This window comes from Agelaius phoeniceus, chromosome 1 (genome assembly GCF_051311805.1).
Source record: "Agelaius phoeniceus isolate bAgePho1 chromosome 1, bAgePho1.hap1, whole genome shotgun sequence".
Lineage (NCBI taxonomy): Eukaryota > Metazoa > Chordata > Aves > Passeriformes > Icteridae > Agelaius > Agelaius phoeniceus.
Window position 1 is genome coordinate 59,346,362 of NC_135265.1, and position 72,089 is coordinate 59,418,450.

Below are 72,089 nucleotides of genomic sequence, written 5' to 3' on the forward strand. Positions count from 1 at the left end.
CTATTTATTGTTTCTTGGTACCTTCCTGCAGTCACTGGATAAGTGAGTTTTATGTTCTTGTTGAAACTTCTGTGAATTATTTTTCTCACACCTTGGAATGTAGATCCAGGATTATTTGTGACGACATCATTTGTCATTTCTACTGTTTTACACTGAAGGAAATGTTAGTATTAAGATGTCAGTTAAAATTGCACATTATAGAGTTAGTCTTTGAAAAGATTTATATGTGGGTGGGAATTAAGCATTGGTTATTAGGCAGGTGATATAGGTGTGTGTGCATCTCTCTATGTTATCTTCCTTTGAGGTCAATTTTACCCATTTCAGTTTTCATTGTTTCTATCATGAGTATTCACATGCACATGCTTAACACACATAAGGTTTCTCCCCATTCTTAGCTACTCACATCTTAGCAGCACTAAAGTGATCCTTCTGCTTCAGACTTCCTTCATTTTTTCAGTTGTGAGTACAGCTACACTGCCTTCCAGGATCCCTTTCCTGCCTGCACACATGTGCTTCCTGAAAGCACTGCAGTATTCAATGATGGGTCTGAGAAGCCTCTTCCCTTGCTGATAACACTTGGAGGATCACGATTTAAAATAAACTATAAATACCTCCTAGAGCCAGTTTTTCACTTAGCTTTCCTGAAACTTTGCTGAAACTGATGAAATAATTTTCTAAGACTTGTCAGAACTTTGCTTCTATGATGTTGAATTGCCCCAGTCAAGGTACATAATAATAATGAGATGTCATATGTCGTTTATGTAAATTTTAAATTATAAATCATTGTTATGATTACATCTCTATATATAACTTGACAAAATATGTGCCTTTCTGTTCTATGGATGAAAATAGTGGCTTATAAAGTCAATTGGAATTCTGTCATTGACTACAGTGGACTAGAACTATACAAAAAGTATTGCAGCTGTCAGAATGAACCTCAGGAAATCTACCAGTTGCTGCTTTTAATGATTTGTCTTTTATAAATTACATGAATTATCAGCAGCACTCCATTGTCCTTTTTAACTTTGATTTAACTTCTCAGAAGTCTTGAATGCAAAGTCTTTTCCAAGTGTAATAAATAAATGATTTTCTAAATCACCAAAGCAGTGTGATTCCACCAAAGTGATACAATTTATTGCCAAACTTCTCATTATGATATACTATTAAAACATTTCTATAAAGACATTAGCAGAACAACTTGACTTGTTTAAAAATATATGAAGTAAGTTGACACCTTTTGGAAAGTACACACAAGTATCTCCAAACAACAGCACTCCAAAGAGTGACAATTTAAGGCACGTAATTGTTTTGCAACCTTTGTTACATAAATCTCTGACTAGACCATGTATTTGTAAAACATAATCTCATATATTTCAATAACTACGTTCACATCTCAGAGAGACAGAATTCACCTCAATGCAGGCAACACTTCTGGGTTTTTTTAACATTGCTAGATCATAATGCAGCATAATAAACATTGTTAAAAACAACTTTATTCATGGAGCAAAATATGTAGAAGGAACAAAAAATATTTCTTAATTTCATGTTTTTGCAAGAAGGTAGGCCATAGTTACTTATTAAATAAATAGCAACTGTGGAATGCCAAGCTTTCCTTTTTCTTACAGAGCATGCTACAAAAAAAATTTGCAGAGTTTTCAGGGAAGTAAGAAAACTGAACTGGCCTCATCAGAAGTGAATGAGTTGTCAACTGATCATTCCAATCTAATAAACCAGGGCAAAAATAGTTGATACTTACAGCTGTATCCTCAGCAGCTCTGAATTTATATTACTGTGATAGAAATCAGTGGTGCTTGACTGATTAAAGTGTGCTGAAGAAGTAACCAAGCACTTTCACCCATAGGTACACATATCACAGAAAATGTGAATGTACAATTAAAGAGAATGCAAACAAAAAAAAATAGACAAATGATCAACTGTTATAACTTGCTTTTTTCTGTTTACCCTGGTAGAGAAAGGGAATGTCTATTTATCAATTGCCCTTGATAAAAAAAGGAATTATAATCCACTATTATGTGTATTATGAGTTATGAGTACATTCTCAAATGTGGAAACTGGGGACATGAAAGTTTTTTTCATCACATTTCAAACTGAGTAATTAGGACAAATAAAACCTTGCTGTAGAATCAATTCTACTAGAAAACCTCTTCCACAGGCAGAAGGGCTTCAGGAATTATGCAAGATATTCCAGATATGCAAGATTCTTCTTTATCAGAATGGCCCATTTTATCCATCATTTGTTCAGCTGTAGTGATGCAACATACAGAACATGCCTAAGGCCCTTGAAACAAGCGAGGTAAGCCCCTTGTATATAGTCTTTCCCTTTCTGTTGTTTGAAATGGTGTGATATTCCTCTCTTTTATAATACTACAGCCCACAGCCCTCTCAAAAACATTCAGGGTCATGCTGACTTTTCACAGAGACTGCTATGTTTGTAAATATGGTGATGTATCTGGATCCTCTTTTCTGTAGCCTAAATGCTTACAAGAACAATAAAAACATATCATGTGATTTCCAAAATTGCATACTCTTGCCTGTGCAACAGTTATGCGGTGAAAACTCCCATCTGCTGATGACAACTTACAAATGTTTCTTTGAGGTTCCTACCTTCAGTGTACACCTTTGAGGTGTACAAAAACAGATTGGTAATGGTCTAACAAGCATGCAGAAAACAGTCCACAGTGTGGTTCTCTGCAGCACAGCAATGACTTCTGTGTCATTGTCACCAATTTGAAATTGTCACCAATTGGAAATTGTCACCAATAAGAAATGAAAGTTTTATTTAAAAGCCAACACCTGATGAGCATCTTGCCAATTTTGGTATTGGTACTTCAGCATTATGCTATGAGAGGGGTAGATTTTTGGCTCATTGCACTTTACCTGTACTAACATTTGGGATCAGTCATGGTTCTGTTACCTATCTATGTCAATTACTAAAATACTTGTTCCAATTATATTATCTGAAATTGTACTAATATGCTCTACTTCATCAAAATAGTATGTTCACATGTACTCAGTTTCACAAAAACTGTATTTATATTATTGAATTTTAATGAGAGTAGCTCTGGGTGATGAAGCTTTTCAGTTAGGGACACTGATTTGAATCATTGCCTACAATGATAACCAAACAGGCAGCTGCTTGTGGCAGCTGATACCAAAAGAACCACTTCTCTCTGATTGTAGTATCTAGAGGTGTACGTTTTGTATCTGTCTAGGTTTGTATATGGAATTTACCATCACATCTCTGCAATTTGCAGCAGCCTAACATACAGATTTTGGATACAGGACAAAGATAGAAAAAGGATGTGGGCATGAGTTTTCACACATTGTTCCACTGCTCTTGGGTGTCTGGGTAAATCTCAGTTTTGATATCTGACACAGAATCATCTCAAACCCATTCAAAATCTGGGTAGGTAGAGTGAAACAATCATTAACTTCTATAGATAAAGTAAAATTTACCACATAAAGCCACTATCCAGGATCCAGTCTTAAACAATTCAGATACCTCCCTGAAGGTGACAGCTCATTTACAAATGGTTTACACTGATATTAAATAGAAAGTAGGAACATTAGGACCACAGAAGTGGCTAAGCACTCTCCTTCTATTAATGTCATAGAACCTTTACAATTTATACCACTGAAGATTTCAAGCCAAAATTTCAGGACTGGAATCATCCAAGGCAAAATGGCCAGAGGACTTTACATGTAGTATTATACATGTATGAGAGGTCTCAGAGTTTTCACTTTTATTTATAGTCTTCATCTGAATTGGCTTTCACTGATGTCTCCATCTGTCTTCAAGGTGATGTAGATCTAATTCATATGCAGTAAGTGTCTAGTGCAACCATAACTATCATTTGACAGGAAACCACGTACAAAAATAAAGGACATTCCTAATACAAGTAGGTATATACATGCACAGTAGCCAAACTGCCTCTGTACAATACTTTGAACCATCAGCATCCTGAGTCTTTGTGGCACTTAAATCATGTGGCAAAATGCAGAACATCATCTGAGAGACCACTATCCTGACCAGCTATTGAAAGTGATACATAAATTAACAGGATAATCTAACAGTATTAGGAAGGTGTCTTCCAAAGCAGCAATAAAAATGGCAAATATTTACACTTCTGTCTGAGTGAGGCTATTTAAAATAGAGCAGCTTAATTAAGAATATTAAATTATTTGCTTCTGACCACGAAAATTAAAGTTCTGAGCTAATTCTGGATGTTCTTTCTTTCCAGTACTACCAAGTTGAGGGAATGAAGGTGAAGGAAGGAAATGGCCCTCCTAGAGTACTTGATTAAATGTCAAGATTCCAGGACTTTTCTCTCCCTGGAAGGTTTTACATGAGAATCAATATTCCACAATTACTCAGTGACAAAAATATTCAAGAGCAGGAAAATATTTTTCTGTAGCTTGCACTTATAAAAGGCACTGATCCATTTCAATCAGAGTCAACTTAGCAGGGAAGAGGCTAACCATTGGCTTCTTCTACTTTAATTTCATATAGTATAAATGCTTAATTCCATTACTGAAGCAGCATATGCAGCCTATTCCTTTAAATGTATTTATGGCATAATGGCATAATAAACCATCTCCATGTCAAAAAACATCAAGGATTTACCATTTGAAAAGATTCTTGGTTAAGCCCTCCAAAAAGAATAGATTATTTGTAACAGTCTATGTGAAAAAATAACAAGGAGTCATAATTCCCTCTCGATATGCACCCTTTCGTTATGAATAAGAACTTGAAAATGTAAGTGCAGCAGAAAAGCTCAAGTGTTTCTGACATCACAGGACCCCACTCCCTTTCCATCTGAAGCCATCCTAGAGCAGATCCTATGAAAACCCAATAGGTTTGCTCTCTATTTTTACAAAAGCCCTCTGTTAATCTTCTGCTTTCAATTAAGTTCTGCCTCACAGCTGTGTTTCCTCCTGTTCCAAGGAATGTGGAGGGACATGGCAAGATGCTGGAAGAGATGCCAGCTTCTGAAGCTTCGGGTGATGCAGAGGTTTTGGCCTGTGGAAAGAGCGTCGGCTTTGTACACGTCTGGCTGCAGCAGACCTGTAATTCCCTTCTATATCAAGCAACATTTTCTTCTCTTGGGGCTCCTTCATGTAAGAGTCTTCCAGCCCTTCAAACATAAGCAGAGTATTCTCTTCTTGAGAATTCTCTGATTTGAAGCTAACTTCAGAACAATAACCTGAGTTTACTGTCTCTTTGTTATTCATATCTGTACCCGATTCCCAGAAGAGATCGGGTACATTTGGGTCACATGAAGCAATGTACTCAGAGACAGCAGAAAGAGATATATTCCCTCTGTTTTCCAATGAGGAATAATTTTGTGTCCAAGGCATTTGAAGACAAGAGGGGAAGAAGTGGAGAGGATTCACTGAAACACTTCCATTTTGGTTGAGTTGATCATCTGAAGAGGAGTATTCTGTCATTTCAACATCATGGTCCACATCACCTAGAAAGCATAATTAAATGGAAACATTTGTTTTCTATTTGTACGCAGTTTATCTGTTAGTATGCTGGCTATTGGGCTTTGCTTTTGGCTATTTTTATGAAAGTCTTATGAATGTGGGTGGTTAAAGATTTTTTTTCCCTGAAGAACTCTACTGTGTATCCAATTCTATCTTGGACAACCTGAAGTGAGTTAATTAAACTTCTTATCCTCGCTGAATGTCAGGCAAAACTTAGTTCAGTGTTTAGAAGAACAACTGCCTGTTTCAGATACTTAGGAGACAGAGCCATCATCTGGTCACTAAGGTGTATCTTGAAACAGTCCTGATTCTCAGCAAAAAAATAGTTCAGAAATTTTTGCAACCAATTGTACTTTTTCAATCAAGTAGCAGAGGGTTTCACTCCAGGGAATCAATTTCTTATTGATCAGAACCTATGATCAGTTTTCTGCATACATTAGCTATGTAGAGAAACTTAACATTTCCACTCTCGGCTTCCAGTTTCCATTGTTTTTTAAAACCTTTTAATTGAAATTTTAGTATCATTCTCCTATTGGGAGAATTTTGTTAAGGAGATCATTCAGAGGACTGTTTCAGACAGTAATCAAGGTGTATGCTTATTAGCTTGGGAAATCTAACTTTGCAAACCACTTACTAAGAAACAAAGTAGTCCAAAAATCCAGTGATTTTGACATATCAAAGAAACCCACAAATGAACTTGCACACACCACTTCCTAATAATAAAGTTAATTATAAATAAAGCAATTGAATGGAGGGAAAGAACAAAGGCTTGCAAGAAAATGTTTTGCAGGTCATATGTCAGTATTCTGTGACTATGTTCTCAGTGGGGAAGAAAAAGTGAAGAGAATTTCAAAGTGGATAAGTGTCAAGGTGAAATTTTCCTTTTGGAATGCTGCTCATTGTTCACAATTTTAATCAGGATATTGGACTGTAATTCACAGTCCTTTAACTAATCCAGTGTTTATTTTAAAACATCATTTTAAAAAATGATGTTTTAAAAAAAATCATTTATTTTATCTTTGTTTATTTAAAAAAATAAACAAAGATGCATCATTAAGAAACTCAGTACTGAAACCAAACACAGACCCACAGGCCACTCCAGTAAAGAAAGTTAATTCCTCTAATTATCCTTGAACTAGCACATCTTCTGAAGGGACAGAAGCCAGAACAGAAGAAAAATGGAACTACTTTTTCTACTTCTTCTTAAGAGGTGTGAAATTCTTCTTATGTCAAAATTAGCAGTATTCACTCTTGGCCTGAGGTGTTTCTCTGAACAAAGTTTCATCAACCAGTACAGAATACATTCAACTCATTTTTTTTTTGTTGATGCACACTAAGAGGACACTAAGACACATATTTGTGACCATGGATTCCACAAAAGTGTATTCCTGATGACAATGACTTTTGTGTTTCATTGCACAATCCCTGAAGTGCCCTGTGTTCTATTCAATTACATCTGAACTGTGGACCTGACCCACCTTGTTTGAAGCACTACCTGACTTGATTATAAAAATGAAAGTTGATTTTATGATGTGGAAAATTTCCACACAGCAGAAGTTAAAGGGCAACTGGGATATTAATTTAAACCCAGAGTCAATTTAATTTTAAGCCTCTAGCACATTAGAAGCAACAAGTTATTTGATGCATCAGAAAGTGAAGCCTTTTTCTAGTTTCAAAATGAGATATGGATTAAGGTAAATTCACAGTTTAATGATAAAGCTCTAAAGGAAATTTTGCTTCTCCACGATTCTGTTGTGTAATTACCCCCACAAGAACAATATGATGCATTTTAGTAAATACAATTCCTTTTAAACCCCTTTCTTATGTAACTTAATGGTACATCAGTAGTGTCACTAAATAGTTGCACTGTAGCAGTGGGGCATTTTTTTCTTCCTGGAACTGGATAAATAATCTGGAAAAATGTTCACAGCTAACTCAAGGCTTCTTAGCAACAGAGTAAAAAAAATTTATTCCTTTTAGGGAATTCTGTTACCAATTTTATCATCTAGGACTGATTAACTGGGAAGCCTGAAGCCTCTTGAAAATGTATGCCCAATATTCTGGTACTTGGAATAGTATTTTATTAGCATTTAAAATATTCAAGTGAAAACAAAGACAAGGACCCTTATCTGCTGTAAAAGTAGCAAGGCATTGTACTGCAATAGTTGAACAGCTCTTCTGCAGAAGGAAAATAAAAAGTGTTTTGTTAATTAAGTGAGAGGGAAATAAAAGATGTTTAGTTGTACAAAGAAATCAGGAATGAAAGACATTTTCTGAAAGAAGGAAAAACAGAAGATTAAGTTTACTTCTCAGGATTGATAAGAAGTCTGGTTAAAAAATAAAGGTGATAATATCTTTTAAAATATTACATATGTGTTGATTCTGGGAGAAAAGATCTGGGTTGGTCCTCTGGGCCATCTGCTAGCAGGAAGGAATCTGTTGATTTATTGCTGAGCCGGATTGGAGTGAGCCGTTTGAAGTTGTCTGGAGAATATGGGATCTGCACTCTGGCCCTTTGTGAGGGTACCACAGTGTCTTCACCAGATAACCATGGTGAGAACTTCATGTAGATGCTTTGGTCATCATCAGCTGAAAATACTGGGTTATCAATTCCTAAAACAAAAAATTCATGAGTGACAAATAAAAGTAATCAAAATAATTTCTTCATAATACAGCAAGATGCTTTATAAAAGGCTGTTGGAAAAAATGGGCTGATATGCTGGTATGTGTGTGACTAAGTCAGTACACAGACCTTTGCACACTTGGTTATAGCTAGACATATACTGGATTCCAATAAAGAGAAAAAAAATTGGTTGCCACATCAAATTTGCAATTTTGTTAGGGATATTTTGAGACAAAAAATAAAATCAATAAAAGAATTAATCAGTCCACAAGTGTTGAGCAATAGGAAGAAAAAAAAATAGCACAGCATAAAATAAGTGCAGAAAATTCAAATCAAATACATAAAAAAATGTTAAAAAAACCCCAACTTGACCACTCCATAAACAGATGAGTGTGAAATAGCTATGGCAGGCCATGAAACAGTCAAAAGAAAGGTACAGGAGCCTGTTCATACAGTTATCAAGTTTGACAAACTTTTACATATACATTTTACATATTACTATCCACTTATTTCTAGGTGTATTTATAAATACTCAAACATAGAATTTGTCATGCATAAACTGCATTTAAGAGACAGTGTGATGCATAAACTGCATTTAAGTGTGTCTGCCACAAGAGTACGGACACAAGTGTTTTTCTTCACTGTAGGTACCAATTACACATGAAGAAAACAGTGGCATGCTGAAAAAACTTAAACACAGAAGGGCTAAAGAGAAATACCAAATTTTATAACTCCATAAATCATATGATATGGTTCCTGTTATATATAGTTATAAGCTTCCAATCTAATATTTTGGAGTCTTTCAAGGTTGGAAATCAAGAGCACTGAGTGCTCCAGAAATGCTGCAATCTGCCCTTTTGAGTGACTTCTATAAGCCTGTAAGGATCTGATGGGATTGTGAACATAAAAGTAGAAATCTTGCCTGAAATAAGAAGAACAAAATTTATCACAATGAAGTTCCAATGCAAGTGAAAAACAATTCCAGAGGACTAGTATTGACTGGTCTTGTGAGGTAAGACAATTCTAAAATAACATTTTCTGCTGCTAGAAATAATTAATGGCTTTAAAACTGCTTTAGGTAGTCATATTCACAACTGCTGTCAGTTTCAAATGTGGTGCTCTCCATACCTCCAAATATCAAAAAATCTGTATGTTAACATTAATATTCAGCAAATGTATTTTCAGATTGAACACATAAAATCACTCAATCAAAAAACAAACAAACAAACCAAAAAACAAACAAACAAACCCAGGCTAACTCATCAGCATTTCTACTACATTTTGTTATATTTGAGGGGGAAAAAATCTTTGTAGGTAATAAATATTTTTACCAGCAGGAGCATCTGTGAAATTTTGTTTTGTCACATTAGCCAGGAAATCAACTCCTTTGCCTAGATGCAAAGTCTCATAATCATTATTTTCTTCTGATTCAGAAAACTCCAAATCTAGGGGGAAAGAAAAAAAATGCAATTTCATTAGAGATTTGTATCAGTTCTGATAGAAAATGCTATTTCCTGCTGGTTTGATGCTGGCATGGTTATTAAAAATACATCTTTAACAAGGATTTTCATCGTGACACAGGTGAGCATTAGTATAATGACTAGTTTCAAACCTAATGAGGTCATTGCTGCTTTTACTGCAATAGAATAAGTTTTGTAATAGCTGCTAAACCACTTGCTAAGTCTGCCTTCCAATTAAATTTTTTTGTTGTTAAGTAGATGATGACATCTCTATGCAGTGTTCTTTAATAAGACAATATTGAATGACCTACTAATGAGTATTCAGAAGGCTCTTCCCAAGCAAAGTAGCTCTAGAATATTACACTTGGGGAGCCAACCTGTACTGCTTCTCTCAGTCAAACAAAAATAACACTCAGTAAAGAATTCAAAGGTACATAAGGAAAAATATATTTGCTTGGAGCTACTGAGAAAAGATAAATCCCTCTCTATTTTCACTTGAGTTGTCTTTGAGATCAAGGAGTTACAGGCATAAACAGAGGAAAGAACACAAATCAAAGTTCGTCCAGTGGCTTTTAACCACATTTCAGTTTTGAAGTTACACATATAATTTAAAATTGTATAACAAACATGTTAGCAACCATTGCATCTGGCAATGCCTGACACCAATGCCAAAAAAATGGCTAAAACAGGAAAGAATTTTGGGCTTTATATGCAAAATCAGCTTTTGCTAGGAATAGTCTTCAGGCTGATCAGCTTCCAATTACACTTCCAAGCCTGATCCATGTGACAGGTCTGTTCATGGAGGGTGAAGCAGTGCTGGAACTGACCTCTGTCTACATGTTCCTTCCAAAGTTATGCCTTCCTTAAGTTATATCATGCTTGCTTAACCTCAACTCTGATTCAGACCCTTCTAAAACAGTGGACTTTAACTCAGAGAAGAATGCAATCTCAGCTACTGAATTTTATATGGCTGATATCTTATGCAGACATATCCTGCTGTGATGAAAAAAAATTAGCAGCTCTGTGTACCTTATCCAAACAGAAGCTGAAATTTCATTTTTATTGTAGCCACTGCATTGTTTTGTTTACAGAATATAAATGTCATACTTTTAAAATGTGAGCAAAAAGGCCAACTAAAATTTTGTTTGTCATCCAGATTCCTAAAAAACAGCTTCTAAACACTACATTTAAGCATAAAGCAGATCACCACTCCAAGTTCTGAGCTATGACTAGAAGTCCCTTTTTAATGCCAGATTTGCTATGCCATATCACAAATTCTTTTAGTGATGCTTTACTGGCAATGTAGCTGGTAAAATTCAGTTAATAAAAGCAGTCTAAGTGTCTTTTTACCTTTTTCCTTCAAAGCAAAATCTTGTACTGGATTTTCTGAAGGAATGTTTCCATTTGGTATGACACTGCTATTTCTCTGAAAAGAAAGCAAAAAGTGACCAAAAATGCTGATGTCATCAGATAACAATGGCAGTGATACCCTTTGAAACGAAAAGTTCAGCAGAATAAGCCTAAAATCCATCGTAATCTTTGTTTGAAGCTCAATGTGGATGCCACTAATTTCCCACCTGCACCTGAAGTGTGTACAGACAGAGTATAAAAAGAAACTTTGGCTCTTTTTATACTGTGTGTTCTCTCTTAGTTTCACACAAATTTGGTTGAATGCTCCATGCTATCCTGCTACCTCTATCCTGCAAAATCTCCCCACAGTGTAGTAGCATGGTTCAGGGTCTGTTGTTTTTCAAGTGATCAGAAATCTCTCACCCAGAAGAAGAGTCCCAAAGCATAGAGAAGTGCAGAATGTGAGAAGATGCCCCTTGAGTTACCTCCTAGTTTTATCTCTTCTTGCTTAGGTCCTCTAAATTCATTAAGTTCTATAGGACAGAGACAAGTGCAGGACATAGGATCCATCAGAGTCCTCACTACCCTTCCCACCCATTAGTTTCTATAATAGGTGGCTACATCTGGGTCCTTGTGGAAGTATTTTTACCCTTTTTTGGCCCCGGTCTCGTTTGTGGATTTTATTGAGCTTCTTGGAATGGTTTATTCCTAGTTTGGTACTCTTGAAAGATTCTAAGCGCTTCCTCATTGTCCTATGGAAAATCTCCTTGTCTTGTTTGTCATCTTCACTGTGCATGATCTCATGTCGACTGTACAGGTGTTTGTGCTGTGGCCAGGAAGGGAAGACAATATTCATTTACTGAGAAATACAGGTGAAAGCCCTGAATCAATGCATTCAATCAGTGTCACAAAAATGTAAACAACTCTGTAAGAAAGAGTGAACTAAAGATTAGCCTGAAGGCATTAATGAAACGCTCATTTTTCTCCATGAAACAAGTCCAGGATTTTTAAGTCTGTAAGAGTGGACTGTCATTCAAAGTAAGCTTCTCCCCTGTAAAGTGTCTGAATCCCTTCAGTTTATGCACTTCATTTAATCCTGATCAGAACCTTTGCTGGACTCATTTCTGCATTCCACTGGCCCCAGTGATTTCAAAGGCACTAGTTCTTTTAAAATGCCATGTTCTTAAATGAGAAATCACACAAAGAGCCTATCTTCCTCAAGGGTGCAGATTTTGCAGTGGGTTCTCTCCTTTTGAGTTTTACTCGCAAGTTTTTGTTCCTATTTCCTCTTAGTTTTAGATTGGAAAACAGTCCAATGCTAGCCTCTGGCTCTCACCTCCTGCCTGGGTTTATACAGGTACTGCTGTAGGGTGTGATGAGCGAGGGTGTCTTCTGTGTCCCGTATGCTTTTCCTTCTCTGCTCTAAAGCTTGCATGTCAAGGCAAACTGGTCCAGCTTTTTCTCTCCTGAAGAAAAACACAAACAGTGGTTTTTAAAATCAGTAATTGCTGAAAAGGAAGAAAAAAAAGGAAGATGAGGAATGAAAAGGAAAAAACAAGATGAAGTTAAAAAAAAAAAAAAAGGAAGAGTAAGAACTGGCTAAATGACAATGAGTAAAAGCCTAATGGGAAATGTGAAAAGACCATTGGTTTTTGTCTTTCAGGGGGATGTGGCATTAATTAATTTCACAGTTTACATGACACACGGTCTGTTCAATAACAGATTGATTGAAAAAGTTAAGGAAGGGGCAATTTTTTCCTTGCCTCTCTCCTTACTTTTTCTGAAGCAAACGCAGAAATAACATCTAGCCCTATATATAACAGCTGGTGAACCAAAGGCATATGAAACAACTCTAATGTGGATGTCTGCTTTATCTTACCAGCCTTTACCGAAAAAAACTGTGTGCAAAATATGACATTATAAATCCATATATACCCATTTTCTGTGGGAGAAAATATTAATTAAATTTCAAAAAAATAGTGACTGAAGCCCCTGTAATTTGCATTTTTCAAATTTTTTAGCAGTGTTTCGATTTCTTCTCATACACCACCCCATCATTACACATTACTTACAATAAATAAGAGACAGAGCTTTCCACAGTGCTTGGGAGTGGAGTGCTGAAATCCACATTTACCATGTTGTCTGTACTTGGAGAACGTATAAATGCCAGCGAACCTCTACGTTCTCCCTGGTCATGGAAAGAAACAAGAGATATTACAGCTGTAAAAACCTAGGACAAAATGCATATCAGAATACAGATAATTTGTGAGATTGTATTTATGCAAATGGCAAAAGAGGCATGGGAAGAGTTGTATTTAGGTAACAAATAAAAACCATTTTTAGATTTTATGGTTTCTTTATGTTGAGTGACATTATCTCAACAAACAAAGCAAAGAGAAAATCTACTCCACTCTTAGAAATTGATTTTGAAGAAGTGAATGATTTCCTATGCCTTAATAGATTTGCAATTTTACTTTGTACAATGCTACAAGCCAAGAGCATAGGAACATACATAAGGATGTTTATGTTTCAACACATTATTAGTAGCATTTTCAAAGACACAACATTAAGTTTTCTGTTCTGTACAAGACTGGAAGCAGCAAATATTAAGTGGTGATAGAAGTCTACAAGACTATTAAAAAGAGATTATGACATGACAAGATGAGATATTGAAGAGACGAGATTTTCTTTCGGTTTTAAAACTGTCACAGAAGTGAACTGCTGGAAAAGCTCAGTTTTATGTCTTCATACTTTTCCCCTAAGCAAGTAATCTCTTACTTAGCTAAAAGGTATCTATTGGGTGATATTGTGGTTACACAGGCTGAAAACATCTATGGTTTTGAATCAGTGGAGTGAAATCACATAGCAGGTCTCTAGATTTTAAGCAGTAATAATCAAGAAAAATCACCTCCCTTGCAGAACAGAGATTTTATCTACATTTCTCCAATTTTAACTGTACTGTGCTCCCTTTACACTTTCATATTCATGGAGCAAACCAAAAACATGTTTTCTTTTGATGTGGTAACCATATACGTATCTTAGTATGTGAGTTACCAATGGCATTAAGAAATACACTGTGGCCTCTGCAGGCAGAAAACTTGAGGTTAATAAAATTAAATTCTGGGAGACCATCATCCCATCCATTTTCGTAAGTGAATCTGACTTTCTTTTCAAATCAAGTTTAATGTTTCATACATACATCATACCATATCAGCAGTGAAGGTATTTTAGCGAGAACAAGTTACGAACCATGAGTATTTTAAGTCACTTCCCTTCAGTTGCTCTGGGTTATTTTAATTTTTCTTGGCTAAGGTTCTCCCCTCTCAACTGTAAAGAATTTACTTAAATAGAGACTGAACTCTCTCTATTCTTATTTATTATACAGATGCACCACAGCAGCAGAGTTGAACAAAGAAAAAGATATAAAATCATTTTTAAACTTCTCAGTTTCTTGCAAGTAAGAAGAGAGTGAGTAGCTGGAGGAGGCAGGTCTTTACTTATCCTGGAAGAAATAGCTTCAATTTCAATGTCAGCTTGTAATTCATAGATATTTAGTTCAAAGATATATTTGCAAAGTGAAGTTTTCTTTTAATACATTCTTTTGATACATTGCTTTAACAATTTTTTAGTTGTTAAAGCAATGTATCATTGAAGAAAATATTCAAGTGAGAAAGGTGAAATGACTTTAGGATTCACAACTCATAATTAATTTCTACTGGAAGAAAATATGTTGCAAAACTTTTGTAGAACTTGGAGAACTTTCAATTTCTTTTTCTATTTATATCAGATCAGTAGACATTTGCCCAACAGAATTTATCTGCAAGAAACAATATACAGAAACAGAATTTGGACTAAGGTAACAAAAAGCAGTTCCCTTGTGTTTCATCTCCTAAAAAAATTATTAAACTAACTTTTAGAAATCTGTCTTTACTATATGGGATCAAAGACATTATTGGATAAAAATTCTGACTCTAAATGTGCATGTATTATTGATCTATAAAGGCCTTTGTATCTCTTAAAGATAAGAAACACTGTAATGAATCTACTGAACAGATTCTGCAATGACTCTGAACATGAGTTTCATGGTCATCCACCTCAAAGTCATTATCCAACTTTCTTCCTCTGAGGTGTGACCCAGAAATAATCACAAGAAAGAAAACTAGTTCTTGAGTTCAGATGGTCAAAAAACCAAACGGATAATTTTTAAAATCTCAAAAGGAAGAATTTGCTTGTCTTGTTGATCTATTCTCCATCTTCCATACTAACATAATTTCTGAATTTCCTCTTGTTTTCTGAATTCAATCTCCATAAATGATATGTTTCATTTGAAGAAGACTGCCTGGCTGTAGGTCATTAAAAAAAAAAAAAAGAGCTTAGCAGTACAAGTAGTATCAATGATAGTAAAAGTTTTTATTTAAATTAAAGAAATTAACTGATATATCACCTAACTGTGAAAATTAATTCAATTGGAGACTATGAGCATGGATAGATTATAATTTCAAAGACCACTTTTAAAAATATTCCATTTAAAACTAACCTTTACACTTTATCAGTACTGCACATTCATGGCTGTTTGAACTGAGGTGACTAGTTTCATACTGAAGAAGATTAGGAACACTTACACAATCGGGCAACATTGCTGCACTACTCCTGCAGAAGGTCAGAAACTTTCTTCAAATCTCCTTTAAAAACTTCTCCTGTTACAAGTGTTAGGTTTCCCAATTTCACAACTCTTTGATTGCAATTGATATTTGTAGTATATTTTACCCTAATTACTGAATCGTGGGGGTTATGATTTCGTTGAATAAAGTTACTCTTTTTAATTTTTTTTTTCTTTTGTGCATGTTACAGTGATCTGGCAGATCGAGATTAGCAGTCCCACATTTTGGCCGTATATGCACATCATTTGTGATATGAGAAGTGAGTTTCTTCAAATCAGATTTGTCATCACATAGACCCACTATCCTGCAGGAGCCAGTGTCCTGTCAACCCTGTTGACGCATTTAGAAAGACAACACCCCTCTAGAATTACAGTATTTTTTTCATGTAATGAATATATAAACAAAGATATTCAGTAAAATGCAACAGAAACATACACTGAAGTAAGTACAATATACTAGCATTTGGCGATCAGGCACAATATTGAGAACTACAGCTTCTCAAAACAGCAATACTGACATTCAAAACACATTAAAAAAATAAATATAGCAGAGCTGAGATGGGAATAGTTTTCCTTTAGGCGTCTCCTGCAACAGATCAACTTTAGGTTATAGCACAAATTTTAAAAAAACAAATTTCAAGTGACGCTATAATATGTCAACAAGTGTTCATAAGTACCTCAGCCACATAGCTAATTGCATCCTTCAAGTTGAGCTCATGGAAAACATTAAGGATTTGGTCCCTTGATTTTTGAGCAGACCTTCTCATCAGTATTTTTCTGAGGTATTTCCTATCAAAATTGGACCACCTGATAATTTAAACAAACTGTGTTAATGGCAACAAGCAATTTTAGTTTCAAAGCATTTTTAATTTAGTATAAATTATATTTTTTTAGTTAAATACTTTGAAAAAAAGGGTGAACGATGGAATGTGAGGGATTTGTGTCTTGAAGCTCTTTAATTAGTGTGTAAAGAAAGTCAAGGAAAAGCCTGCTACAGACTTATGCAGCTGTCACAAAGCATTTAATCGGTTCACTTACCCAACACTACTACAAGAGTGCTATGATTGCAGTATCCTATTTCAGAGTCAGTAACACATTTTATACCTTGGGATATTATGCTACATTATTTTTCTACTTCTGATTATGTTCAATTTTCTTCCCTTTTCGAGAAAGTTATCTGCTTTTCCCCAGGTGTATTGTAAGACAGCCAGACCAGAATGACAGTGCCCTTCAGAAGCTCTACCAGAGGGCCTTAATCATGCCACTGATGTGCTCTGCTCTGGGGATAGTAGCCATGTGTATTTTCAATTATTTCCACTTCCAAGATTGTCTGATAGTAGAATATCTGCCCTGTCATGTTTAGGGTCCAAAAGATTAAATGCTGTTGTACTTTCTTCTAACTTCCTCAACACTTCATCAAAAGGGCATGAGGCAGCTTTGGAGACTACTGCTCAGAATTACTCTATCCATCTCGCCCAATGGCCATTTTGAGTTTACAGCTTTTGATTCAGATTGCTTAAACCATTTTTTGTTAAATATTATTCACATAATTGATAACTATTCCTCTTCTCTGGCCAGAACATCTGACCAAAAGGCTATAATTCAAGTTTCCACACCTGAACCCATTGGTGAGGATGCTAGGGGTTGCCATTTCTTTATGGAAGCAGCACTTTTATGTACATAAGAGTCCAAAAGGCAGGCTTAAGATGGTCTCATTGAAAATACATTTGTCATCAAGCCACATACTCAACCATTAATCAATTTCCAGCTATTCCTTCTGTTCTTACTCAAGGGGATTACTTTCTGACATGCAAGAGGTCACATGTTAGTCTGCCACTTTAAAAGTATAACTTTATCTTTGAGGCAATATATCAAAACTGGAGACGTATTTGCCTATATTACATATAGCCTACTGAAATTTATTCCCAAAAAGTAAACTACAAACTTAAATCAAAATAAAGAAGATGTTCTCTCTGTAGTGCCTCATGAAAATTTTTTATTGCATAAACAAATGAAGAGCAAAAGGAAAAGAAGGAGAATGTCTCTATAACTGGAGGCAGGTGAGCAATTCTCTTCTGAGTTCCAGTACAAGCTAGCTTCAGCCTAAGAATTGTATTGTTTTGCATGATAATGTTAAACCTAAGCTAACAGACTCAGCTTCTCAGAAAGCATTAGGGGTGTGCTCTACAGAAAGCTAACACAACCACACAGCTTTTGGATTGGAATTGGCATGTTGAGTCAGCAAGAGGCTAGCAGGTCAAAACTGTGACTATTTGCACCTATGAAATGTCCTGATTCCAGGGAGAGAATGGCCTAACTTGAAATAACACTCTTAAGGATATCCGGATTTAATGCCCTTTTTTCAACATTTATGCATCTAGGTATGGAAGTGCGTCCATTGCAAGGGTAAATCTTCACATGTACTTTAAAGGAAATGGTGTATCTTTCAGCTGAGTAATTCTGCTTCTCTCTAGATGAATCAACTATAAACAGAGGAGATGGTTCACTGTTGGTTTCAGACTAATAGGCTGAAACTGTCAGAGCAATTTCAGAGCACCCTCTGCCATAACTTTCACAGGTGTTGAACACATCCTTGTAGAGATAGGAGAAACAGCTAGCATAGTTGTAGATGAGCTTTTTTAGTGCCTCCACACATAAATAGTGTTCATGAAATGTAGTAGTACAAAGAAAAACCAACATTAACATTCTAGGTGAAAACTTCTGCAAATAATCAGTTCTCTAATCTTGAGAGAATGACCCCTGTATGTGAACTGAGGCACCTACAAAGGCATAACCTGAACTGTGGAAGAGAAAGGAAACATTTTAGTTGTTAGGGGACAAAAATACACTGTTTTGACATTTGCTACATTTCCAGTATTTTCTGCCTCTTTAACTACGTTTAGCATCCTTGCTTTCACTAAGCTCACAGGCTTAAAAAGTTATAATTTACAGATAATATTTCCTAGCAGTATTTCCAGATTCTAAATTGGTTACTACTTACTTGTCTCTCAGATAATGATGCCCTATTTGTCCAGAAATGTCTTCTATAGCAGAAAGAATGTGATCAAAGGCCTAGGAAAGTGAGAGTTGAATTAATATCTTTACAGAAATAAAAAAGCATAATTAGAAAATAGCTCTATTTATTTTAAGTTGTACCAGGTGACTATGCAGAATAATTTTATGGCTGTTATAAAACTTTTTCCCCATTTACAGAAGTACTAACTAGTATAAGCTTTTCTTCGAAGGTCCTAAACTTTCTAATGAGTTCTTCATAAATTCACTAAATATTCTTGAATTACAAGGGTCTCAACGAGAAGGTACTCAAATCCCCATTTTAACATTTAATTTTAAAACTTTTATGGACTCATTTTACCATCTCCATTTCTGCCCTATTAAGTACATCTGCCACTATTAGTGTAGGTGATTATTTCAGTTGAGCAGTTTCCACAGTAATTCTTTTTAGATGTTTCAGGAGTTGATACTCCCTTCAGAGTAGAAGTAGGCAACATTCTTTTAATATCTAGGGCAAAATTTCATACTGAGTATATTATCTGGCTGATAGAAATCTGGAGGCTTAGAACTCTTGATTCAAACCAAGGCAGCTGCAGGTACAATTTGGCCTTTTGGCCTGTGTATAGTTATAACATTTCACTCTGAACATTGGAATGATTACTGCAGAATTATACAGGTGCTAGGCTTGGAACAGCAGGACTGACATTTGGCACTGGTGAGGCTGTATCTCTAGTCCTGTGTCCAGTTCTGGGCCCCTCACTTCAGAAAGGACACTGAGGTGCTGGAGCGTGTCCAGAGAAGGGCAACAAAGCTGGGTAAAGGTCTGGGACACAAGTCCTGTGGGGAGCAGCTGGGAGAGCTGAGGTTGCTAAACCTGGAGAAAAGGAGGCTCACTCTCTATAACTACCTGGAAGGATGTTGTAGGCAGGTGGGTGTTGGCCTCTTCTGCCATGTCTCAAGTGAAAGGACAAGAGGAAATGGTCCTCAGTTGTGCCAGGAGAAGTTCAGATTAGATTTCAGAAAAAAAAGTTTTCCCTGAAACAGTGGTAAGCACTGGAATAATTTGCCCGGGGAGGTGGTGGAGTCAATGTCTCTGGGAGTGTTCAAGAGCTCTCTGGGTATGGTACTGGGGGATATGATTTAGAAGTAACTATGGTAGTGATGTGTTCATGGTTGGACAGGATATTCTTGAAGATCTCTTCCAAGAGATGATCTCTTGATGATTCTGTGATGTCTTATAGTCCCCCATCCTTTGACCAATATTTATATTGAAAAGTTATGTTTTCTTTTACTTAAAGAAAACTTCATAATGTGGTGTGTAAGTCAATTGGAAGAGTTTGTGTTTGAGAATATTCTAAAAGGGTAAAGAAATCCTGGGACACAACATTCACTCTGAATTAAACTGTTGTCATTAGTCTGGAATTTCAGTATATAATTATTCTGTACTGGGCAGCAGAGTATTTTTCTATGTAATATGCAAGCTAAAAAGCCTGCTTTCATACCTTTTCCAAAAAATAAATTTTTTAGAAGGAAAAATGAATTTTTTGGACATGCTTTGCCCTAGCAATTATCAATTATTCTCCTCTTTTAGATGAAGACAAAGAAGCATATTCCATCTGTGCTGTTTCCCCAGTACTCCCAGCCTCATTGAATTCTCAAATGAAAGACCAGAACTTTTATATTAATATCCTTTCACACGACTTCAACCATAGAGAAACAGCAATGAACAAATAAGTTTTGAATTGTTTGAAGGATTTTGTTCTTGAAATTTGATAGCCCACTCCTTTACAAAAAAAGACATTTTCAGTAACAATTTTTTTTCTCTTAAGGTGCTCTGTAAAAATGAAAAAGATACCATGAGGGTTTTTTTTAAACATCTTACTCTGCCATGAAGTTTCTCATTCAGTTTTGGTTCTCTGTGTTCAGTTTTCTTCACTTTCAGCCACTGTACCAAAGGTTTGATAGTCAGTCCCTGAGGATTGAAACATGACAATAAATGCTTGGACTTTCCTCCAGCTGGTTAAACAGAAATAAAGCACATTTGTGTTTTATTTGGTGGTTCTCATACTTTCTCAGTTGATTTATATTCCTTCTAGAAGATAAAATAATACAGTACCCTTAGTTCCTATTACAAAGGTTTGAAAAGACAACAGTGGAAAAATATATAATCTATAAGAATATGGTAGTGGAAAAAGTGTTTCCTATGCCACTGAATGTGGTCTTTTCTCCACAAATCAGGAGTTTGTGAACAGAACGAAATTTTCTGTAATACACTTCAAAAAATATTCTAAGCTGCTATCAACTGACATATTTTCATTTAAATTACTTTTTTTCATCCAGAAAGTGCTATTTTGTTTGGATGTTAAATAGTTTCTTGTCCCAGTGCTTGCTGCTATGTTTTAAAACAAGGACTGAGGCTCAGGTAGATCAGTTTAATGATTGTATCTGCCCGTTAAAAGCACTGTTCCCTATAGTTATTCACATGAGGTGAAGGATGTTTAATCAGATATTAACTTGTCACTATTAATACCAAGCAGCCAAGACTGAACAATTTTTAGGACAGAGGAAATTGTGTTTTGCCCCATGTGGTCCCACATCAAAACATAAAATAGGATCTTTGTTACTAAAATTACAAATTCAATTATGTTTTCAGTTCAGTGAAACAATATGCAACCTTCAGCTGAGAACTGCTTTAAGCATTCAGTACATTTGGGGGACTCCTTCTCCTTGCAAGAAGCATGTGTAAGAAGTTAAATTACCTGGAATATAACAGTAAAAAACACAACAATGATAGTTGTGCTGACAAACAGCTTTCTCTCTTTCACTTTATTCCCATCCAAAAGTGCAACAAGAGCAAAAGCCACTGCTCCTCGTAGCCCACCATAGGACATCACCACCTGGTCTATTATCTCCAGCTGGACGGTTCTGTAGCGGTTAAGAATCCACGTCTGTATAACCACGCCTATAACAAACAAATTTCAGCATGTCTAGAAATACCCTTATGGAATGTCAGTATCCCAGCTGTGAGTAACAGAAATGGTGCCACCAGACTGCCATTATAACAATCTTCACCACCTAATTCCCCCTTTTATCACTGTGTTGTCCACTTGGCGCCTTCTCATTACATCGAGCCGAAGGAATTAGGTGAAGTTGCTTCTGTGAGCCAGCAGCTCTTCTGAGAGTGCTGCCCTTTGGCACAGGCACTCCAGGGAAAGTTCTGCCATGTGCTGGCATTTAGAAATTCAGTTTTAGGTTTTCTAGCACTGTAACCGGTGATATGCACAGGGTCGGTTAACAGAAACAGGTTAAAACAGCACTGATTTAGGGAGTAAGTGCCTTTGCAAATCACTGAAAATTACATTTTATAAGACAAGTCATAGTCTTATGAAGGGTTGTTTAGTTATGCTAACACTGTCTCCACACCTACAGGTGACATGCTGCCTGCTGCAGGAGACCTAAGGCTCTAGCTATCTCAATGTATCCCGGAACTCCCTCCATACAGAGGGAAAACAGCTTCACCACTCCACTCCTGTGACTGGCATGGCATGTGGTTCCCACTGCAGCAGGCCAGGGCTGCTAACCAGGCTCTTCTCTTTTTAGAGAACTTTGAACTTCTCACTGTAAGAAGGGCCTCCGAGGAGGGGACCTTGGAAATTCTACCAATCTGACTCCTCCAGGGAATGAGAACTGCAATTATGTAAGGCCCAATATCATCCAGTATTTAGTAATTTGTCAATGTCCAAGATCAATTACTTTAGTGGGTGCTTATTGTTATTGCTGAATATTTTCTATTTACTTATCATCACATCTATTACAGGATTGTTAATCACTCATTTGAGGAATAGAAAAAGAGTCAAAGACAAGACCCGGAAAACTCTTTTAAAAACATTTGAGGAATAGAAAAAGAGTCAAAGACAAGACCCGGAAAACTCTTTTAAAACACCTCAGGCACATTTGCAGTTACTGAGAGGCAGCTAAATGAACAATGCTTGCAGAATATTTAGAAAAGGAGGGCATGGAGGTAGGCAGTTCATTCAGCTCAGGAGTTTCTAGAGAGAATAAGAGCACAGAATCTAGGAAAATTGCCAGCTAGATAGATGTGTGACCTGTCATTTGAATTTAAGTCAAGGCAAATAGGCAAATAAGCTGGTTTAATTTTTTTCCCAGGCGTAAGTACATACACCAAATTGCCATGTGTGTTACTCTCTACAAGTATTTCATTCTACAACTTTTTTGGGATTTTAGCAAAACTACAGCAGAACTATGTAGCTGGGCAAATCGTCGTTGGTATTTTGAAATGTTTGCAAACTTATATAAACCCAGTAAATTGACAGTAGGTAATCTCTACCTGCCACAGCCTTATTTACTCAGTTTTTCATCAGTCCCTGAGAATTATTTATTAAGCCAGAGAACCTGCAATGTTATTATGTATGGTCTGATGTCACTGTGTGCCCAAAACCTGAAGTCAACCATAACATTAGCTTAAGACAATCTCTTTAGTGCCAAATTGAAAGAGCTGAAGGAAAGATATGGCTGACAAGAGTCACATCTTTTGTTAGGCTGCAAATTAAAGAACAAAGTCCATTTTACTGGGAGATTTTGCCTGTACCATTTGCTGGGTCAACAAAGGTTAGCCACTGAATGATTCGTGTTAATGGCTGGGCTACTCATGTTCTCAAACATCATCAGAAATTAAATCCTGCTATATTTTCAGCATATGACAGAACTTACTGTAGAGCTTACTCTACTACTCTAATCCAAATCCAACAATAAATTCAACCAAAATAAATGGAATGTTTTAAAAGCAGCAAACCTAGAACTCCAAATATTTTTTGGGGAGAGGGCTAAAGAATATGTGATTGCATCAGCAGTACAATGCAAGAACAGGAAGGTCACTCTCTTACCAATAACTCTATATACTGAGATGAAGACCAGAGTCAACAGAATAAAAGCCGTATTCCAAGTCCAGATCTCTGGATCCACAGCTGAAATACCCAGGAACATGAAGATGATAGTTTCTGCTCCACTGGCTAGCATTTTCATAGTATATCTTACAGTTGTAGAAGACTGTTCAGATATGTTAGCTTTGACATATTTCTGACAGCAAATGCCACAGAAGGTTATCCTAGAAAAAGAAGCATTGTTCAGAAAATATGTGTTGCAACATCTAATATTATTTCCATCTGTCTGTCACATAGTGATAAAGACCCACTATTAATTCCTAAGAAAAGATACATTCATGAGCACTTGTGAAGTCTACCCTTGGTAAAAAGCATATCTCAATGATGTAACCTCAAGTGGCCTGAAGACAGCATTTCATTAGAACATAACAGGATGCAATTCTCTTCAGATTACCATACTGCTTTTAATGCAAATTTCTAAACCTTGTTTACATTTGACATAATCTTAAACTAATGATCTGTTTGCAGAAAGATTTTCAGAACTTGAATACACTTGCTTGTCATGTTTGTATCATCTACAAACATGACAAGCAAAACTGAGAAGAAAGGCATGCTGGGAATCAATGGAGACTAAGAGAAGAAAGACCGCAGAAGTACTCAAGCCAAAACAGGCAACATTTAGGCAAACCTTAATGGCCAGCCAAGACAGAGAGAGAGGACAGAGAATAGTGACATTTACACAGTGCCTTAGAAAAATATTGCTTTAGTCTCAAGTTATAGGGAAAGATGTCAGCACAAATGGACAACTGTTAAGTCTGAAGTATTATTAATAACAGAGAGGAAAGAGTCATGTCTGTATTTTGCAAGAGTTCTCGTGTTGCTCAGCAGATACTGAAAAACTTGCATTCCTTTTCAAGGCTGAATGACAGGATTGGTAAATTATAATCTAGTGCAGTGTGAACATAGTATTATCCTGCATAAACTTTATGTCATATTCTATAGTTTTCCCATATAATTTAGGTTTTCCTTTCAATGTTTTTAAAAACCATATTCCCTTCTCATCCCCTTCGTAGGCAGTAATAAAAAGAGACTTACGCTAAGATGGCAGAAAGAGAAAGCATCTCTGCTGTGAGGTAGGACAGGTAGGAAATGATAAACACAAATCCAGGTTCAATGATCCTCACGTGCTTGGTGAAACGACTGACCAATGAGAGCAGGAATGCAAAGATAATGCCAACCAGTGTCCCACCGAGGCTCACCACAAAGAATGACACTGAAAAACAAAACACCTAACACAACTTAAACCATAGAAATATAATGGTTTGAACTAGTTCTCTTCCAGAGAGAGGACAGCAAATGACCAGTAAATCACAGAAAAATTTGGAGGATATGTCAAATTAATTTCTAGGCTCAAGACTTTTGAGCACTTGGTACATGAATGTAGAGTTCTGTAGAAAAACAAGGCTAATTCTGTTAAGCCTCACCATTTTACTTTTATTCAAACCCACTGCATTTCTGTATACTATTTTTTCCATGTTCTGTAAAGAATTGTTTTTGACAAAAACATATTATAGAATATGACAAAGTCACTATTAAAATATTTATTCATAAGATAATTCAATTTCATTTCATGCAATGCTTGGAATGGGAAATAGTGACTAATTTTTCTGGGAAAATTTCTTGATAGGTACTGGCAAACATTGCTTAATGGTGATCAGTGATAGGGAGTGGCAATGCCTGTATGCAGTATGGACTTCCCTGGAATGCAGGGAGAGCATAGGCTGACATTAGGGAAATGCAATTAAATACAAAGAAAAGAAATATAGCTGTAAGGTTTGGTATTCTCAAGAACAGAACTCCACATCTGTTGAGTTTCCTCAAAAGAAAACAGATCTGATTAAGTTTCCCAAATATTCAGGAGCGTTTTATTTATTTATTTTCTTAAGACATTTGCCTATGCCATAAGAGTGTGTGACTATGAGTAATAATCAAAAGGGCTGAAAAATAACAGTTACCAATAGCATAATAGTAATATTTTGTTTAAAGTACTGCATATATACACCAATTGTGTGATACAGAATTCATTTCTACGCACCTATGCCTTTGAGACATTCAATCCCCGTCACATTTGTTTCACCTATCGCAACAAAAGAGTCAAACACATTGTACAGCACCTGGAAAGAAAAGTAGACCAATTTAATAATTGCTCCTGAATTGAGCCTACTAAAATAATCTCCTTAGGGGCCTCAACATTATGAAGTCTGAAATTGAGTTTGACTGAAGGAAATTCTGTCTCGAAGAAGAATTTTATATTTTCTCAAAATAAAAGAAATGCAGTAGGCCAAGAAAAACAAACACCTCACAGCAATACATTTCTTCCTTCAATATGTCCCCTATGTATAAGAAGCATTGTTACATATAGATGTGTTTTCTAAAGCACTTCTCACTGTAAAATCCAGGTATTTGGAAGATTCATTTACTCACATGTATAAGATAAATAAGATATTTAATAAGACAATAATAAGATGCTAATAATAAGGTACTGAATTAAAATATGATTAATAAGTTGAACAAAAAAGAGAATATAATGATTGTGCTAAAATTTTTTAAATAATTGACTAACAGTGATTGAGCTGAAAGTAATGAATTCACCTTATCCATACCTGTGCCTAAGGAGGTTTATGAGTATCATTTTTGAGACATACCAATTTTATCTGCTCTTAGTTCTTCCAGTGGTGAATGAGAACTTTACTATGGCTTTCTCAGCTTTCCTTCTTGCAGCTAAACTTGATAATTCTTATCGCATTCACCCAGTCACGGGATACAGGTTACTTTTCTTCTGTAACAGTAGTCTTTTACATATTTATGTTTAAAGAAAGCTATACCGTCCACTTTCTTCTGTCTTCCAGTCATTCATTTTTCAGAGTAGTAACTCCACTGTTTCAAATTTCCTTATAGGCTGTGCTTTCTACCTCTGGATCATACTTGCTCTTCTGTTTTTTCATCAATGAACAAGCAAACTTTCTTTTATTTGTAGACTGTTCGTGTTCATTTCACAGTAAAATCTCCTTTCCTTTTGAAAGCCAGAGATGTTGATACCTGAGTTCATCAGAGGTTTATTTTAATTTTGGCAATACCTCAGAAGCACTAATGATACTGATATCCAAGGGCAATTAGGTTTCTCTGGAAGCCATACTGTCATCTTCAAACTCATGTGAACAGTTAGGCTGCTGTCAATGACCTTGGAGTGCCTTATCTCCTTGGCTGCAAAAAGTTAAGTCACTGAGCCTCATGAACATGTCTTACCCTCCCTTGCAGACAGGCAGGAGCAGGAATTGTAAATGATCCAAAAGTGAACTGAAGCTGCACAGCAACCTGGTTGCATAGCATCTTTCTGCCTTAGGACTTCCTGGTCCCTGACCACTAGTACTCCACTACAAAAATATTGACAATTTTATTCAGGGAAAAAAAAAATGTGTGAAAAGGTGTTTCAATCAAAATAAAAATCAGTAGACGTCTGGGATTCTGCTACATCTATTAAAGCTTTTCTAAATTTAAAAAAAGTTTGAAAAAAAAAATCAGAAACTTTCTAAAATGTCACACTTTTTTTTTCCCCAAATTTGCTCTTTATTATATATGTGTTTGATAAACATCTGATCAAAGTAAAACTAAGGGAGAAGCATAAACACTTTGGAGAGTATTCTCTCTCTCACTGGCTGAGGTATGCATATAAATTATGGGCATAACACAAATGTAAAGAAAAATGTATGTGCATTAAAAAATAAGAGCAAAGGAAGGCTTAAAATGCCTGCAACTGATTTCATTAAGTCATGAAAGCCCTACTTAAAGAGTAAAGGCAAATAAACCATGCACCCCTGAAACTTCATTTGGAGTGTCTAACCCAGGACTGTGTGTTTTATGTCACTTACCAGCTCCAAATAGCTTTCATGCTCAAATATCTGATGTTTTTAAGCAAGTCAGAAAACACCATGAGCTGCACTGCAGTAGCCCATAAGTAGATACACATAGAGGGTACAGTGTTTCTTTAAAGGGGAAAATGCACTTCAGAAGAAATCCCCTTGAGTTACGTTGACTTTGGGATATATAATTTACTTACCACAGTTACAGCATCATTCAGAAGTGATTCTCCAAAAACAATGATGAATAGAACTTCATTGACATGGACTTCTTCAAACACTGCCAGAACAGCTACAGGATCCACAGCGGCAATTAAGCTGCCAAAAAGGAGGAAGTCCAGCAGCCCAGACTTCAGTTCACCTTCAAAACCAAAGCAAACAAATTATAAGCAGAATAATCTCTGTATTATCATTAGCAACGACAGACTGGGATGTTACAGATAATGCCAAATACTGGAAAATAGAGATGCCAAGGTATCAACTTGAAAGTGTATTACAGTGACTCCTTAAAAAGTTCTGCACTGAGTCATATTTTATCCTGCAAGTTTTATTGGATTCAGCATTGACCCATGTGGATCAAAGTTACTTCTGGAAGCAGGACCAGTACTGGCCTGCTCTTGTTACAAGACAGTTCCAGATCTAAACTAGCTTTCTATTTGTGTGTGGTATGGTTTGTCTAACTTGACTAAATTACCCCAAAATAGCTGAGAACTCACAATATGTTAAGAGGACCATACCAGCACTTTTGAAATAAATGTTCCAAAATATTTCATGTCACAGGTCAAATTTGAGTTTTGGTTACTAAGAACTGCTACAGTGGTGTTTAACTGCACTCAGTACAACAGAACACCAATTGTGGCCTCCTTACTCACTCATAGGTGTGGTTAAGCTACTTGTTCCCAAATTAGGATTCATGAGGCTGTTAAATTGTCTGCAAGTAGACCATAAAAATAGATGAAGGACCAAAATGTACCTCAACATGTTTGTCTTGTAGCCCCTAAGGAATTTTGGCAATGATTTCAAAAGTTTTGAAGGTACAAAACTCTGGTGACAGTGTAACCCAGTATTTTTTTTTAACCTGCTTTTAGTTATTAATGTTATTTTGTTCAGTTATACAAACAGACCAAGGCAAGCATTCACTGTCATTTTAAAAGTAGCAGAAAAAGAAAAGTAGCATAGACACAAAAAATACTTTGCTCAGCTTCCTAAACACCTAGCAAAATCTAGTCTCCTCATGAAATCAAAAGTGGAAACCTAGTCATTTTATTTCTAGGGAAAAGATTTCTGAGCAGTAAAATTCCCTTCGTGTTCATCAATGGATGGAGGAAGCAAGGTTCATGAAGAAGTGATGTTGCCAAAAATTATATGAGAAAGAGCAAAGAAGGAACAGGTTGAGAATTCATTCCTTAAAACACAATTCAGAGGCCCATGCCCAAAATTATCAGGCATGATTTCTACAGGTAAAGAATAAATTCATCTAATTAAATGGTTTTGAAGGATGAGTCAGACAATGACAGTCAGTAGCCATAGCCACAGAATCAATAGCGCCTGTAAAGTACTTCCAGAACAACATGGCTACCCCTCTAGAAAGAACACTGAAAGGTAATTTTTCAAATTCAAAATGGTTTGTGCTTAGAATGTAAATGAAACAGAAACCAGATTCCAAATAGTTTTGATACAAAATGTCATAGGCTTATTTACTCAAGAAAGGGATGCTTGTATGGGTAGTCAGAGGCAGGAGTAAGCAACACCCTGTTATATGTAAGAATGCCCAATATTCTGGTGGAGCTGCAGATGTATATATTCTCTTAGCTACTATCTGCCAATCAGAATATCTACAAGGTTTCCGTACAGTTTGTAGGGATCTTGGTATGGCCCTGAAAACAAAAATTCATAGCTTGCACAGATGTATAACTACCTTATTTTTTCAAGAAGATAAATAGTCTTGTTCACAGTTGGACCTATGGGGCTGTGAACAAGGACTGAGCCTATCAGTTTTAGTGTGCAAGTGGGGTTGAGGCAGTGACCTTAAGTCTGTGCCAAAAATTCTGAGAACAGCCTTGAACCTAAATCTAAGCAATGGTTCCACCAAATATTGTCCTTCTCAAGCAGGCCTAAGGAAGGAACAAGCCCAATGACAATAACTATCAGATATCAGGGTATAATAGAACATAAGGTTTGAAAATAAATTGGCCCACTGAGATTGCTAATCTTTTTTATGTGTTACCAATTATAATCATTGGTACATTCTTTGAAGACTTGCAAATCTAGTAAGCAAACATTTATGGGGAGATTAGGACACATCTATAATTCCTACAAAGCACTGTCAAGAAGCCTGTAGTTTCTAAATCAGACTTTCATTTAGAGTAATAACAGCAGCTATTTTCAATTGGTACATGACCATGGCTTCCTCCAGCTCATCAGTGACACCAAAGATACGTTCACTGAGCCCAGTTTAAGACTTTTAGACACACTCAGCATGTTGCAGCTATGCTTGTAGATTGTACAGGAAAAACTGTTCTAAGAACTAGTCACAACCACAATACTACAAGTGTTAGTTCTCCAGTGGACAGTGAACAGTTCACTGCAATCAGCAATTATGTAATTCTTCCTATTCTGTGGAAGCAGACTGATACGACTAATGGTTAACAATTAATATGCTAATCTTTTTATTTCAGTTCCAAAGAAGGATTTCTTCATCATTATCACCTTCTCCATTTTCCTTCTGCAAATTATTATATCTCAAGGGTATTAAATGCCAACAAAGAGCTGATTTTATGTTTATTTATGTAGGAAATCTATGCAATCCAGTTTGGATTGTGCATTCTTATATTGATGGACAGTACTACAACCCCACTGAATGTCAAAGATAGAAGTCATTTGGTTTTAGTTCATCTTAGTTTGTAGCAGATTTACATTTCTACATTTTAATGATATTACTTTTATCATTATTCATTTCAATTGTAGAACAAATGGGATAGAAATAAATATAAGCCATGGAGCTTCAACCAGAAGGTACTATGAACTCTTCTAGAAACTGAGCAACTCAGCATTCTTCTATCTTCAGCAAGTAACAACAGAAAGGTTTTTCACAGTGTGGTGGTCAGATCTTGTTGACCTCTTGGAGGTTAACACAATCGATTTAGTAGATTAGTAAGTCTGTGTCATGTTGATATTTTACACTCCTACTCAGCTTTGCTGGAGAATGACATGGTTTGAATCAGGGACAGCCTTGTCTAAACTCTTGTAGGTCTTCATGGCAAAGACAGGTCCCCACAGTACACAAATAATGTTCTTTCTAAACATTAAAGTTTGCCACACATGTCAATTTATCGTTCACCTTTATTAACATCCCCATATTTATCTTGTAGAGCTCTAGCTGTGACCTGTGGTAGGGGCTGATTGCCCTGTGTAGCTGTAAGCTCAGAGTTCTAGTATGCATTGTCACTAAAAGATTCTCATACTGATGAAGCAGAACATATAACCATCAAACCCAGCTTTTGCAGTTAGTCATGAGTTGTTTACAGATTGGGAGGAGAAGACTAATTTAAGTGAATTTTCCTGCTAAAATAGTTTTTTTGGGAAAAGAGTCAACTTTTCTATTTCACACGTTGTAAGGAAATCAATCCTTTCCATTTAATGACTTATAGCAACATATTTTTAAAGTAATTATCATACATTATATTTCCAATAACAGTTTTTTTAAGAAAATAATTTTGGTCCTATTTTTAAATAGGACCAAAGCATCTTGGTTCCAAGCATGTTGGATATATAAATTAAGAAATCCTTTTCCAGTTTACAGTAGAAATATCCCTGTCATACATTTTCTTTCTGAACACCTTTTAATTATAAACATGATATTGCGGATTAAATATGTTGCTTAAAGCACAGTAAACCTCTTATCTACCTAAAAAATGTCAAAGATTTTTGCATCTGAGCTGTCTCCTCTGTATCTTCTTAAGAAAATATCACTGCTTCTAAAATAAGAGTTATAATAAAGTAGATATCTAAAATGTATCCATCATAGCTGTCTATATTACAAACATCTGCAATTACTAACATGAGTCTTAAATGAAAGTAGAGATTAAATACTGCTGTTCTGTGCCTCTTCTAGCAGCCCTGTGCCCTTACATCACAGTGTAATTAAGCCAAATATGTCTTGGAATCATAGAATGGTTTGTGCTGGAAGGAACTTCTTACACCCTCCAGTTCCACTACCTGGGACACCTTTCACTAGACCAGGTTGCTCAGAGCCCCATCCAACCTGGCCTTGAACACTGCCAGGGATGGGCCATCCACAGCTCCTCTGGGAAAAGCACAAGCAATGGGAAACCCTCACATTTTGGATTTGTGGTCTAGAAAATTGTGCGTCAGCCACCCTTTCAAGCCCCTTTGGACTGCTCCCATTAAAATGGCTTCCTTTTTTTCTTTTTTTTTTAGTAAGACATCTACTACTTCATTCTGTAAAACTTCTAGATCTTGTTACAATTTCCAGACTCAGAAGATGCAAAAGAGATGTGTAGATGGGTCATGCATATATATCCACTCAGTAGCCACTTAATATTGGATAACACTTACTATAAATAGCACTTAATTGCATTAACAATATTAAATACAATAATAACATTTAATATTAAATAACAGTAAAAATAACACATAATACTAAAGCTGACTTCAGGAAGACACTTTCATTTCAGAATAAATTTTAAGGTTTCTATCACAGCAGAAAGAAACAAGCCCTTTAGTGTGTATTTTTTCCAGATGTCCATTAGACAAAGAATCCTGAGCTTTATCCTGAGAGTGTACACACACATTTAGAGCAGGACATTATAAGAGACATGGATTCAAGTAGCTTTTTTACTTTTGTTAGGGAAGATTTTTCCCTAAGGAAAAGGTCATTTTTAAATTTGATAAAGATATTACAAATTGCTCCCATTAAAATAAAATTTTTCTGCTAGAAAGAGTTGTTACATTGTAACTTATCACCCATCTAACAGTATCTACGATGGCATTCATAATTGTGTCTTCACAGATCAAACTTACCCATTATTCCCGTCAGATAGACACCATAGAGAGATAAACCGGTTGTGGCAGCATTCCAGACTGTCCCAATAACAGCATACAAAAGGATGGAGCCAAGATTTCCAAAAAACAATCTATTTGGCATAAAATATCCAGCATCCAAAACAATGGGGGGCAGCAAATAGAAGAAAAATACAGTTGGTGTCAGGGAGAAGGAGGCAAGGTGATCTGCTGCCCATACAATGCCACCGAGGAAAAGACCAAGGACAATCAGCAGAGCACTTTCTGGAACCACCCGAGTGACTTTGTGGGACAAGTGGAAAACTGCAGGGAAACACAAAAACAGTGAGTCAGAAATGAAATGGAGGAACAATTTGAGCAACAACCGTTGTTAGCTGGCAATTTTGAATCCACACAAACTTTTTGCTTTTACTGTGATTAGATGCAAAAGTGTGCGTGGAATGTTTGGGATACAGACACTTATGGAATAAAAAAAAAAAAAAGGAGTTGATCTTCAGATTTTATCCAGCATATTTTAACTTATATGAAGCCAATATTCCATGACATTTATATCCTTCATTGGATTATCTTCTCTTAACAAGATCTCTTAGGGAAAGATGATGTTCTGTGCAAAGCAGTAAGTGCAAGGCTGAAAAGCAATGGAGAAGTCCTGGAAATGTATGATATTATGGTTTATTTCTGTAACTAAAAATACACATCCAGCCTCCTAACTCCTAATTATTGTCTTTAAAAATGATCAGTTTATGAACAGGCTTATTGGAAGATGTGATAAGGATGCTGCAAGAACTAATTTCAAGACAACTCTTTTAAAATGTGTAAATATTCTGATAATGTAGCCTGCAGCAGGAAAAAAAATGAAGCTTATGTAATGGGAAATACTTTTTGAGCCTTTTCTTCAAGACATCCCTAATAAGGTTTTCTTATAATTCAGAGGCTTTCTGAAGGAATTGAGGCTTTAGTGGTTCCTTCAAATATGTATTTGTGCGAAATGGTTCTGCAGTAGGCTGCTTTGTTTTGTATAAGGTGTCACAAAATTTGTATATTACAATAGTCTGTAAAATCTGTTAATAAAGACAAAGAATATATGGTATCTATCACATCAAAACATGTAACAGTATGGTGTAGCCAATGATTAGAAGGAGGGAAAATTACTGATCTCCATAGGCAAATCTAAAGAGACAGAGAGATGGCACAACCAGACAGAAAAAACAAACTGTTCAAGGTGACAGAAACACAACTAAGACTGCAAATACATGTGGCAACATATATTTCTAGTGCATTTGATAGGTATTGGATAAAAGAAAATAAAAAAGCAGAGAGAAGAACAAAGAGAAGTCAAGTCTACAAAGAAAGATGGAACATAAAATACGAGGAAGAGGCAGAAGTGTTGTTTATAATAAGTAAGGACTTTAATTGGCTCTCTTGGGATTTCTGTAAGCTTGTCCTTCAGTTTATCTTAAGTAATGATGTGGCCCAGCTGGCCTGAACCCTGGTACTTTGTGAAACTGACCCAATAAACGTGTCTTTACTTACATAGCTTTGTGTTAAAAATGCGAGTTACACTTCAGGAAGAAAATTTTAGCAAAAGCCACCAAGTTTCTCCTGGTTTGAACATCAGCTGTGTTGAAGCTGTTACAATGCTAACGCAATTTAGCTAAGAACTAGCTTGGACAAAAATCCATCATTATTAATTCCAGACTCTTAAGCCATAGTGGAAGAATCTTTGCAATGACCATGCAGAGATCTTAGACGAGGTTATTTTACTGAGAGAGCATTGTTTTTCTTCCCATCCAAGTATTTGTCCTTGTCAAACATTTACTAGTTACGTTTTAGAGTGTTTTAAGGGCCCCACTCTTGAACTGTCAGCTTTTGCCTTGGCTGCATCTACACAGGCACCATCCATCATTACAGCAGCCCCACAATAATGTGCTTCCTTAAGCTATAGAACCTTCATGGTCTCATCAGAATAGAAAACATAAAAGTGACCACAGTCTCCCGATGCCGATAATGAGCATGAATGTAGATGTTCCTGAGTGTTTGCAGACAAGACTAAAAAACATGTTGGAACACAGCTAAAAAGTGGGATTAATACAAATAAATGCAATCAGACATGAAAACAAACTGCATTTAGTGAAGCTGACTAAACCATGCCAGCTTTCTATGTCATTGCTGTCATGTAATGAGGAGATGAATGACACTTCACAGAAACAAACACTGGTTTTTCTGTTAAGTTTCCTCTCTTTGTTATAAAATCCCTTGGGCTTGCACTAGAAAAGAAGGAGAGAGAGGAAATTAAATGAAGAAAAATAAACTAGCTACTATTCCATGTGTACAAATTGTGGCATTTAGCTTCTCAAAAGTCCTTCCTACTAGTCATTCTTGATTCCTTGAATTTCCAGTCAGTGAATTATCAACTAAGTTATCACCTCACAGAGAGGGATTATCTCCTTATCCCTGAAAATGAATGTTGCTGAGCTAGTCTTACTAACCAAAGTCTGTTTTTCGTACTCTTACATTAGCAGATAAGCCATGACTATGAGAAGTTAAAGTTAAAAATTTAAAATGAACCTGTGAAGACTTTTCAAAACTAGGCATTTGGGAAAAAAAACCCCAAAGTCCAGCTAAAATTTCATATTTTGTAGAATTCTCCCCTTTACAACCAAAACCAGTTATGAATGCTAGGAAGCCAATCTGATTTTGGTTATAACATTGTCTCCTCCTAAAAGTTGCATTTTCCCAGTAAATCAGCTCTGTCTTATCTGTCTTGGTCCCCTTTAACTCCAACCCACTGATTATCTGTGCCAGATTTTAATACTATCAGCAATAAATTCTTCTACTCTGTTAGTTTAAGGATGCAGGCCATGGACAGGAAAATTATTGCATGAATGGGGTCTAGAGAAGCCTCTTTTCATTTTTGTATATGGCCCAAGCAAAATCTGAACAACCAGACTGTATTTGTTTTAAAATAATTGCTTAGCTAACTCTTCAGGCAGATAACATGCTATATGATTAACAGAAATACGTCTATAAGCATAGAAATAAATAAAAGGAAAATACCACAACTGATGAAATTCAATAAAATAGCTTTGGACTGAGATGCAATGGGAACTTAGATTAATGTTTGAGCTCATATTTGCACCTACACAGATTGATTTTTTATTTTCTGACTATGTGTAAAAGCATATTTTATCAAGCTTGTACATTATGAGTAGTTATTATATTTGTGGAATTTGATAGAGATAGGTTAATTCCAAATTCATTCCTTAATGTTTATTTTTGTAATTCATTATTCTGAAGCAACTTCTCTGATATATTCTGAGAGTATTACAAACTCACACAGCACTTCTGTTTCATAAAGTTTGCCTTTACTTGTCTAAAAGAGATCCAAAAACTGTCCCACAAAGTTGATTGTGTCCCCATGACAAAGTAGAACTGAAAGCTTTAATTACACCTAAATGTCTAGCATGACTAGGTGTTTCACCTGACTGAGGAGAAAAATACAATCCAGCAAGGTTTGTAAACTCCTAATGGACAAAGAGTTTAGTTTGATTCTGATGTGAAAGAAGTTTCAACTATCAGGAAGGAGGATAGCATGCAGTGCTGCTCAGATAAATTGCTCTGTTACAGACCCAGAGATGAAATTGTCTATTTTCACCGCTGTTAATATATTTTAATGAGGGAAAGGGTAAAGGAAGAACACCTGTAGACAATTCATGGCATAAAAGAAAAAACTGTGCACAGGGCAATTTTGTGATCCATAAATTTTAACATTTAACATTATAACATTTAGCATCTGGAATTCTTCTACCTATGTCTAGATACAGTAATAAAGAAAAAGTTAAACAACTGCCTCACTTCCAGTACATGCTATACCTGGTCTGAAAGTGGGTTGGACTGCCTACTGGGTAAACTGGGTTTAAATTCAAGCTGAGCGTCACCAAATTAGAAGCTTTCTACAAAATTAAGAAACAGTTGCACAGTGTAAACATCCTGTGATTTTTTTTCAGATGCTTCCATTTAGATCCAGGAAAAGGGCCTGTGACATTTAAGCTATCTGATGAGAAAGACAAAACAAATTAGCAATCTATGATGTGGTGACTGGCACCACTTTCTTTTGACACAAAGAATAAAACATACTTTAAGAAGTAAATTGGCATTTATGGCCTTTTATAAATGCAGTAACTTAGATTAAATCCTTCAGTGGAATTTACAGCATTCAGTGAATTATCTCTTGCTTTCTAAGGCGATCTGTGACTGGTTTGGAAGATGTGATTTAACAGAATAAGCTTTTTCTCACTTAAAGAAATGAAGTCAGGAAGACTGGTTAAAAGAAAGAAAAAATTAATTTTAACATAATAAAGAAGAGATACTGTACAATTCATCTTCAAGTTGTAATGTTTGTAGACACCTAAAAAAAATTTCTGAAGTAGGGTTTTCACTTATTTTTTTAAATTATCTCTAACAAAACCTATTTTTAATCAATACTGATTTTTTCTTATCAAAGGAAATATTTTAATTTAGCTAGAGCTAGGATTTTTTTGTATTATTTGCAGCCAAAATTAACAATTCGAGATAGATTTGCAACCTTTTGAAAATACACCACTCCAAAAAACAAAAATCTAAAAGTACCTATTTAAAGTACTGCTAAATTTCAGGACTTATGCAGTCATTTCAACACTATTTCAAATGAATAATAACATTTCTATTAACTTTGGTAGTGTAAATTCAAGTATCTGAAAACAGTGAAATTATTTTTGCAGCTATTACTGTTCCTGGAACAGTATTACTGTTCCAGTGAATCACAAACCTACCACACGTGCACAGTACACAATGTGTCATCCAGAGAAATTAAGAACTGACCTATAATAATGATGATAATTCTCTGATGATTTTTTCCATGTATCTTTGGATAAAATCCAAGGACACATAAAATAATTTAGAAAATTAAAATATGATCAGCCTATCCTTTCCATAGTTTCTGTGAAAGCATAGATATGAATCCATAAACATTTCTAAGCTCCTCCTATCAGGGTTGGTGGCAGGCATGAAGTCTCCCACATGCATTTCTACTAGTGGTTTAAATATGCACTGACACTCCCTTATTAGCCTGTTTTCCAGTTCTGACTTTTTATTTTCACTTATAAAGTTGAAGTTAACATACGTCATCAAGCCATGGGTGCTTCTAATTGGAGCTCCAAGACTTGATTCTCTGCAGCTGGTGAAAACCCTTGCCATTGACCAAAGTGAGAGCAAAACACAGCAAGCTCCTTTGTGCTTCTTTGCTTTGCAGAGATGCAAAAAACGGGATCTCCAAGGCAGCACACAATAAGATTTTTTTAATAGCACAAGAAACTTCTTAAGACAAGGCATAATAAATTACACAGAAGAAAATTCTGCCCAAAGAGAACTCTTCCCTCTAAATATCTTCCAGTAGTTGGACACTGACTGGCAAGCATGAAATTTTTGTATCTTACCTTATGTACCTGTTCACATTCTCGTTAGCATTATAAAGGAATTCAATTCAAAAACTGTTTAGTTCTACCATTTTTTCAATTTTTCAGTGGTGCCTTCTGCAGATATATGTTATTATTTAACACAAAAAAAAAAAACCAAAACAAAAAACCCATTCCTGTAGCATACCTGGAGAAAAATCTGGTTTATCTTGCGTGTATAATAGCTTAAAGTATAGTCAAATACCAGTTTGTGACCTAAATTGTATCAACTCTAGCTGGTCATAATGTAGTTCAATAGTTCATTGCTATTATGTTGGTCTACCTGACTAAGACATGGCCAAACCCTCTAAAATATATACAGCATGCATTTTCAAGAAAGGATCATTTTGCTTCTCCCATGCCTAAAAGTTATGGATTCCTGGGCACACTCTTGCTCCCTAGACCCACACTTTAGCTGCAGCCACATAGTGGGTCACAGCTCAGACTGACCAGCTGCATCTGCCATGCCAAGAAAGAAGCAGCAGTGCTGTAGAAATACATACAGCCAATACACACCCCTGCAAGAGATTGCAGCATTCATGGTGTAGGAACTGTGTGTAGACACTGGGATAGAAACAATTGTGTATTTTTTATGTTTGTTTTTTGCTTTTTTAGTCTGCAAACTCCTTTAACAGACTAATGTAGATTAGATTAGATTAGATTAGATTAGATTAGATTAGATTAGATTATTTGGAGATTGTTTCCCAATAAAGTATTTAAGTAGGAGCCCTGACATCTAAAAAGCAGCTGAGCACTCATTGTTCTAAAATTACTTCTCACTCTTGGTTTACCAAGAGTCTCATATAATCACTGAGTTTAATTGGCTTCCTCTGGTGTGTGCTGTGGTCCTCTCATGACAGTGAGGGCAGTGGATGTCATACACATCACCTCATCCAGTCTAACAGTGAATTTTTTCTTATAAAATGGACAGCACAAAATCCTTAGCAAACTTCCCCATAGCAACAGTTTGGAAAATTGCTTAACAATAATGACCATTTTTGGTTTCATTTTTAATCACGTTGGCAGTTTCTAAAAGTAGTTCTCGTCAATGCTACTTTCTCTTCTGTTTATTGGGCAATTTTATTTATACTACCACTTTAATCTCAAATTTCTCCAGAAGTTTTGCTGATAAATCTAATCTCTACTTACTCCACTCTTTATGAAGAGGTTTTTGATACCATTTCCTGTTTAAGAAGTTTTACTTGTTTATAATTCTCCTATCTTTTATTATGACTCCCTTTACTTCTCAACAGTCATGCCCACCTACTAGTTTCCCAATAAACTTCCTGCACATGCTATACTTGATTTCTCTATCATCTCAGGTCTTCCATTTTCTGTTCTATCCTTGTAATTTTTGTTATTTTCACAGATGCACCAGTTTTGCATCCTTCAGTGCATTGACCTCAGTTGTACTGGATCTTTTTGTTAACATATCCTTCATGACTTGACTTCCTGAGTTTCCTACTTTAGCAAACACAGCATTTCTTACCTGCATAGCGATAGGCACACCTTTCAAGTAATTACAGCTGCTTATGTAGCCTGCACAGAGTATCTGGGAATTCTCATTAAGAACCATAAATACTAGAAGGGCTATTTGGCTGTTTATCCAGACCTTCATTGTCACACCATTGTATTTAATGATCTTCATCTCAGAGGATTATTGCCCCAGCTAAGTCTATGTGAAGGTACACCACCAGCCCTCATCACAGTTAGAGACTTCATTCTGATTTCTAGCCTGAACTTGTTCACAGATATTTTATGTTCCTTTTCTTTTGCAGAAGTGATATCAATTTTCTTAACTGGCTGTTTTTCCCTAATGTTAATTCCTTAATTTCCTCTTATATAAGCAGAGAAAAAACCATGTTTTGATGCTTGTCTTTGATTTTTGAAAGTAAACCACTGCTTTTCAGTCTTCAATTCTGTCTATTTCAATCTGAGTTCACCTTTGTGGATTCAGAGCCATCAGAAATATAGATTGCATTCTGCATGAGTCATAGTAGAAGCAGGTCCAACAGCATTAATAATTTCCTATTACAATCTATAGTTCAGCTACATCCTGGATTCTTTATCACACTGGTGACTCACAGTCACCTTGTGTTCACTTTGTACAGATGTACCTCTCTTCCCCTTCCCATTCTCATGTCAATTCCTGTCATGGCCTCTGAGTGAAACTGCCCTTGCTATTACTGTATTGCATACCTTCCTCTAGTATCAGGACTATATATTTTTCCCTGTACAATAGTCAGATCTACATGAATACTGATAATGCCTGCAGAAATGAGTAATCAGAAACCTTCAGTAGGAAGGCCCACATCTGTGTAATGGTAGATCAAAAAAAGAGCAAAACCAATGCCCTGCATAACAACTGTCCAAAAACTAAATTCTAGTGACTTCCTGTGGCCGAAAAATAATCCTCTTATAGTTTCATACTTTTATCTCATCTTTATCTACACAGAAACTATTTTACCCTGTTTTATCTGTAGATGAATTTAGACTTAAAGAAAAAATATCTTCCATTGTGTTCTAAGAGTGGTTCAGTTGAAGCAAAGATTGAAAGCATTAGGGAATTGCATTTCTAGTTTGTCAAGGAAGTGTTTGGGCAGACTTGTCAGAACTGAAGCTGATCATTATTATTCTATATTTGCCTTTCTAATCTTTATCAACAAAGTGTGCTCAGTTCTTTTTTTCCTGCTCAGAGGACTGATAGCATATTTTATAGTCCTTTGGATTGTGTTCTGTGGACCTTGTAACAACAAAATAAGTGTTGTGAATTAATGTTGCCATTTGGAATTGTTTATATGCAGCAGACAAAAATCTCTTAAGAAAACAGATTTTAAGGATTTGTTGCATCAATACTCCTTAGACAGACATGAAATTATTTTATTAATCAGTACCTTATGCTTTTACCCAATCTAGAAAAAACATAAGAGATTTCTTGAAAAAAAAAATGAAGCTATTTTATATCTGAAGAAACTCAAAGATGTAATATACTTATATTGTACAAGATGTAAAATCCACTTTTAGTATTGGATCTTGGTACTGCCTTAAAATATACTACATGAACATGTCTATTAGTATGATTTATACTTAATCTTGGACATATTTTTCCTAAGCAAGGCACAAAAGTCCTTCATATGGAAGGACTGGTTTGAGTTTGGTTTAATCCAGCTCAAAAAACCTTGCTTTATTTGTTGCATATGTAATGCTCACAATTTACAAAGTGCATAGCATTGTAATGAGCTCATTAAGGAGGAAATTTTAGGTAGCTGGTCTCTGTAGGTGAACAATTAACAAAATATGTTAGCAATTAAAAATGTAACCAACATACAGGTCAAGGTTCCCAGTTGATAGGTCATAACATAGTACGATAGCCTCAAGCTAAACTCAAAGAAGTGTGTGAGTAAGCAACTATTACCTCTATAAGCACTTAGAACATAATGAAGTTTAAACAGGCACAGTTTATCACAATTATGCTAAATAGTTCTTTTTTGAAGGGGCAGTCCCACTGCAGTGCAAGTGTGGTAGCATTTGGCCCTCATGGAACTGAATGACACTGAAAGAAAAATGGGAACAGTCAAAAATAATATTTCAAAATGAGAGCAAAGTACACATTAGAAACACCTTGAAGTATAGTAGAGGATATAAAACAGGACGGTAAAAGAATCATAAAACTGCTTCACTTGCTATGTAAAGGTATTATAATTAAATTGCAATATATTACAACAGCTCCAGCTTTAAAATAGTATTCAAAGATTCACTGAAAGTTATTGACAGATAGTGAAAGCATTGTTTTAGTTTTAAAATACCAAACTATTTTCCAGTAACATGGGTTAAATAAAGAAATGCCAAGAGCTCAGTTTCACACCATGAATTTTAATTTTCTTTTTTCCTTTCAACCTCCATTTTAATATGATAAATTAATTGAAACTAAGACATCCTCATGGGAATGTTTTGGCATCCGCTCATAAAGATAAAAAACTGCAGAAATGGGTTACTAGTAATATAGGAACCAGTTGTTTTGTTGCATGATAAATTGTGTAAGGAATTGCCAAAGCCTGAATAAAAACCAGAATCAGCTCTCCCTGGTTGAGGTCTACAGTAAATGAAGAAAAATAAGATGAGGAAGAAATCATTTAATGAATACCAATAGTAGGCTGAAACTCTGTAAACGTCCTTATATGGTAGGGACTTGGTCTTCTTCCCCTGTACTGCTTCCAGCAAGGCATAGTAAGGATTGTTGCTGCTAGAAAGGGCATGAGGGACATAATTAAACCCTAAGGGCTAGGGCAAATAGCTATGAAGGCTGCTGCAAGTCATGGGGTAGGAAAGTACTTTTTTTCAGGCACTGGCAGACTGGCTTGCTTCCTGTCCCTTACATTCCACCCCAGTAAGATTTTAATTAATACAAGTGGAATAGCATGGAATTACAATGGAAGTATTCCTGATTACAGCAGTAAATTAAATAAGCATTATGGTATTCAAATTCCCTAGCGAGGCCCACAGACCAAAAAAAAAAAAAACAGCGAAGCAAGCAGACATATGTCAAGTAGCTCTTGCTTAAAACTGAAAATATATTTGAGAGAATTAACAAAATATGCCAGGCTACTTTCCATTGAAAGTAAATACTACTGCACCCCCTGAAAAGCTTCAAAGTTTTGCCAGTCATATGTTGGAGGAGAGTCTCCAGCAGTTTGGTAAGAGAAGAATTTCATGGTGGACTGCAACTCCTATACATAATTTCAGAAACTCAAATATACTGTTTATATGTGCCAGAAATTTGGTCATCTCAGATTTTCTTGGTGAGATTTTAACCAAAAAGTTAGAACTACTTTTAAGATAAACACTTCCTATTGACATAAGTTGTCCAGAATGACAACAGATGAAGTCTCTTCCCAAGCTCAACACAATTCAGAAGTGTGCGCTCACAGCCTAGAAATCCACTTGTATCCCAGGCTGCATCCAAAGCAGCGTGGACAGCAGGACAAGGGAGGACATTCTGCCCCTCCACTCTGCTCTGGTGAGACCTCACCTGGAATTCTGCATCCAGCTGTGAGGTCCCTGGCAGAGGAAAGGGCATGGATCTGTTGTAACAGGTTCAGAGCAGGCAACTAAGTTGATTACAGGACTGGAGAACCTCTGCTATGAAGACAGAATGGGAGACTTGGCATTGTTCAGCCTGGAGAAGAGAAGGCTCGAGGAAGACCTTATAGCAACTTACAGTAGCTAAAGGGGGACTGCAAGAACGCTGGAGAGGGACTTTTTGCATGGACACACAGTGAAAGAACAAGGGGAAAATGGCCTTAAACTGAAGGAAGGTAGATACTAGGAAGAAACTCTTTGGTGTAAGGATGGTGAGGCACTGGAACAGGTTTCCAGAGAGGTTGTGGACTCCCAATGCCTAAAGGTGTTCAAGACCAGGCTGGATGCAGCTGTGGGCAACCTGGTCTAGGGGAAGATGTCTTTGCCCATGCAGGAGAGCTGGGACAAGATGATCTTTAAGGTCCCTTCCAACCCAAACTATTCTATGATTCCACGATTCTCTAATTTTTTAGGGCTTTGGAAACATCTTTGTAGAGCTTTGGAATGATTTATGATCCCAGAGCTTTTTCAGAAAATGGAGAAGCAAGTAAAAACTTTTGTCTTAAAGAATGCTCTAGACATAATGTGTCACTTACCTGTTTCTTCATACACTATTATGGAGAATACATTATGGAATTTACTTCATGACAGAATAGCTCTTTTGACATCACTAGCACTAGTCAGAAAGAATATGGTAAAGAACTGAGCAAGGTGATCAGTGGGAAAGAAAGAGGCAACAATTCTCATGTTACAAGAGTTACACAGTACTCTGTCTATTAAGAAAACACCATTTTCACCAATCAAGCCTGTAAGTTTCTGGGTTAGGCAACAGAAAACAGAAAATGTGACATGCTTTATTACTGAATGCACTCATTCCTGCCCATAAGAAAGTGAATTTGCTCAGAAATCCAGATATGTGATTTATTTTCCCTTGGATTTAAGGGCAAGATGCATTTTAATTTATATCACTCTAATTTTATCCTGCAAATGGCTCTGAGATACTGCTATCATTCAATGTGCTTTAGCTAGACTTTTGATTTTTGTCCCTACAGCTTCTCCAATTAAGTAACACGTTAACTTTCATACCTTCATTATCTCATTTGAGAGGTGATGTACACGATGGTAGCAGCAGGAGGAGCTGTAGTTTAATTAGGGTCCTTATACTGCAAAATGTAGTGCATGGAAAATAGCTTTGATGCTTTGAAATGCAGTAAGAAGGTGATAAGACAGCTGTTTTTTTCAACCATGCATTTGTGTTTTGTAGTGCAGGTGCAGGCAAAGTGAGAAAGGACAGTGTGCAAAAAGAAGTTCACAAGGAGATTAGTTTAACATTACTTTCCACATTTGAGAAATAAAAAGGAAGGGAACAAAACAACTGGCTAAAGCTGTATTTGAAGGCTAGCTCACAACTCAAATATTCTGGGTACTTAAGATGACTGTGTATTACAAGAAAAAAGAAAGGTAGCAACCAGACACAAATCCCCTCCTAAGTAAAAAAATCCCAGAATGCCACATACCTAGACTAAGCATGATTCTATTGTATGATATATAGTAAAAAGTCATATCAACATAGGATTCTTTTCATTGTAAAATAATGTGCTTCATATAGTTAGATCCCTTCCTACATGGGAAAGATTTTGCATATATTCCTAAAAATATCTGTGCAGAAATTAAACTTTGGGAGCAGTAAGAATTCAGTATGAAACAAATATCCACAGTAGTACCTCTTTTTTACTTTTATTACCACATATATAAGAATTAAATTTCAGTTGAATCCTAAAGTAGTTACAATTTGAAAAGACCTTTGAAGGTCATCTACTCCAATCCCCTTCAACGAGCGGGGACATCTTCAACTAGACCAGATTGCTCAAAGACCCATCCAACCCGGCTTTGAATATTTCCAGAGACTGAGCATCTATCACCTTTCTGGGTAATCTGCTCCAGTGTTTCACCACCCTAGTCATTTCTTCCTTCTATGTATCCTGATTCTTTTAGTTAACAACCACTAGTCCTAGTCCTATCCCAGCAGGCCCTGCTAAAAAGTCTGCCCCAGTCTTTGTTTTGGACACCCTTCAAGTACTGAGAGACAACAATGAGGTGTCCCCAGAGCCTTCTCTTCTCAAACAACCTAAATGCTCTCAGCTTGTCTTAATAGGAGAGGTACTCTCACCTTCTGGTCATCTGGGTGGCTTCCTCAGGACCTGCTCCAACAGATCCCTTTCCTTCCTGTGCTGAGGACCCCAGAGCTGGACACAGTACTCCAGGCAGGCTCTCATCAGGGCAAAGCAGAGGGAGAATTGCTCCACTTTGACCTGCTGGCCACGCTGCTTTTGATGCTGCCCAGGAAGCAACAACAAAATAAAACAAGGAGCAATACCAATGCCAGAGCAGTAAAGAAAAACAGTCACTGATTCACAAATTATTGTCCACTCCTCACAGAAAGCCCCTGTCAATACTGTGACCCCCCTCTGCCTCACAACCCAACCCAGAGTGGGAACCCTCCCACCCTCCCCAGAAAATGACTGAAGGAATACAGAATCACCTCCTCGCCATGCCCCTCCTGGCTGCAAAAATTAATCCTGTCCTGGCTGGATCCAGGATTCTGTGTTTTAGGCACTATAACAGAAACCTTACCATTGGCAGTAGTACTTCTTCATCTCCCTATAATCAGAAAGCATTTATCACATGATGGCATATCGACAAGATTCTACTTTCAACACATTGGGGTCCTCCAAAATGCAACAGACAAAACATGCTAGACCAGGCAGCAAGAGGAAAATGTAAGACCATTCTCCTTTACATTTGCATGGGTCTTTCCTGACACAAGCACTTCAGTACCCCCACAGAAGCTGAATTTCCACTTGCAGTGGCAGATTTATCTTGGACTGCTTTTAATCTTTACTCATAAATCACAATAAACAGAAGGAAACTTCATACTTCCTCCTGCTGTTTTTACATCCTCATACTTTCAAACACCAAACAGCATTATTCAAGTGAACATGCCTTAAGAATTATGGTTTTTAGTAAGATCAACTGTGCTGTATTCCTTAAGAAAGGCTAAAGAATTAAGATGCCTTACTGAGTGCTTGAAAGTAATAATTTTGGTTCAAAAAAAATTTAGCTTATCCCTTAATTACCATTTTCTTCAGTACAAGTATTCAAGACATGAGAACATATTCTTCTGTTTACTGAAAGGCTAGGGAACATAAGGTTCAAATAAGATTAATATATTGTGTATTAAGGAATTGCTGCTCTCCTTAAGTCCATGGTCAATGTGAGTCCTTTTTTTTTAAGCTCATGTAAATTGTAACAACCTCACCCTTAAATCAGAGAATGTCTGAAAATTGAATTAACTTGAGCAGAGGAGGGGGAAAGTGAATTATAAAATTTTATTTTTCACTGACTTCAGTGATGTATCTATCCTACTGAAAAAAAAATTGAATATTCTGAACTTATATTCTTCATTTTTAACAAAAATTTTGGAGGATCGTGGACTTTTTTTCTAAATTTTGTCACGGAGAAAGTAATAAAACTCACCTTCCTTTTCCAGGCACTTCTACTGCATAAGACAGTGTAAGTTTTCACTGGTACATGTTTCAGACTCTGTTAAAGATGCTACACAGCCACTTAGATATCTGGCCTGAGTGAGGCACTAACCTATCTTTTATTCTTGCCTTGGATCATAAGACTTTGCTCCATGCAGCAATTGGAAGATCCAGCTTCAAATATCCCAGAAGATTTATAAAATTTCGAGGAGCAGGTGGAAAGGTGGCTCCCTCATTTGAAAGAATACTTAGCATGACAGCAAACTGAAAAAATTGATATTCAGTGATTTGATGCCTCTTCATCTTCTCTAAGAAATGCTGCCTGTACAGCAGATACAGTGTATTCCACAGGATAACACGGAGAGCTACTGGATGAGTCCTCCTGAGGATAGATTGCCCAAGAGCAAAAGCAATCCTCTTGAAGATCTATAGAGCAAAGTTCCAAAAATCTTACATTGCTAACTCATGATAAGTCATTATGATTAACAGAAGTCTTGATAGAACCTGCCAGGCAGTATTTTATGACAAAATCCTTTCAATGAATAGAAAATATTTTAACAGAAAACCTTTAATGACAGTCAAATGCTTTTCTTTGTGATAACAAAGCAACAGAAATTGAGAAATTAATTAAAACATTTATGTGTTTGTTAGGCTTTGAATGTAAATATGGAGATTCTTTCTGCAGTTTTTCTTGTTCTTTCACAATCTAATTCCAATGTTTTTATGCATATGTAATAGCACCCTTATCTGTAGCTTCCATTCTGCCCTTCATCTCATACCTTTTATCATACTTTTTCATTCTTGATCAGGGCAATGCTCAGTTCAAAAGTGTTTATTTTTTTAGACATAGACTATCTTTCTCAGTTCATTACACCAGAAAGATTGTGCATGCAACTTCAAATACTTTTTTGCCTAAGAAGTTATTTGTGATTTCTTTTCTACATGGCTTCTATGGTAGCAAGTGAAACAATGGAGAAGCATGAGAATAAACACAGCATTTAAGCAGCAGTTCTACTTAGAAAAAAAAAATACACTATTCTCCACTAATGGTCATCCACAACAGCTGATCCGACCAAGTAACTGAGTCCAAAATATCTTTATCTACAATTCAATAATGTTTCTTGACAAAATACCAGTTCAATAGTTGAAATGTCCTCCTATCCAGAGTCAGAGTTTTCACAGTCCTTTGTGAAGTGAAATGGAGTTAGCTAAATGAGTATAATTTCGGGAAGGAATAGAAGACCATTATGGCCATAATTTAGGGTTCTTTTTTTAGAAGGACAAAGGCAGTCTTCTTGAGAAAAGCCAATTAAAAATGGACAAACTGAGACAAGGTTGCAAAGTGCCAGTGCTGCAAGTCGAAGATGCAGGAGTAATAGCTGCATAAGTACGGAGAGCCACGGAGGTGTGTTTTTCTGGCATACAGCTTGTGTGCAGAAAAGGGATTTGTAGGAAACAGGGTAGACTACAAACACCACCTCTGAGTTTACACATGTTCCTGCTGACTCATTTAGCTGCTACTTGAGCTTGGTACTACCAGTGAACAGATCTCACCGCACGTTCCCATCAAGCAATAATGATAATTCTCATTAGAATATCAATTCTTCCTGGGGCAAAGTTTGGCTAAAACAAGAGATGAAACTCACTGTGTATCAGGTAAGAGAAGGCAGAAGGGTGAGTGATATATGAATGAAAGCCATTCATAACAGAAAATTGAAGCCACTCTGATCAGAGAGCACCTAGCTTAAAGGAGAGATAAACTATGCTGGTACTTTGTCATTCCTTTATTTAATTCATGACGGCATGATCAAGTGGCTACTATAGGACCACGTTGTTTTCCTCTCTTCTCTGTAGTGTGCAATTTTGTGCTATCCAAAGTGTACCAATTGCATACACAAATGTTGCTTTCTTTGACCGGGTAAGATGCAGATGAAGGTCTACCCATGTATAACCACTGCTAATCCAAGGTTCTGCAGATCTGACAGAGCAACTAATTCGGTAAACAGACTCATGAGGGACAAGAAATTTCCCAGGAGGAGTCAGCATGGTTCACTACATGAAAGTGCTTGACCAACCTGAAAACAATAAGTGATGCACATGGAAGATGAGGGGAGACCAGTGCCTGATGAGTTTCTAATGAGCCGTCAATAAGGCCTTTGACGCTGCCTCCCAGAACAGCCTCAGGCTGTTGCTGTAGGGGCTGGATGAGCCGCTGTGGGATGGATTGAAAACTGGATGAAAGGACAGACCTTGAGGATGGTGATCAGTTGTGTAAAGTATAGTCGGAGGCTTGGTAACTAGCAGTGAACCCCGGGGGGTCTGAACTGAGTCCAGTCCTGTTTAACATTTTCATTAATGGTCTGAACGATGGGGCAGAGAGCAATTCAGCAATTTGGCTGATGACACAAATTTGGAGGAGTGGCTGATAGGCCAGAGGGACCTTGACAGGCTGGAGAAATGAGCTGACAGGAACCTTGTATAGAGTTTGGCAAAGTGAAGTGCAGAGTCCTGCAACTGATGAGGAACAACCCTCCAGACCAGTATATGTAGGGGGCCACCCAGCTGCAGAGCAGCTTGGCAGAGATGTGAGCGTGGCCAAATACTTGCACAGGCTGCCCTAAAGGGTTGTTGTAAATAATCAAAAGCTGCCTGGACATGATCGTGGCAATGAGCTGTAGGTCATCCTGGGTAAGCTGGAGCACAGGACCAGATGTTGCACCTTTCAACCTCAACAAGCCTGTGACACTATTATTTTATGAATCTGTGAACTCCATAGGAGACCCAGTATCAAACAGTTTTCCCCAGTTCACTACTCTCCCGAATTCATTCCCAGAACTAAATAGGATGGAATAGCTTAGAGCCAGAATTATTTCAACAGAAAATCTGGATATTTAATTCAAACCAGGTCTTAGAGCACTTCAAACTCTAGACTGTGCACAGACAGAAGAGCAAGCATTCAAAAACTGCTTCAGTCATTCTGGAATGAATATTTTAACCACTTAAACCACTAAGTATCATTTATTAACTGAATTTCCTAAGCATATATCTAAGCTGCCAAGGTCTGAAAATTTACATCTAGATATTCACCAGTTTAGTATTTCACTGGAGTAGGATTGTAATATCGCCAAACTATATCTATATTTAGTTTTATGTATGATCACATAACAACTCTACCTCCAGTACAACTGTTAATGTATCAACATAACATTAACATAAAGCTATCTTATACTAACTGGTATCACCTAGTCCCTGGAATATTATTATATCACCAAACCAATGAAACAAGTTAATTTTAATAAAAGAGCTAGCAAGTCTCTCCATCAGTTTACAATCTATTTGCACCTGGGAGATTTTCATTGTGGAATCTCACTGTCTCAAGACCTTTACCGGTTTCTTAATATTTAATATTTTCCTCAAAGCTTAACTTATGAAACTGGCTGAATCCATAAAGATACTAGTTCAAACTTACCCCCCCCCCCCCCCCATTTTTAAAAAGCAGAGATAGCCATAACCACATGTTTTTGAAAAATCAATCTACAATCTACACTGAGATTTTCTTCCCTGGCATGTGATTACTGCTATTTTACATTTGGCTTTGGCAAAAACCAAGGCATTTTTTCTTTCAATAGATAAATGCAGAACTTCTCTCCTAGACACATTTTAATGAATCCAGAATTACTGCTTTTATTTTCATTTAATGGAAGGAGAAAACTCTCCAGATCCAACTACTTAAAACCCCTGTTATTGTGCAGGCCTTTCAGAATACCTTCTAGTTTTCTTCTTCCATGAATGAACATTAAATATTCGTGCTTTAATTGAAAGTGTTTCCATTTGATGTCTTGCATTCCATCTTGGTCAGCTCTTCCTTGTCAGCCTGTAGTTTCAGTGTTTATGACTTTACAGTGCTGTACATAGCAGCCAATTGGGTATCAAGTCATTCCTTCCACAGGGAATATAATATTTTCCACAGAAAATACTCTGCAAATTGCTTTACAAAAGGAAACAAAGTATTGCAACACAGCCAATCCACCATGCTCTGTGGTTTACCAAGACAGTTTTAATGGTCTCTAGTTTTAAAGGGTTGCCACTTGTCAACAAACCGAATAACAATTAAAGACTCTAGTTTTTTCAGGCCATTAGTCTAACTTCATTGCTGCAGGTAGGAGAGAAAAATCAGAGACATTTTCCTGAGAAAAAAGAATACTCAGATAAGAAATATTCTTCTTTGACTTTGGACTCAACATTTCATCTTGGAACAGAGCGAGACATATGATACAGAAGAACTAAGTAATCCACTAGCCCGTTAATTCAGAGCAATTAAAACTCAGGTAAATAGGGCTGGGAACTCTTTTAGTTGAATTCCAAACATTTCTTAAAGCAAACTTGTGGTAAAGCTACTGATATTTGACAGGCTTCTGGTTGTATGTGTCAAACAAAGTAATAATTCAGGATTTCCAGTACCAGCTTCCCTACTAAGCATCTCTAACACACAAAGGTCCACAAGAAACAAAGGGGGACCTCAGAGCCTTTCACTTGAAGAACAAGTGTACACCTCCTCTGTACGCCCAGAGACACCTTGGTCTATTCCTTGTGGGGCTGTGGTCTGCTGCATTACCACATAAGAGATTTACAGTCACTTCGGGGGATTTGTAGATAGCTCTTGGTAATAAGTGGCTTGAGCTCTGAAGACAGTAAATCAATGGTTTCAACAATCCTAAGACTACAGTATTAAAAGGATTCCATTGTTCTGCAGAGAACGCCGAGCACTTTGCACACAGGTGCCTGAAAGTAATTGATGGCAGAGATCCTTCCTTAGGTATGCATGCCTGAACTGTATTCAATTCAGGGCCATTCCCAAAATGCCATTGTTTTCTTATGTAATTCACACAAGTTGCCATTGTACATTTGCTATTTGCCAGGGCATGTAATCTGAATCTTGTCAAATTATACTATCCTGATATCTTCTTCCCTGCTCTAAATAATTAAGACTTGAGACTTGCAAGACTTGGAGGGGGAGGGGGAAGAAGATAGATGTGTGTTACAGGGAGACAGGAAGTACAGAAAAATTATGAGTAAGGCACAAGAGTAAAATGGAACTAAAATGTGGGAATAGGCAGTCACTTAAAAATATGGCTCACAGATTATCACTTAAAATATGGCTCACACAGTTGTTCCTAGCATTGGAAAGGCAAAGCTATTATTCAGTTTTGGAAATATTCTTTTCAGATGCCTAAAACTTATAAAATATTAGATATAAAAGGTAATTCTTTAAAAAGATAAGAGATTTTACAGTACTTAACATTCCTAGTTCACAGGTATTTTAAACAGCATGTTGGAGAAGAAAATACAGCATCATACAAAAATGAAGACAGCAGATATGTAATAATTGCCAGCACAATTTTATAGTGTTTCTATGACTGTCTGGGGAGAAAATGCATATGCCTCTGTTCTAAGTGTGCTAACCTGTTTCAGCTTCTACTGACTTCACAATAAAGGTAAAAGAAGCATTTTCCCCTTCTTATCTTTGTCAGGATGGGCGGGAGTGGCGGCGGGGCGGGGGGGGGGGGGGGGGGGGGGGAGGGCGGTGCGGAGATAGCTAACTCCAGACTTCTTAGGTCACAATGTAAAGACTTTTTCCATATTATCACTTGCTAATGACGGCAACTTTTAACAAGATCTACAATCATGAGGAGGTTTTAAACTTTGCAGGATCTGGTGATATCATCACCTTTGAATCTCTGACTCCATTTTCAGTTAAATACACCCAGTAAAGTTCTGCTAAGCACCTTTCAACATTTTTTCTAACTATGTCATTTACTGAAGAATTTCCAATAGAAGAGCTAGTCTCACATTTTTTATTTTATTAAAACAATACCCTAAAACACTTTCTCTACATAACTGACACTTTTCAGTAGCTAGAGTGCTAGGAGGAGAAACTTTGGAGGCAAATGGGCTTTTGTTATGACAGTTTGCTTTGGAAGGAGGGTTATTGATTTCTTCAAAGAAAATATTGCCCCAGGAGTCTAAATTAGATGGATGGTTAGACCTGCCTTTCACTGTTCCTTCCCCAGCCCATCCCTAACATACTTAAAATTCTCCACAGCAATTGTTTGTGTTAACAAAATCTAAACAGCTCCTTTCTCAGGGTAGTTTGAGACAATGTGAAGGAGCCCAGGCATGCAGAAACTAGACTGTTTGTGGGGAGCCATATCTCTAAGCTTAGAGATGCATTGTGCTCTGAAGCTTGTGATCCTCCTGGGGTCTCAAGAGCTGATGGACTCAACAAGTTCATCTGACACAGTATCTTCATCAGTCTTCTCCTATGTGTTTGCTCACTGTTATTGAATCATTTCTTCCCCCTCCTCCAAAGCATTGTGGCATTCCTGAGGACAGATTTACCAGCTGCCCTGGATTCAAATTTCACTCCCACTTTTTGATTTCTTATATATAAGCCTTTAGAATTTGTATGCTACTACACAGAAATTAAGGAAAAAAAAATGTGACATTCTTAGACTCAGCATAACCTATACCAACAAAAATGGTTGGCAAGAGGTTTGACTCAGATAATGAAAAGGTTGTGTAGCCTTCCTCATTCCTGTTCATAGTCACTTACTCTCCCACTATTTCTTCCAGTTGCTTATCTGCATACACGGAGCAAACCCAGCGGGTCAGACAGACAAAAAGGCTGCTTTGAAGAGCTTTTTTTTTACTTTGGAACAATTACCTATTCTTCTGTAAAAATGTTGAAAAAATGTTATAAAAATATTAGAGTACAGAAAGGGATTTAAACTGCAAGAAGGAATTTCACAATTTCCCCAATATAAACTCCAATGAAGATATAAATACAATCTCTCTCTGTTTCCTAGGATTCTGAACAAGTGTAGAAACATGTATTAGATATCCCTCAAGTAGAAAGCATTTTTTTTTTTTGCATTGACATGGTCTGAGAAATACCAACACAAAATTGTATACAATGTTCAGTGTTAAAAAAATTCTTCTCTTAGCCATTTTTAGCTTCTGAGCTCATTTCTTCCCTTCTTCTACTTCCAAAGTTTTCTGATCTTCCACCTGTTCCTGCCTCTTTCTGTGGAGACTTTCCAGCTGAAATATTTTGTGTCTTCTATGCATCTATTTATTCAAAGTTTATTTCCAAGATGTTATCCATGACAGACATATAAAGAAGAAGAAGAGCACATTGCCAAGTGAGCTTAGAAAGAATGTGAGAGTCTGGTCAGCGTACAAGTGTCTTTCATCTTAAACCAGAACTACATTGTGTGAGTATGTTGTTTAAAAATGGTACATCCTTTACCTACAGCAGGAAATATCTGTACTGTCTGTAGCTATAAGTGCACAGATGTGCATTTGGAGGTTATTCTTTTTCAGTGGTATTGCTTATTTCTTCTGAAGCACTGAGATAACCAGGACGTGGACTCCTGAGGTCCACCAGGAGGGTCCTCTGCTGTACCTCATGTACTTCTTAATGTAAATAAGATGATTTTCTGGCTTAGATTTACAAATGTAAGTAGTTTATTGGCCCTATCCCACAAGGATACTCCTCTGTGGTGATAAGACAGCCTACCAAAAGAAGAAATAAAGATCATTAGCCAAAGCAGAACATTGTGAACCTTAAAAATGTTTCACGTGAAGTGGAAGAATGAAAAGTTGGAATATCTCAGATGAAGAGGGTCAAACCAAATAAATTATAATATGTTAAACAGTAGACCAAGATGCATCAGAAGTTTCATGGAAGGCACATATTTTTTTATTTTCTATAATGCATGAAAGCCAATTGTATGAAGATTCTTTTCCACAGTTTCATTCGTAGCAGTATTTAGAGTTAACTAGTAACTAGACCAAACTAAAACTAAAAAAGCAGTTTCCTTCTCCAAAAGCCCAAAACTAGTCACTTCTTCATGTATAGGGATACTTATGAGATTTAATATACAATAGTTTATGTGGCAGAATACCTTGTACACAATATGAACATCAAGCCCCAGAAAATCTGCAAAAATCTCCTAATACAAAATGCTTCCCCAGTCATATAATATCATGAACTGAAACTTGTTTTTTTACAAAAACCCTGAAATTCCACACAAATGAAACAAAACAAATCTAAAAAAACCCTGAAAGCAACAAAAATTCAAATAAGCACTAAACCACTAATGCTATTCCAATTCAAGAGAAAGCAAAGTATTCTCATATACCTTTATCCCCAGGTACCAACTGCAATTCCTAGAACACTTCCAGCTGACCCAATTGTCTATCATCCATCAGTAAAATAACTCCCAATCCCTGTAGCCACGGAGAAGTGAGCTTGCATGTGTAAGAACAGCTCCTTCCCTGCTGAAAAACCCACAGCACAACCAGTACTTTTACTCCACTACAACTGACCTGCTTCAGGTAGTAAAGAAACCCAAGGATAGATATTCTATATTTCTTTCTCAGTTCTCTTCTGTCTGCTTTTTGAATATGTAAACTTTCTTTGATGCAGCACAGGACTTTTGCAATTCAAAATCTCATAGATTTCTGACCTACTTTCCAGAACCCTTGACACAAAAAGGCAGACAGAAGGCAGAAAAGCTATTTTTTTCAGTTCCCTTTCTCACAGACTTATATGAACACCTTCATGATTTCTTCATTAAGAAGGTGTTGAACAGTGAGTGTACATTCTTGCTTTTCTCTGTGTTATTTGTAACTGATGGGGAAAGCAGAGACATTCATAGGCTCTCAGGGGAATACAGCAGTTATCCACTGCTTCTCCAAAAACTATGTCCAGAGAAGTATAGGATCAAAAATACAAATGTGAAGAGAGAAACATACAAAGCTTGAGAGCTCTGGGAAGAAAAGTGATGGAGCCGATGATAAGTATGATCTACTAATAAGTGACATGCTCTGTGCAGCTATGAAAGAAGTACAAAGAATTTAAAAACAGAATCAGCACCACCTGGCTCCTGACAGTAAGTGCTTTATCAAGAGTTTATATCAAGGACTTCATGGTAAAATGGCTCATATTAATCTCAACTAATCTCAATCCAGACAATTGCAATTTAAATATAGTACAATCTAACTGTCCTGTTCTTGGGTTCAGTGGCTTTAGACACAAACTGATATGGTTGTGCACCATTAATATTACACTGTACAACTGGGCCACATGTCCAGAACAGCAAAGCCTAAATAGCACAAGGCCTTAATAACTATACTTACTTAGAAGACTATCTAAAAAGACAGTTCAAACAAGCAGCCTGTTTATTACTTTGTTCAGTACAATTTTATAGGTACTCAGTGTTGTCAGTTGTTTCCTGTATATGGTTTCCCCAGCTTTCTAATTGCTATAACTCATCAATAAAAGTAAATTAAAACATAATTGTCTGTTATGTAAACTCGGTGATGCAGCAACTGTCTGAAGACAAACTATTTGCATAGTGTAGTCAAACAGGTTCAGAGAAAGGTATTTAGTTATATATCTATGGTTAATCAAGTAAAAGCCAAGATGCAAATACTGCTGGAAAATTATGTACAATATCACCCCAACCTGTAACATACTCCTTTGTAAAATACTTTTTTGGAGTTTGAAGACAACATTTTCCATCCAGGTCTTACTGTGCTTCTCTTATGTGCTAGACAGAATACACCCAAGTATACCTTTTTACATCTTTCATTCTCTGCGGCATGAAAAATCTATGGGATGTGATTCTGGTATACCAAATTAGTATTAAGAGTACAAGTCCAGAAAAGTCTTCAGTAGGATTTTCAGCTGACCTGAGAGGAGACTGATTATAGAAAAGATTTATTTTAAATTAAAATGGCATTTACAGTGTCAGCCAAACTGAAGGTGTGTTTTTAGGCAAAAGGTCTGAAAGTAATAGCATCAATCAAGTAAAATGCATTCTAATTAAACAGCGACTTTTCTCGTTCAGCAAACTGCATTACTGATACAAGATCGCTTTTGGAGAAAGTCACAAAGTTCAGAACACAAGAGTTGGAGCATTCATATAAATTCATTTAAACTACACAGAAGTTAGGCTAAGTCCTGGCTTTTCACTTGTTCCAATTTCTTGAAGAAAATTCTGGGTGCTCTAAAGCTTGTATTTTTTTCAGCTACATCAGATGATCTGATAATATGTGTTGCCTTTCTCTATAAACGATGCTCTTTCACTAATCCAACGATGCACTTCAAAGCAGAAAATGCTAAGTTCATATGTGCAGTTTGCACTGGTTAGTTTTGATATTACGAGCTGATATAGCTAACAACCATAGGCAGGAGAAAAGCATATCATAAAGTGCGATAGATATTGTGTAAGCAGTAAGGCCGGATTTTTGTTTCACTTTTGCAAAAAAGTTTTTCCTGGGAGCAAGGGGAATGCAAGGTCTCAAGGAATTGAAAGGGTTTTCAAGGAGTGAGATGCAGAAGCCACAGTCGTGGGCGGTGAAAATGAACCAGGTAACCCCTCGAGGCTGGTGAAAATCACACTGCTAAGCACCGTGTAGGGCAGTATTATGAAATCAGGACAGAGTACAGTAAACCCCCTGAAAACGGGTCAGCGGACCGATGATAAGCTTTCTTCATTTACGTTGGGTGGGAAAAGGGCTAGGGAGGAGGGAAAGGGAGAGGACATGTATTAATATGTAACTCCGGACTCACCGATTTTGGCCAAGCTGGCCACAAGTATCCAGAGTGCAATGATATACGGCTCCTTGACGTGATCCCATTTGAAAGACACGATGGCAAAGCTTTCGTTGCTATTTTTATGGCTTTCCGAGCTTCTCTGTCCCAGCGCCGCTGGGAGAGCCATCAGCCCCAGGAGGAGCGCCACTCCAGATACCGGCCTCATCTTCAAATCACACAACAAAATTCTGCTTCCCCTTCCCGGAGAGATCCCGCCTCTTCGGAGGTCCTTGGGGGCGAGGTCCTTGTCCCTGCGCCCAACGGCTCAGGACGGTGGGACAGCGGCGCGCGCGGCCGAGGGCGGCAGGGTCCCCTCCTGTCCCGTCCCGCACCGGCTGCTCCAGGCGTCGCCTCGCGTGGGGTGGCACAGGACGGGTCAGAGGCTCCGCGCACACGCAGATGCTTCGAGCTGGGGTCCCGCTGCTCGCCCGCACCTGCCTTTATCAGGCTGTTCCCGATCGGGCGGAGGCGGAGCCTCCCGCCGCTCCCGCAGAGGCTGCCGTGCGGGGACGGCGATGCCCTCACTGACGGAGCGCCCGGGGGTCGGCGGGCAGCTCCGCAGGCTCTGGGCTGTGTCCGTGAGGTCCTGGACAGCTGGGCAGCGAACAGCAGCGGCCATCGCTGGGAGCGCTCCCGCGGGTATGTCCTAGGGGAGCCCGGCGTCCGCGCCCACAGCGGAGCCGAGTGCGCGGGACATCCACAGGTCTCCTCCGTTCGGGCACTTTGGATGCTTTTGTACTAGCCTCCCTCCCTCAGCCTCACTCTCCCGACAGGTTGTCACAGAGGAAACGCACTCTTTTGCGCTTGTCAGCCTCGAGTCCCCTTTTGAGCTCGATCGAGCTCACCGAGGGCACAGCGGCACGTTCCTCGGACCAGGAACGTGCTTTTTCTGTCCACCAGAGAGCACCTCTTCCCACGGTGCTCGGGGAAAGGACAGCAGCGTGCAACATTCGGCTTTCCACTTAGATCTGCTTGCAGCTGCTTGTTAAGATGTACTGCATTAAAAAAGCTATCTGGCTTGGTTTGCCTTTTTTTTTGTTGTTGTTTTTTAATGCTTACACCGTGAGACCTTTTCGGAGATTCTACTCTCTCCCTAAAGGCTGTTTTCCTGCTGATAACATTTGCCTGCTATCCTGCGTGGTCCATGATATCACGGGACCATGGTGCTGCAGGCAGACGGACCCATAATAATCATCACCTTGCAGTAAAAGGACAGCAAAGCATCCTGTTCCCGACGGGCAGAGCTGAGGGCGCCCTTCCACACACCTCAGCAACAGCCGCAGCAACTCCTCTCCACTCTTGTGTGCTCCAAAACAATCTGTGTGAAGTCCGCTCCTTCTGTGACTTTCTGTGGAAAAACACTACCTTTTAGTTTTCCTAACATAACAGCTGGTTTTATTAGAGATAAAAAATGAACAGGACTCCTTTAACGCCTTTAAAAATTATTGGAAACCAAAGAAATTATTTTTTATTATTTCACTAAGGGGAAAACCCACACACTTTCTCATAGTCATCTGTCCTGCACAGACACTCCATAAATAAATTGGCTAGTTAATTAAATCTATAAATTTCCATGGCATGTTATTGTCATTATTACCTCAAAGCAAATGCAGGCCCCAAATTGGACCAACTGTCTTCAAACAATGAAACATCTTGCAGACTTTCCTTCCTTCTTCATTATTTAAGTGAAAGGGAATTATATGGGAAGTTTTTTATGAGGGAGCAAATCTGAAGACAGAATTAGCAACTCTTTTTAGGAAGCATGACAGACAGCAAAATATCTCCTTCACATTCAGTAAATGTTGTAGACAAAGACCTGAAGAATTCTTCAGTATCTAACAACAAATTCTATCTACATTTTTTTTGTCTTTTTCAGAGCATGATTTGGGCACCCAAATGTTGTTTAGAATTTGCTCCTAAGTTCTGTGACTTTTCTACAGGTGGCTGTAGCCAATGCCTTAGTACCATTTTTGTGGATAGCCAGTTGAGAGAGAAAACTGTAGCTGGAATTAGGTAGCTGCTGATCATCTGTGTAACCTGTTGCTGAGCCCCGTGGAGAGTATTAGTTCCTAGCCATGAACATGAATTCTGTTTGCTACTATTAGGAGAACCATGAACTTCATTAGAGACAAGCTGTCAGCAGTGTTTTTAGTATCACAACTTATTCCAAGTATGCTCATACCACTGAAATTAAACATTTCAGCTGCAGCTAATGAAAGGGCACCAGTGCTGCGAGTGTTCCATCTTATATTAATGATTTTTCCCAAATCTAATTCCAAAAAATGCTAACTGATTAGAAAAAACCATGTTGTCCAGATGGTTATTATTAAATGTGTCTTAGATCAAGAATACCTGCAGCAGAGCTAGAAAAATGAGAAAGCCTTCTCCAGTGGATCCTTTCTAGAGATAAGGAAAGGCTTGGGGGAGCACCACGTAAGATCAGCCTCTGATTGCCTGTAGGCAATGTTCTGCCCATGACAACAGTAACCAAAGTTATGTGCCAATTCTGAGTTTGCTGGCTGAGGAAACCAGTATTAGGGAAAAAAAGTTGTCACTGCAATCTTGTAAAAACAAGGTTTAAAACATTGTTAAAATGCCAACACTGTATTTCTTTTAACAACAAGAAGCTAATAGTTCAAAGTGCACTTGTGACTGCTTGGAATTTTTTTAAGTTGGCAGGGTATCAAATGACTGTAGATATCAGGGAATTGTTGTGTGATTCATTAATATTTCAGCAGGACACAGAGAGGACAGAAGAAGGGACTGACAATCGTGAATTTCCTATAGGTACACCAATACATGTACAATAAACCAAGAATCCACTGAGTATTCATGAGCTTATATACAAAATATGTACTTGTACAAGCATACAGTTGCATATATGCATTTATTATCAGAGTCCATTTTCTTGTATGTTCTTTATGGAAGCCCTTACATAGTTTCCAATAACCTGGCTCTGTATCAGTAACAAAAAACATTGGTTGAGTATTATGCTTGCAATAAAGATATCATATCACACAACAGCTGATACTTCCTGACTTCCAGAAAGATTGCAGAAGGAAAATTTCTACTTACTGAAGAAATAATGGTGTTGTGTCCTGAACCTTCTTTTTTCTTTTGGCAATTGACTTGAATGGATTTGAATGGAATATGGTTCCAGTATATAATCTTATGCCATAATGCCAACTGTATACAAAGTTAAATAGAACAGTAACTATTGTGAATGGAATTGCATCAATAAAACTGCACAATTTGGTGAAAATTACTGTAGATAAATGGAGAAACACACAAATTTATAGTGAATTTACTTGATTCAACAGTTGGCATTTCGCCAATCACTCTCCAAGTGAAATGAGTGCCGCTGTGCAAGTGTATGCTGCAAGGAGTTGGACAAATTCTGCTGGACTAAGTGATGTTGCATAGCACTGTGTTACATTATAAATATGAAACTCTGAAATTACATTAGAAAGTATATTATATATATATATCAGCCCACACGCATTACTACCAGTTAAGTGGATAAGATGAAGACTAGGGTGAGAATGAATTAACCAGACAGGTAGGAAATAGATTTGGCTGGGAAGTAGGGTGGAAGAGGAAATTAGCTGAATTCTTCATGAATCATTTCAAGACAAGACTCACTTTAAGGATAGCAAGGATTCTTACCAGAACTTTCATTTTTAGCCTCCAATATTTTTTGAAATTAGAAAATATTTTAGGCAGATTGTGAGATTTTTTTGGTATATTGTTGTTGCTATTACTGTTTTTAATGAACCTCCACACTTATATTAGATTAGAAGCTAATCTAGTAGGAGTAGGACAGTACGAATGACAAACTGACACAGCCTAGGACCTTCACTAAGGAGAGTCCCCCCATAAGGGATATATCTGCGTGAGCTTCGGTGTCATGTACAGTGAAAAGGGAATGGGACAGAAAAAGTTCTTACATATCACCAGAAGACTGATACTTTTTATCATATATGTTTAGGAAAAAACTCCATGTATTTTTATAAAATGCCATGTGTATTAAAAGTATTCTTTATTTCAGTTCCAATTTCAAGGAATATTCTTCTATTGTTTATTAGGACTTTTCTAGGTTTGCTATTAGTCAAAGATGGCCACAGAGATTTCCACCTGTGACAGTCTGCATCTTCCACACTTTCTGTCTTGTACTCACCTCATTCCCATGTTATTGGCATACCACTCGTATTTCTCTGCTCTTTGTTCTCCATGGCTCTGCTGTCTTTCCTTTTCATGCATACCTTCTGTTAATACTTACCAAGAATCCCTACTAGTGAGATCTAAGGAACACTCAAAATGCAATTTGTGTATGATGTTTCAACCCAGTACTTAAGATATGATTCTCTCTCTATCCCTTCCAATTCATCTTTGTCATTTTTCACCACATATACCCCTTCCAGGTACTCACATAAGCCTGACCAACACAAATGTTTATACTAGACACAAGACACAAGTGATTCCTCTAGCTATAGTGAGGTTGTCTTTGCTGATGTTTAAAAATCATCGTTTTGCTTTATGCTAAAAAAGCTGGGGGAAGACTGGGACAGAAATGATAGCCACAGATTTCAGAGATACAGTGGGGGGAAAAGGAAAATAAAGGTGCCCTTCGGCATTGTTTCTGTGTACAGGTATTCCTGTACCTCCTGTAGCTTAACCTGAGAGGAAAAGCAAAACAGATTAATTTCTTAGGAAAACTAGGAAGACTCTTAAATAACAAAGGCAGCTAAGTAGATAATTTCAGTTGCTAGCTATGATAATTTTATATTTATTTCTTAGGTTTATAAGTAGGCTCTGATGTTTCTTCATCTTAATTTTTGGCTGATCTACGGAGAGGGAATCTTTCCTTTTCTTGATTCTCCATATACCATGCCTCTGTGAAATCCATCATTCATGCGTCCCCTGCCTAGCTAAATGTGTGCATGTTCACGTGAAAAAGTTCAGCTGATTTCACCTAAAGCTGCTCCAGATTCAATACACCATCCCCAGTGCTCCTGTTCTGGCCGGCACATTGATTGCTTGTTCAAAATCACCTGTGACACCTGCAGGTGGAGACACCCCGCCAGCCTCACCAAAGTGTGTCCTGCTGTCCCTGCCCTCCATGAATTGAGTGCTGAGGTCTGCTCATCTGGCAGCAGCCACTGCCCTGCAGTGATTCATGCTTGTTTCAACTGCTAGGCCATGGGGTGGACATGGGCCACTTAACCAGTATGTGAAAACTAGCCACACGAATAAACTTACCTCCTTCTTGCAATCCAAAGCTAATTCTAGCAGAAGGTGGTCTACCTGGGCTTGAAGGCACTCAGTAACCTGTGAGGACAGGACTTCCTTAAGCATCTTGGATCTGATGATAGTTTAAAGCTACTCCTACCTTTAGGATGCTTCCTAACGTCAAAATGCCCAATCTAAACCTCCCCTCTTTCATTGCACATAAAGGAATTTTCCTCTAAAATATTTCTAAATCTCAAGGCAGTTGAGATTTTGTGAGTGCAAAATTTCATGGTTTTTCTTTATCTAAGGGGATTAAGGGAAAAGTGAACCTTGGCTGAGGAGTAGCAATAACCTTGTAATAATTAGCAATTCCTTTGAATTTAAATCACATAAATCAAAGAGTCAAATAACTTAATTAATTACAATGCCAAAAAAAATCTGCCAACACAATTTATGGCTTAAGGTATTGATTATGGCAATTTTATCAACACAAAAAGACATAAATTGCAGGCAATACTACTTTGTTGTTGACGTGTTCTTTAAAACCTGTTGCTATTTAATAACAATGCATTAGATGTAGTAGATGTATTTTTGTTAGTTAATTCCAGTTTACTAAAATCCAAACATTTAAGTGGAACACATATATTTTTATGAATCTTTCCTTTGGAAGTCTTCACATGATCAGAATGGTATTTCTGGCTAAAGTCCCAGAGGAAGGAGAAACTTCAGAACTGACAACATCAAGAATCTGCCTAGTTTAGTGCAAAGACATAACCTTGCATTTCATATATTTCAGGTGAATGCCCTGATCATGACTCAGAAGATTTTAACATGGTTCTGATTTTATTTTATTCTGCACCAAAGCAAAAGTAATTGCTGAAACTTCAATATTTGAGAAAAAAAAAAAAAAAAAGACAACTACTTTTCCTCCAGTTTGGGTTATTAAAAACAGTTGTTATATTATTACACAAATCATCACTAAAAGTTATAATCAATTTGGAGAAGTTTGCAGGTGTTATTTCAAATATCAGTTTAGAGGGAATTCTGTACTTGTTTTGCGGTCCACTGGGCAGTAGTGTGCAGAATGAGAAGAGACAGTCAGTCTGTCGCTACTGGTGTAAAAAGTCACAGAGATTCTTTGAAGTCGAAGGGCACTCCACTTTGAATTGAGGGAATCTGAACTGGATTGCTGGTTATCTCACCGAAGTTCCAAAGGCCACAAGGTGCAGAGTATACATAGCATGTACTTCCACATTACCAAAATAGCAGTCATAAACTAACTGACTAAGGCAGTAAATGGTTAAGTAAACAAACAGGAAAAGGGATGTTGTCCAAATATGCAAAATAATTTGACATTATTATATTGTATAACTAACTACATCACTCTGCTATGACTAATTTTTTGGCCTCTGGAAGCCTTGACTAGAAATATTATTAGGGAATTTTCAAGAATACTATTTAGAATCAAAACATGATAACTTTGAAATGAAAGCAAGAAAGGAAATGATGAGAATGTAACTCTCATGAAGCTGCGCAAAAAAATTAGACAGTGGATCCAGGCTTTGTCAGACTGATCTATTTTAAACTGCTGTTTCCTACAAAGTCTCACTATTGAAAATACAGAAAAATTAGCTGAACAGTTGCAGAGAAGTAGTATTATTTTCATCTCCTAGATGAAAATAAGAATCCATATAGTAAAAGCATACTTAGGGAAACCTTTCTAAAATTTAACTATTGTACCACCTCGTTGACTGTGTTTGATATGATGACACAGGCATGTATCCAGTTTTGGGAGCTGCTGGAAACCTTGTTCCTGGGACCAAGAATTCAATCCTATCACTAGCCCCCTGGGTGCACATTCTTACAGTTTTCCTCCTATTTCCTTTTTGGACCTTTTGATAAGCCATTTCTCACTGCAGTGCTGAAGTGAGGTGACACTAAAATCAGAGGTAATTGTTCTCAAGGGCCCTCACTAGCTTAATCTTGGTTCAGAACATCATCAAGTTTTATGGACCGTACTCTCATCTTAAAATGTGGGAAGAAACCTCATAGAAATGTAGGTAATACTGAAGAGAGGTACATGATGATGCTATGAAGAGAGATACAGGATGACTATGAGGACTGTCCTGGTCACTAAATCCAGTCTCCTGGGACTACAGGCACCACATTGCATATTTCCTGCACACGTTTGTCACACATTGTCTTGGAAACCTTATCTCAAATAATTTATGCTGGTTAAGCATATTCATATAATTTCTAGCATAAACTTAATCAGAAAGTTCATAACTTATTTATTCTTGAGTATTGTCCTTTAACACTGTTTCTTCTTCTGTTGTTTTTTACCCTTTAAAAGGGTAAAAATACACTTGAAAAGAAGTATTAATTAATCCTTCTTGAACAGAGCCAACCAGGACACAAGCAAATGAAGTTTTGCTAAGCTTTGTAGGCTGGCAGCAATACTTCCTCATCACAAAAATACGGCCTGAAGCACAAGTGAATGGTATTTGTTTTCAATGGCTACATCCCAGAATTTTTCACAATGCTCACCCTAAAATCCAATAATATAGGCAAGTCCTACTCTTTTTGATGGATTCCAATAAATGAATCTGTAGCTAGCTGATTATTGTATTGCTATTGTATATCTTTCTTTTCATTATATTAATATTACCTGAGTCCTCAGTATCACCATGTCCTTTCAACACAGCCTTCCTCTATATGGGTGGAGACTCCAAACTTTGCATTATCAGCAATCAGTTGCGGATGCCAAAAGCACTAATGAAAATATGAAACAAGATGGGCTGCAAATTGTAGGGTTGAGGTATTCCTCTTTGGGCCTTCTTCCAGCCTGATTCTCCCTCTGCTTTTTCAATAGTTGTTGCCGCCACGGATCCTTGCAGTCTACAAAAAATAGCTTAGCACCTTGACAAGATGAACACTGAGAATGTGGTGTACCTCCATCATGCTGAGGTAAATATTTACATGTCCTAAGCATATTCTCTGCACAAGTGGGAAACCAGGATCATACTTGGGCATCAACAAAATTCTTCTTTTCTCTGTGCCTCTTGTCTCATTAATGTCTCTTTCCTTCTCTGAATGCTAGAGCTCTTAAGTGTCTATCAAAGCAAGCATCAAACATTATTTCAGAGATCCAGATACATTTATAGACCTACTGTTCTTGATATTAATATAAATATTAAGACAGAGTAGGAAACAGTGCATAATTAAACTTTTCATTTTTGCACTGTTTAATTATGTTTCACTTAAATTTTACTGTTAAAAGAGGAATCACTGAGAAGTACAGCTAATGTCCCTTATTGAGATTCAGTAAAATAATTTTAAAACATTTTGATCTCAATATTCTATGCGCTTTACTTATTTCTCCTCTTAAACAAATTTAAAATTTCCTTAATCTATTTTTACATGCCCAGTTTTACCTTCTTTTTAAACTGCTTGTTTGAGAGAGGCAAAGAGACAGGGAGAATTCCACTTCAACAGTGCAGCATTATGTATCTCAGGAAATCACACAAGCTACAAGTTTTTACTTCCCTATTGCCTTGTACAACAACTATGACAGTCCATCTGTTAGGTCAGGCAATAAATCTGGGTTTATTCTAAATCAATTTGCATCGCCTTGCATCATCATATTCTGTCCCACTAACGTTGCAACAACAATCTTTATCCCATTCCTCCACGTCAGAGCAGGGGTGAAAATAACCACGGCCATGTTGAGGCAACAAGTACCTTCTAAAGCAATCCAGTAAGCAAGATCAGGATCTTTAATGCACTATAAACTGTTGTCCCATATAGATGCAAATACCAGCTGCATATTAAAGTTCTCAGTCTTCAGCTAAATCTCTTTGAAACCTCAAGGATGACATATTTGTTAATCAAAGGACACTATTTGATTTTCTGGCCCTACACATACAGACATCTCAAACTGCTAAGAGAAATTATAGTGTCCCAATGTGTATGTTGTGTTCCTTTGGGAAAGTCCTTATATACAACCTTAGTGGCATTAAAAAGCAGATATCAATATATAAGTAGTGTAAGATAAAAACATATCTCTCTTCTACATCAAAGCATATGTGTTAATTAATTCGGATTAATTACTAGTTACAAAACACAGTGCATAAGGGCACTGCATCCTTGACTACTATAGGCTGATCACCAAATCTAAGGATGAATGAAACTACTTATATCATCTCTTTATTTATTCTGGTATATACGGTCTTTAGATGAGATTGAATACTCTGGATTATCAATGATGGTAGATGTACAAGAAATATTAGTAAACATCTTTGTTTCCTATTTTTCTCTTGAACAAATGTGTTTTCTTTCTCTCACATAATAAATTATGGTAGATTAAATTTTGCTATCTTTATATATAAATAGTTTTATCATAATTTAGTTGATATTAATATAGGGCACTATTCCTAAAATCATCTTTATTTTTCAGTTATATGAATGGAAGTATGTTTATAATGATTTGTAGGCTGTGGGAGAGAGGAAAGAGGAAGAGGCCCAAATGTATTTCAACGGAACTACGTCATTAAAATTCTTTTAATATTCTCTAGACTACAAGCTACAGAGAAAGAAGTCAGTCCCAGTCAACTACTATCAAAGCACCTTCAAAACCTGCTGGCTGCTCAAAATTGTAATAAGAATTGGAAAATGGTCAAACAAAACTTCAGGAATAAACACACAGTTTCCTTCCAACAAGGAATACCAGGGGCATCATTATCACATTCTTGAACTCCTTACCAAGCAACAGGTACTTGCCACTGTAAAAGAACTAGGTGACTGTTTTGAATCAGGGTGACCTTTCTTATATTCTTATATTCTTATATTCTTATATTCTTATATTCTTATATTCTTATATTCTTCTTATATTCTTATTCTTATTCGTATCCCATTCAGCTCTAGCAGTGGTGCTTATCAGTAATATTTAACATGAAGCTTCATGACCTAGAAAATAATCTAACAAAGGAAAAAGAAGCTAAACAGTGTCAGTTTCTCATTACAGGGGAGGTTTCTGAAAGGTCAGAAAGTTTCTGAAATAGAAAGTAGTAGTGTATGAGCAATACAGTTTAAAAAAATTAAAATAATAGGGGTTGAGTCTAGATAATATTTTGAATTATTAAACTTTACATAAGCAAGATGAATTTTTAATAAAAATAGGAGGCATTAAAACCTGGAGAGTTGTAAAAATTTAAAAGACAGGATTTATATTTACAGACCAGAGCATTCAGTGATTTTATTATTTACTTGAAGTAATGTGACTCATGCCTACAAAAACTGATTAACCTTTGTGCCACTCCTATCTCTAATTATTAGGATCGTAGTTACAGACTGAGTGATTTTTTCCTGTTCCTGAGTTTTGAGTTTATTATTCTACAATTTCACAGAATATTTCCTTGTTCCTGTTATTGATAGGAAGAACAAAAGATTCTGCTGTCTGGTTTCCTGTGTTATTCTACCATGTGTCTTTAGCATATACGCTCTTACTCGCTTTTCTCTTAAACCATATAATGCTTTGAACCTTTTCTTTAGATGCAAGTATTTTTGCCATGCTTTCCAGATTCCTCATTGTGGCTTCATTCTGAATTACTACATCAATATTTTGGAGTGGGATACAATTTAATTTAACCTTATGTTACATACCTCACTAAATTTAGGACCATACTCACTTCAGCATTCCCTAACCAATGGAAAGACACAGGCAGTCCATAGGGAAACTCAGGATCCTCCAAAATAAAAATTAACTTCTTTCTGGAGATGCCTCTTAATGTTAAAAGTAGGGTTAAATGGTCTATTTTCATAATTCAGCTATGTTGATGATACTCTTATTATGTGAGAAAAATGTGGACTGAAGTGAAAGATAGTGACAAAATATTCCAAATAAGATTGTAGTTTATCTTTTTCTTCTCCTTTTCCTATTTTTAGAAACAATTCTAATTTCTTTTACATGCTTGCCAGGGTTGTTTAATTTGTTGGTTTGGGGGGTGTTTTTTGAGTTGCCAAGAAATGATTACATAAAGCCTATCCAGAAGATGATAAGATTTACTTCGGAATTTTATGAGTGGTTCCTCACAATTATATCTTTCCCTGACTAGTTTCTGTAACATAATGTCACTTGGATATTTTAAAGTGTATTAAATTGGAAGTTACTACAATTTAAGTGTATTTGAACTTAAAGTATCTTTAACCAAGGAGTGATTGATTTCAATAGGCTTCATTTCTACTGTTACAAAAATTCTTAATCAATTGCTACAAAGAAAACCACATCAGTTGAAAACTTGAAATAGAAAGCACTATTTGCAAAGCTAAAATCTCTTTGCATTTTCATAGTTATATAAAAATTACTTGTATTTTCTTTTGAACTGATGAGAGTATGATCCTATTTTAGATCAAATAAGACATTGCTTTAGTTTGCAAACTAAACTGTAGTCCTCAGTAAACTCAAATTTTGGCAATGTAACAAGTGCAACAACAACAAAGCCACTTCTACTTCTTGTTCTTCCTTGCAGCTTTGAGTAACTTCCCATATATCAAACACAAAGCCTAATATAATCTTGGGCATTCTTCTCCCTCTTGGGGGTCTTTGTAAATAGTATTGCTTTCGGAAACTGAATACAGTAACTACCCCACCAAAGATATCACAGAGGAGTGGGAAATACACACTAAGCAAAAAGATCTGTTTACCTGTAGGACTTCTTTTTCCTCCTACATGTTATTCCTTTGAAGCTATATTGTTACCTAGCATATTTGAAATGTTTTAGCAGAAATTGAAAACTCCCAATCAAAAGAAAATTCAGACTTTACTGTTATGACATTTCCTCAGCAAAAGTGTTTTATTGCACTTAATTTTATACTGTATATATACACACATACACATATATTCCATCATAACCATTAAAATACTTTTAATAGAAAATACATTTGAAAGCAGATTGATAGCTCATGGCAGGAAAGCAAATTCTGCACTTGGGACTCTGTGAAGGCAGACAGCAGTATTTTTGCTTGTAGCCTTTGGCAATCTTTTTGCTTGGAATCATAAATGTATCTAGAAATTAGGGTTTTTTTCTAGTGGTTACCTTCGAATTTCCCTTAAAAAAATAATCCATGTCACATTTAACTATAAATAACAAAGATTGAAATGGTCAGCACATATAAAGTAATCATTCTATTGAATTTGCCAAAAAATTTTTTTGAAAACAGAATTAATTGTTTTTTTATTCTTTTCCTACCATGAGTCTTAGCTTTTTGGTATCTATCTATTAATAAGATAGATTCTGATTACAAACTTATACCTGAGTAGGACCCAGATTCCATTTTCATTTTTACTAGCTGTTTGTAAACGTTGTGGGATAACTTGGTCAGAAGCTGATTTGCTCTGTACTGAGTTCATTTTTGGCAATTAAAATTAAGAATCAAAGTGTTCCAGTGTTATTCCACTGGATATAGTAGAAAATGAAGTTTTCCTGTTATTGATTGTAATACACAGGAAAATAAATGGAATTTCACTGATCAATAGGAACAGTAATGTTTGGAAAACAGACTTCTGTTATATTAATTCCAAATGTTGATCCTCCAACACATATCACATAATTCTTACAATTTATGATAGGCCTCTAATTAAGTACAACTTGTTATTCTGATACAGTACTATGTGAAGAAATAAGTGAGCTAAGATTTAGTGTAATACAGCATAAGTTAATTTCAAAATGTTGCTGCCCAGACTATTAAAACAGTCCGTTCTGAAGCAGGTGTGAAGTACAAGGAGTTGTCAAGTTCCTCGAAGAGCAGAGTTTGCTTACTCTTGTTTACATTTGGCTGGAAAAGGTCTGACATTCTCTTCATTTACATGTATTCCCAGAACCTGAAACTGTAAGGAAAGTGCCCCAGGTGCCTTGCAGCCACTCAAAGAACTTAAAGTTCGGTAGCTATCTGTTTTCTTCTAACAAATTAATAATCATAATTGACAGGAACAACAATTTCTCTGGGCAACCTGTGTGGGGTATCAAAACCTGTCCTCAGGGTAGACCCCATCTGCAGGCTGCCCAGAAGGTTCAGACCCATGAAACCTACACTAACACTTCATGATCCCCAGAGTGCAGAGGGAGATTAGATTCCCAGAACCTTCAGTGCCAAAGGAAAAAATGCCCACTGATATTCTTCATTAAGAAATCAATATTTTCTGACAATTTTTTGTTTCACTGTAAGGTTTATTACTAACTGTAGTATAAAGAGGATTTATCAGTGAGTGAGAAGTGTCTATGAAACTTCCTCAAGACACCCCAGGAAAAGAGAACACTGCATGTTCCTCTCTACTAAGGAAAGCTGAAGTGAAAGTTTATTCTTTTGCACCTCCTCACACACTGAAAAACCACAGGACATCACCTATGAATAGTGAGATATCTCTACTGAGATAGGGATGCAGAAATTATCACAGTGTCATTATTGAACAATTCAATAACTACGGTACAGTAAGAGCTTTGCTGGCTTTTCAGGTTTTGTCAGCCTGGATATATGGGACTGACTGAATATAATTATCCTCACTTTCACACATCCCAGGTTTTAGGGTAGTTCTTAGCATGAATGACCCCAGCTTTTGCTGTCAAGATGTAGCCACAGGATGCTCATTTACAAAATTTTAAGAGTGAGAGGAGATACAAATGAGAGAAAGTCAGAAACCTGGTTTTCAGGTATTAAGGGAAGGTACAGTATATGCAGTGTGAGTAGTGAAGAAAACTGGAAAAACCTGAGATGAAAAACAGGGACATGATAAACACAGAGCAAAAGAAAAACACTTGCTTGGGACAGCAGGAAAATGGCCTGAAATAGGAAGAGGTGTGTGTGGTGGCCTAGGGACCATGGTTCTGGCACACACTTCATGTCTTGATGACTGTCAATAATTTGACCTTACTGGGAAGCAGCTTTATACCGATTCTTGTACCTGGAAAGGCTCTCTGGCCTCTCAGTAGGTCATTGATGGTAAATTTTGCAACCTTAGAACTGAAGCTGAGAACAGAGGCAGACACAACAGGAAGAAATGGTTTTTCCCCTTCTCTTCCTTTTACTATAAGGTTTGTGATACTGTTGTCCAGTTATTACAGCTGAAGGAACATATCACATTATCAGACTCCAATGGGGGAGAGAACAAAAAAAAATCTCTTTATTTTTTGGTTGATTCTTACTTTCTTTGCTTTTTTCTTTTACTTTATTTGTCATTAATGTAAATGAGGAGGTGAATATCTTGGCAGATTTGATGAATCCTGCTATCCATGCAAACTCTCTTCACACCCGAGAAATCATACTTTTAAAGGTGTAAGCAGGATTCAGTAATCCAAAACTAGTCTTCTACTAGGAAAAGTTGTATACTACTTCTGATACTCTACAGGAAGAAAAGTCTTCAAAAGTCAATACATACATATTTGATTCTTTCTTTTTTATACTAATTTGAACTTACTGTAAATTCATTATTTTCAAGAGAGTGGATTAACATGCTGTTTTATGCTTCTGTTTGAACTACACAAGTAGGCTTTGCTGACTGTTTCTTCTACTGCTGTGGTTCTTATCTAACATAGCTCAGGAGCCCATTAAG

The 72,089-nt window shown here is 36.8% G+C and overlaps 1 protein-coding gene across 3 annotated transcripts; it reads right to left on the reverse strand.

The window, feature by feature from the left end:
- Window positions 1-1,113: 1,113 nt before the first annotated feature.
- SLC9A3 (solute carrier family 9 member A3) lies at window positions 1,114-57,579 on the reverse strand. Of its 3 annotated transcripts, XM_077179625.1 has the most exons (17): window positions 57,233-57,579; window positions 32,475-32,777; window positions 27,632-27,792; window positions 25,610-25,688; window positions 24,610-24,787; window positions 23,518-23,738; window positions 21,373-21,575; window positions 20,496-20,585; window positions 18,603-18,673; window positions 16,279-16,408; window positions 13,014-13,129; window positions 12,278-12,407; window positions 11,591-11,767; window positions 10,942-11,017; window positions 9,463-9,576; window positions 7,878-8,121; window positions 5,374-5,492 (listed from the first exon to the last, which is right to left on the reverse strand). In XM_077179625.1, exons 1-17 carry the CDS (start codon window positions 57,420-57,422, stop codon window positions 5,489-5,491), a joined length of 2,487 nt encoding a protein of 828 aa, XP_077035740.1. In that variant the 5' UTR covers window positions 57,423-57,579; the 3' UTR covers window positions 5,374-5,488. The 3 variants fall into 3 exon arrangements, with proteins under 3 accessions (XP_077035725.1, XP_077035740.1, XP_054496183.1); XM_077179610.1 differs by lacking the exon at window positions 7,878-8,121 and having other exon boundaries at window positions 1,114-5,492; XM_054640208.2 differs by lacking the exon at window positions 5,374-5,492 and having other exon boundaries at window positions 7,874-8,121.
- Window positions 57,580-72,089: the final 14,510 nt, after the last annotated feature.

Coding starts and splice junctions, on each gene's coding strand:
- SLC9A3 (XM_077179610.1), bottom strand. CDS start 57,422: ATGAGGCCGGTATCTGGAGTGGCGCTCCTCCTGGGGCTGATGGCTCTC. Junction 25,689..27,631: donor TGAATGATGCTGTAACTGTG/GTAAGTAAATTA, acceptor TTTTCTTTCCAG/GTGCTGTACAATGTGTTTGA. Junction 11,018..11,590: donor GAGACCGGGGCCAAAAAAGG/GTAAAAATACTT, acceptor CTTTCTTTTCAG/AGAAATAGCAGTGTCATACC.